The sequence below is a fragment of the Vigna radiata genome, chromosome 9 (assembly GCF_000741045.1).
Source record: "Vigna radiata var. radiata cultivar VC1973A chromosome 9, Vradiata_ver6, whole genome shotgun sequence".
Taxonomy (NCBI): Eukaryota; Viridiplantae; Streptophyta; class Magnoliopsida; order Fabales; family Fabaceae; genus Vigna; species Vigna radiata.
The window spans coordinates 11,453,593-11,516,650 of record NC_028359.1 but is presented as its reverse complement, the minus strand read 5'-3'; the positions used below and the strand labels follow the sequence as shown (position 1 = coordinate 11,516,650).

Below are 63,058 nucleotides of genomic sequence, written 5' to 3'. Positions count from 1 at the left end.
GCAACCAGACCAGAGCTCCAAATGCTACTTTTTATATATAAATGAAAGATAATTGAGTCTACTTTCCAGGAAAAAAAACCTCATCTCATTTAGAGCTCTGTAGAAAAAGTTATGGTTAAAACATTGAGCAAAGGTCAGAGCTGCCTAGTTCCAGCGTGAATTTTCGTTTTTACTGTTTTAATTTCATTTTAATTTGTCCGCATTCACCACGCAAACCTTTCACAAACCCCCCCCCCTTCGTGTTTGACTTGAATCTGAACCGCAGTTGGTCCTTGAGAGACGACCTAGGGGCACTCCCTAGCTATACTGCATTTCTTATTATGCAATCAAATTTGATTGGGCGGCGACACCCACCAATCGCCCCGGCATCTTACAGGGAATATTGACTGCCCCCACACATCAACATAAAGCTTTCCAATGTGCTTTGTCCTCACTCGTACACTTTTCGGGAAAACTTCCCAAAAGGTCACTCATCCCTAAATTACTCCAGGCAAAGCACGTTTAACCATGGAGTTCTTATGGGTTAGGCTACTGAAAAACAAAGGCATTTTGTTGATATGAGTAGCCAAATTAATTCCTTTAAGTTATCCTTCAACCGTATAGTCTCATACCTATACAGTCTCTAGATCCCCCTAATTCCGATGTATGTTCATTCTTCCATGTGCCCCTTCCACTGGAAGCCTGCCAGGAGCCGCTCCTTATCCGTGTCTCTTGCACTGGCGATCACTCCCCGTCCTCGTTAGTGCCCAGGTGCACATTAGTCCTATAAGCTGGTCTATTGGGAAGACTAGCTCCAGGAATTAAGTCAATATGATGTTTTATTCCTCAAAGAGGTGGTAAGCCACTTAGAACCTCCGTGGGAAATAAATCATCAAATTCATTCAAAAGTTTTTATAACCCTCTAGGTAGAGAATCAAGTTGATAATTTATGGAGACAAGTGCTTCTTTGTAGTAGAGAAGAAAGTAAGGTTGTCCAAGAAAAATATTTTTAGAATGTTTTGACTGGACAACTTCTTTGGTCGAGGCATGACCTACCAAACTCAGATTCTTCTCTTTGGAATCTTTTTTATTTTGATTTTTTTTCTCCATCCAACTTTTTCTTAAGTATTATTTGATCCTCTCGCACTTGTGAAGGTGTAAGAGGGCTCAAAATAATCTTTTTGCCTGTATGTTGGATGGTGATTTTATTAGTATCCCCATCATGCAAAGCTTGTTTATCAAATTACCAGGATCGCCCAAGTAAGATATGGCCCACTTCCATGGGAATAATATCACAAATGATTTGGTCTTCATATTTGCCAATGGATATAGGTACACTTAGTTGTTCCTTGACTACGATCCCTCCATCCTCTTTTATCTATTGAACTTTGTAAGGGTTGGGATGAGGAGTAGTAGTTAAACGTAGCTTTTCCACCATTCTAGAGCTACAAAAATTACAACAAGAACCATTATCCACAATTATAGAACAAGTTTTATCAAAAACTTTACAGCATGTGTGGAATAGGTTTTCTCGTTGAGTTTCTTCTAACTCAACATGATTTGCTTCGAGGAGTCTTGACCATGAGTAATCTCCATTACAAGGTGGAGCCTCATGTTCCTAATCAGACGAGAAGAACTCAAACACACTTGATGATGACTCCACAATATGGCTCTCATGTTCAAGGATATAGGTTGACTTCTTAAAATGACACTCAGTGGAATAGTGTCTTCTTGCCCCACACTTGAAGCACCTAGTCTCCCTAGCCTTGGAATCACGGATAAATCCTTTTGAGTCTTATCTCTTTCTCTTCCCTTTTCTCTTTCCTTTTCCTTTCGTAACTCTCTCTCTCTTTGCCCTTTATTTTATCTTTTTCGCTCTCTCTTGTGTCCTCAAACTGCGGATAACTACCCTCCCTTTTAAGGTCTTTCCTATATGTATAAGTGATAGGGTAGTTACTCTTCTACTCTCACACATAGCTGAACAAAGTCATTGAAATCTAAGTAAGGTAAAAGGTCTACCTTATCTCGAATATCATAGTTAAGGCCACTTTGAAATCTAGCTATGGTGAATCTCTCTTCCTCCTTGATTCTAGCTCTTAACATGAGTAATTCCAATTTCTGTCGATATTCCTCGACACTCATGTTTCTTTGTTGGAGTAGATGGAGCTTGTCCATGACCTCCCTTGCATGATATCTGGAACATGTCTTCGATGCAATGCTGCCTTTAACTCATTCCAGTATTGGATGGTATAATCGCCATGCATCTTTTGGTCTCTAATTATGGAGCTCCACCAATAAAGGGCTGCACCTTGAAAGGTCAAGGTAGGTAGGGTCAGTCTCCTCCTATCATCTATGTGGTAACATTCAAAAAAAATTTCAACCTTCATCTCCCACTCAAAGTATTCTTCTACATTGTCTCTACCATAGAAGGGGGGAAGGTCAAGTTTGGGTTCCACATGATGTTCCCTATGAGTGTGGTGTTGCCTAGGTGGTCGTTGATAGTGATCATAAGGATGATAACTATTTTGATCACTATGTTGGGAATGATCACCACGATCATGGTTTTGCCTATGAGAGTGTTCCTCATGATTTTGCCCTCTTTGGTTGAATGTATGGTTTGCGACCATTTGCCCGAGTTCATTTAACTCAGTTTTAGTTCTATTAAGTTCCTCTCTCAATTATACGTTCTCTTGTTCATTATGGATTGTACCTTGAACACAAGAGTGACTCATATTTGTGAAGTAGAGAAAAGGTTTTCACAATGGTTTGAAAGGTTTGCACAAGTATAGAGTCAAAACTTTTCAAAAATTGTTTTTAGATTTTTGATGAATGACTTCTAGAACTTGACACACTTTCACACTAAGATGCGCAGACTAAACTATTACAATGTTTAATGGAGAACTTGGAATTACTAGCAAATCATTTTCCCAAGTCAATCAAGTTTCAAAAGGAAAAGCAATTAAAAACAAAGGCTCCGTGATACTAAGCAAAAAGTACAAGTAAAAACATGTTTATAATTGAACAAGGCCAAGGGTGGATGCAGTTGTAAATTGGTTGAATGCCAAATTGGATGTGTTTTCCTGCTGAAAAGGGTGCTTGAACAGCAAAAAGAGTGTGCTCTTGGAGTCCAAGCTTGTATCCACTTTAATAATTCTTCCACTCCCTAATATGCTACCCCTTTGGAGAAGCTATCTGGATGTTTGAAACTTGACCACAGCGTCACAACAAGCCAAACAAATCAGCAAACACACAATTAGCACAAATCTTTCTCTGCACCATATTTTTGGTTTAAAAATCAGTTTGGCAGCACCAAAGAAAGCCAAAAAAAATTGAATTCTAATGAAGTTTGGGTTGGAAAAAGAGATGACACTCAAAAGGAACCTAAGAAAGGGTCTAGAACAAATTATAAAAGCAATAAAAACTCAAAAACAGCGAGTAAATTGTATGCTTCGAAACTGTTTGATGAAAAACTCAAAACTGTTTGACAAAATGCCACAAAGAAATACAGAATTTGTGATTTCTGGTTTGTAACTTTCAAAACTAGATTGCAGGAAGTAATTTACTTTTTTTTTTTTATCATTTGTTTTCATTGGTATAAGCAGTGAAATATATATGGAAACAGAATCCCAGCTCTTGCCAATCCAGAAATGTAAATCAAACAAATGGACAATGTCAACAAAGAAATGCTTACTGCACCAAAAAAAATGCTGGAAAATTGGAACTGTAGTGGTAAAAAAGAATGACAATGATTCAAATGTGCATATGACACTTCAAACAGGTCTATACCATCAAATGGAATGTGTGCAAACTATGAAACATTCAAGACAAACTCCAGTTCAGAATTTCACTGGTTGACTTCCAAATTTAACAAAAATTTGATGGTTTGGCTGGTGTATTTTCGGATAGATTAAAAAATGACCATATGAACAGCAAAAATAAGTTTTAAATGGTCAATTCTAGTTGCACAAACGTTCAAACATCACAAAAGCACGTAGAATCTGAAAATCACTCTAATAGTTGCCAAAATATGTAGAGAAGTGGACAAAACTACACTGCAAATGAATAAAAATAGCATAATCAATGTTGGATAGATCAAACAATGACTTAAAGAAAGATCTTACAGCTAGATCTAGCTTTAGAAATTAAGCTAGGAAGTATTAAATGACCTAACACACACAAAGATGTCAAGCACGGTGCAAAAAGCTTTGGATAAACTGTCACAGTTTCTGGAAAACAGATTTTTCAACAATGCAAAAACTCTTTTTGAGATTCAGTGGTGAATTATGATTGCTAACACTTGAAACATGTACAAATGCATCAAATAAACTTGTCTCAAGCATTGGGATCCATAAATCTGGACAAACACATTGTGCACATGATCAAGCCATAAGTGATTTTGATGTAGAATTTTTTTGAAACCAGATTCAATGAACTTAACCACTCATTTTGCAATTTAATGTGAATACTGATTGTTAACACTTGAAACATATATGAAATCAACAAACAAACTTGTTTCAAGCTTTAAAATCCAGAAATCTGGACAGAAACAAATTATAGCAAATCAAACCAGAAAATGAGTTTTTATGCAGAATTTGGACTGAAAAACAGTGTACAATGCTTGTGAGCTCAAATGATCAAAACTGACTTACTGTCTTTGCTTTATAGATCAACATATAGCTAGCAAGGGCACTGGATTTAATGAAAACGAAAAAAAGGCAGAGCTGAACAAAATCAAACCAATGCAACAGTAAAATCAATGCAGTTCATTGCACAAGACTTTTGACAAACTGGAAAATGAAAATTAACCATGGAATTAGACTCAAACAAACAAAGTGCACCGATTAAAATGATTATTAAATGTTATGGAATAGTGAATGGAATCAAACATCCACATAAAACACGAAATCGAAACTGAAAAAGCAATGAAACAGTGACAAATCAAGAACAATACAACATAGAAGTGAAGAAAATGAATGAAAGAGCAACTTAGCTCTTGAAGCACAACGTTGACGATTGGCTTTGGATTCCAAATGGTGGAAGCAGCTTCTATATTCAAGAAGAACCAGCTCCTTAGATCCATAAGTGGCAGCGGAATGGAGATCAAGGATGAAGTTTACGGTGCATGAAAGGTGTTTGTGAAAATGCGTTGCAGTGTTTGGATGTGTGTAAAGTGAGTTTCTAGCTCAGGTAGCCTTCCAACTGGAAAGGAAACTAGAGGAAGAAAGGCTAAAATAGCACAAGAGGTGAACTCGAGAGAAGTGGCTAGATTTCAGTAGCATTTCATTACTATCAATCGAGGTTTTTTTTTTTTTTTTTACAATGGATCAAGCTCTCTTTTATAAGAGAAGAGGAGCTTGGAAGCGTGCAAGGCAAGCTACATTTTTATCAACGTGCATGATTCTAAGAAGTGTGCACAGGAAGCTATCCAACTTGCCACAAGTTCCTCATTGAAAACGTGCTTAAAGAGAAGGGAGGTCTTCTCGCTGTCGCTGAGCGGTGCTTGTGCACTGAGTGGCGGGCTAAAATATGCCTCTTCTTTGCTTCCTCTGTGCTCCCTTGCTTGGCAATTCTTCAAGGTGGATAAGCATGGTTCCTACCCTTATTTGATGACTTACAGGAAAAATAAAGTAAATGTTTTTAAGTAAAGAGAAGAGGGGTTTAATAAGTAATACTCCATAAGGGTAGAGTAGAGAGTGCTCCCTCTTTTATTGGATTCTTCTAGACATGGCTCTTGTTAGAGGTCCTATGTTGAGCTTGGATGGTCCTCCATAACAATTCAGTATTCCAACATTGACTTCTTTTAAAGAATAAACACAAATACCCATAACTTTCATGTATTTACCTTGTACTTAGGGCAACCCCAAAATTGTTTCCCTTTATTCTTAGTAGTTTTTGCAGTTCTCAAAATTGATTTCTCTCAACAATGGAAAATGGGTGATACACTCAAACTCCTCAATCCTCTACTACCACGACAATATAGACTAAGATTTTCCATCAGTCATTACATGTGAAAGATGAACATGAATGGTCCACCGACATACCTCAACTACTACCAGAATGTTGAACAAATATCAAGATGAAGAATGTCAAACAAAAACAACAACCAAGATGAAGAAGAACAAAAACCAAGACCAATAATGTTGTAGAAGATGAAGAACCAAGATCAACACCATTAATGAAGAAGAAGAACCAAAATCAATAATGTTGAATAAAATGAAGACTATAGAAGAAGAAGATTAACAATCAATGTGAAAAACATCCATTCATTAGGACTTCAAAGAAAGAGAGAATTTAATTCACACGTCAAAAAACACATATGTTCAACTCATTTTACCATCATATGCCCTATATCTATTATACATGTGTATCTCATCATCTTCTAATGTCGTTTTAGCCAATTTAACAGCAAAGATTGGATTGCATAATTTTTTCAAATTAAAGACTTAAATTGAGAAAAAAAAATTAAAATGAAGAGATTAATTTGTGATTTCGAAAAACAGATAAAACCACTTAAATGATTGAACCTTAAAATTAATATTTTTGAAATAATTAAACCTTAAAATTAAATATTTTAGTATTGTGATTTGAAAAGAAACACTTATTTTATTTCTCTCTTTTGTAGCTTTACAAACATAAGTTCTATTGAGTATGTAAAACAGAAAATTAAAATAAATGCTTTTTTAATTAAAATTATTGAAATACAAATTTTAAATTTGAAAGAATAATATCAAATTTACACTAAATTTAATGAAAAAAAATATTTAGGCCCTAAACGAACCAACTGTCTCTGTAATTAGTAGCCACAGTGGAAGAATTTTCAAGGGAAGAATGTAAACTGTCAAAACTTCTTTCTTTTACTGAACCTTTAGAAGTTTGAATTCCCTTTCGTTGCCCATTCTCTCTCAACAATGCGAAAGAAGTTTCTGAGCATCGTTTCCTCAAGCCCTCCAGCGAACTTTAGCCCTTTATCTCAGTTCTTTTCAATTCTCACGGACTCTGACCATGTTCCCGAGAAAATCGTTTCAACCTCCAATTTTCCCGAGAAGACCCCCTTGGAAGCCCAATCTCCTGAACCCCGTGGGATTCCATCGCAAAATGAAGTCTTGGACACCCTCTTGCTCCACAAAGCCGACCCCAGATCGGCGTTGGTGTTCTTCAAAAAAGTAGAGAGGCAACGAGGGTTTTTAAAAACCGTTGATGTTTTGTGCTTGTTGCTTCAGATTCTCTGTTCGAGCCCCAGCACTCACGGAGATGCCAAGTATTTCCTCAATAACTATGTGCTTGGAGATTCAGCCCCTAGTGCGAAGGTGCTGGTGGAACACTTGGTGGAGTGTGCGGGAAGGTACGGTTTTGAATTATCCGATTCAAGGGTTTTCAATTATCTGTTGAATGGTTATGTTAGAGCTAATAAGATCACCGACGCTGTTGAGTGCTTTAGAACCATGTTAGAGCACGGCGTGCTTCCTTGGGTTCCAGTTGTGAACATGCTTTTGACTGTCATGGTTAGGAGAAACATGGCTGACAATGTGCACCAAGTGTATGATGAAATGGTTGAGAGAGAACTTTATGGCGATTGCTATACCCTGCATATTTTAATGCGTGCGTGTTTGAAGGGACGGATGTTTTCGAAGGCTTGGAAGTATTTCGAAAATGGGATTGATAGAGGATTGAAGCTTGACGCGGCTGCCTATAGTATTGTTATTCAGGCTGTTTGTAGGGACCCGGACTTGAATTTGGCGTGTAAGCTGTTGAAGGAGATGAAGGAGTTGGGATGGGTGCCATCTGTGGGTACTTATGTGGCTGTGATCGGTGCTTGTGTCAGGCGGGGGAATATTGTAGAGGCCTTGAGGCTCAAGGATGAAATGTTGAGTAACGGTGTGCCTATGAATGTAGTTGTTGCGACGAGCTTGATTAAAGGGCATTGTATGCAAGGGGATGTGAATAGTGCATTGCGGATGTTTGATGAAGTTGTTGAGGCTGGTGTTACTCCCAATGTGGCTATTTTTTCGGTTTTGATAGATTGGTGTTCTAAGATTGGGAATGTGGAGAAGGCCGATGAACTTTACACCAAAATGAAACTCGTGGGCCTCCAACCCACTGTCTTCATTGTAAGTTTTCTGTTGAAAGGATTCCTGAAAAGGAACTTGCTAGAAAATGCATATACATTGCTTGATGAGGCAGTTGAAAATGGAATTGCTAGTGTTGTTACATATAACATTATTTTATTGTGGTTCTGTGAATTGGGCAAGGTTAATGAGGCTTGCAATTTGTGGGACAAGATGATTGGTAAGGGTATTACGCCTTCACTAGTTTCTTACAACCACATGATCCTTGGTCACTGCAAAGCAGGCTGCATGGATGACGCATATAATGTGATGAATGATATTATTAAATCTGGCTTAAAACCGAATGTCATCACATACACAATCTTGATTGAAGGATTTTTTAAAAGGGGTGATTGTGATCACGCTTTTGATGTGTTTGATCAAATGGTGGCTGCAGATATTGTGCCTAATGACTACACAATCAACACAATTATGAGTGGCTTGTGTAAAGTTGGCCGAATGTCTGAGGCAAAGGATAAGTTGAACACTTTTATCAAGCAGGGTTTTATTCCCACATCTATGACCTATAATTGCTTCATAAATGGATTTCTCAAGGAAGGTGCAATTGATTCTGCAGAGTCTGCCTATAGGGAGATGTGTGAAAGTGGAATTTCACCTAATGTCATCACTTATACTAGTTTGATTAATGGATTTTTCAAAAGTAACAGGATTGATCTTGCTTTGAAAATGTATGATGATATGAAAAACAAGGATTTGAAATTGGATATTACTGCATATAGTGCTCTCATTGATGGTTTCTGCAAAATGCAGGACATGGAAAATGCAAGCAAAATCTTCTCTGAACTTTTGGAGGTTGGTTTGACTCCAAATACAATTGTTTATAACAGCATGATTAGTGGCTTCAGAAATTTGAATAACATGGAAGCAGCACTTAACCTGCACAAGGAAATGATAAATAGTAAGATTCCATGTGATTTAAAAATATACACCTCACTGATTGGTGGACTTCTAAAAGAGGGTAAATTAAGTTTTGCGTTAGATCTTTACTCAGAGATGCTTTCCATGGGTATTGTCCCTGATATCTTCATGTACACTGTTCTGATAAATGGACTCTGTAACCAGAGACAACTAGAGAAAGCGGGCAAGATTCTGAAGGAAATGGATGGGAATAGTATAACTCCTACTGTTCTTCTTTATAACACTTTAATTGCTGTACATTTTAAGGAGGGAAATCTACAAGAGGCTTTTAGGCTGCATGATGAGATGCTAGATAAAGGTCTTGTGCCTGATGACATTACGTATGATATTCTTGTAAATGGAAAGTTAAAGAGATCATATGCCCAGGTTGGAGTTTAGTTCACGCAAAAGGATCCTGGGCTGTACTAATTTTTCCATTGGACTTTCTTGCAAACCGAGTTTTGCTGAAAGTTCTACATGATTCATATAAAGGAAATTGTAGTTCTTTCATTTTTATATTATGGGGTTCATTTACCAATTATAGCCAAAGTGAGTTCTTTTAGTTAGGCTTTCATTGGCCAAGAGCAGGAATTTCCAATAGCTACAGTCCAGTAGTGTTTTGTTTTTGGAGGTTAAGAGCAATAAGAAGAAAAATAATCAGGTGTGATCTTAATAATCCTCTAGTTTCCTTTTATATACATTGCATATTTACTTTAAATTTTGTTTGAGAGGAAGGCTATATGATCTGCTCTTCGAATCTCTTTAATCCACTTGTACCAAGGATTGACAATTGCTTTTATATTTTAGTAAGGCTTTAAGTTTAGGTACTTTCACTTTCTTACAATTTTTCGTACTAGTGAGTTCTCAATTTTTGTTGTCTAAGTGCCGTACTATTTGATCCTTTTGCCATCAATGAAATGATTTGACCGTTACATCTGTCTCTGTCTTCATTTCACGGATCAACTTGTTCCTTACCTCCAACTGGTCAGTCAACTTATTCTTTCCTTTTCCAAAACTGAGTTGACAAACAAGTTTGAGAAATTGGAGAGGAAAGGAAAAAGTTGACTAGTGAGTATGAGATACCAAGGCTAAAGTAGAAGCTATGTAGCCATTCCTGAGATGACAATCAAATAGTAAGATACTTCAACAAAGTACTCTTGCTCTAAGGTTAAGATAAGAGGTTAAGATAAGAGATGTTCTCCTTGCACCTCCACGAATTCTCTTTGCACCTCCAATTTTTCCAGATTATCCTTTTGAATATTTGTAGGATTGCACAGAAAACAGAAATAATAAAAGAATCTTTGATTGAGATTCCTTTTCAAAATTTAAAAGCAAAACCTACACCATCGAAACCCACACTCTCTTGCATCTCTCTCAAATTTTTGGCCTCCTCCTTCAACTCCCTCTCTCGTTCTCTATGTCTCCTCCCCTCTCTCGGTGTACCTCTCCCACTTTGTGTCTCCCTTACCAGTGCGCTCTTTTCTTCATATTGATAAATTTGCAAGGAGGGGCAGTGGGCAGTGGTGTTCATGGTTGGATTTTGTCTCACTCGTGTGCGCATTTCTACACTAAGGTTGGTCATTTCTTTCTCGTCATGACTCCATTGTTAATGCATGTATATGTATGTTTGGATTGAATATGAATGCATGGATATATGGATTCAATGCATGAATATGGATTGGATGTAGAAATTGTATTTGCATATGCATTTATGGGTTGATTGGTGTAAAAGGAGACTCAGAGGCCTTAACTGCATTTCGAAGTGTGGTTAAGGCCTTGCTAGCATTCGAATGCCGGTTAAGGGTTTTACACGATTCAAAATGCAGTGAGGTCTCAATTAGCGTTCGAATGACATCAAGGACTTATCTCGCCGTCGATCGAACACCAATTCATTTTGAATTGCGGTTATGCTTTTTTTTCTATGTTTTTTCTAATTTTTTGTCTTTATTATGTTTAATTTTATTTTGATTTGATTTGTTTTTATTCTGCCTTGTTAGTTGCATGATTTTAGGAAGATTTAAGATTTATTTATTTTAATTAGTCAATGGCTGTTAGTGGGTTAGTGAGTCAGTTATTTCCTATTTTGTAGGCAAGTTATTAGTAGTGATTGCTAGAATAACGAGATGTGATATTCTAGTTAGTTATTTCTTTATGTATTTAAATTAAGTTGCATTCAATAATAAAACATACTTCCAGCCAGCCAATATTCTTCTGTTTTTATTCTCTAAAAACCTACAATTGGTATCTAGAGCACTTTTTCTTAAGGGACCCGTAGAATGGAAGGTGAGTCAACTTCCTTTCTAGTAGCACTTCCCATCTTTAATGGGGAAGACTATGATATGTGGGCTGTAAAAATGTAGTCCTATCTAGAGAGACTGGATTTATGGGAAGCTGTGGAAGAGGATTACACTGCTCAACCACTGCCAGAGAATCCTACCTTGGCCCAAATCAAAAATCACAAGGAACGAAAAAAAAAAAGAAGGCAAAGGCTAAGTCATCCTCGTTTTCTGGTGTTACAAAATTGATCTTCACCAGAATTATGACTCTTAAATCATCAAAAAAAAAAAAAATTGGGATTTTTTAAAGGAAGAATATGAAGGAGATGACAAAATAAAAAGCATGCAAGTGTTGAACCTAAGGAGGGAATTTGAGATGCAAAGGATGAAAGAGTCAAAGACAATCAAGGAGTACTCAAACACATTATTGGGCATTGCCAACAAAATAAAGTTGTTGGGCAGTGACTTTGCGGACTCCAGAATTGTTGAGAAAACCCTTGTGACAGTGTCAAAAAGGTACAAAGTGTCTATTGCCTCATTGGAGAATACAAAGAATCTGTCCAAAATTACTTTAGCAGAGGTGTTACACGCTTTGCAAGCCCAAGAATAGTGCAGGCTAATGAGAGAAGATCGTGTGGTTGAAGGTGCACTCTTTGTCAAGCATCATGATGTCAGAACCAGTAAAAAGAAAATTTTCAAAAGGTTCCAACCAGCAAGAAGTGAAAATGGTGCTCTTAATAAAAAACAAGGTAAGGGTAAAAAGAAAAATTATCCACCTTGCCAACATTGCGGAAAATTGGGTCATCCACCATTTCGCTCCTGGAAAAGACTTGATGCAAGGTGCAGTAAGTGCAATCGGATCGGTCATGAAGCTATTATTTGCAAAGCAAATGTCCAACAAGAAGCTGAAGGTGATGCACAAAACGCACAAGAAACTGAAGACCAACTTTTTGTTGCTACATGTTTCTCCAGCTACAGTTCAAATGAATCTTGGTTGATTGACAGCGACTGCACAAACCACATGACCTATGACAAAGAATTGTTCAAGTGTTTGGACATTACCGAAGTCAAATGGGTCAGAATTGGAAACGGTGAACAACTTCCAGTAAAAGGCAAAGGTTCAATAGCTATAACAACTCACATAGGTACAAAACCCTCTCTGATGTCTTATATGTACCTAAAATTAATCAAAACTTGCTTAGTGTCGGACAGTTACTAGAGAAAGGGTTCAAAGTTATCTTTGAAGATAAAGTCTGCACAATTAAAGATCCAACCGACCTTGAAATGTTTAAAGTCAAGATGAAGAGCAAGAGTTTCTCATTTAATCCAATGAAGGAGGAGAAGATTGCATTTCCAGTAACAGCAAGCTCAGTCAATCTTTGGCACAAAAGGCTGGGTCATTTCCATCATTTGGGAATGAACTACATGCTCAAAAATCAATTAGTTTGTGGAGTTCCTTCCTTGACAGAGAAACCAACTGAATGTGAGGCTTGTAGATTCGGGAAGCAAACAAGGAAACCTTTCCCTAAAAGTAGTTGGAGGGCTAGTAAAAAATTACAGCTAGTTCACACTAATGTTGCAGAACCACAAAGAACTCCATCGATAAAAGGAAGTCTTTTTTATATTATTTTTATAGATGACCTAACAAGAATGTGCTGGATTTTCTTTCTTAAATACAAATCAGAAGTAGCTACGATATTCTGGAAATTCAAAGCATTTGTTGAAAATCAAAGCAATTGTCATATTCAGATCTTGAGGTCAGACAATGGAAAAGAGTATATAGCAAACCAATTTCAACAATTTTGTGATGATGCTGGGATTTAACATCAATTAACGGCCCCTTACACTCCTCAACAAAATGGAGTGAGTGAAAGAAAAAATAGATCAATCATGGAGATAGCTAGGTGCATGCTTCATCAAAAGGAATTACCAAAGAAGTTTTGGGCTGAAGTTGCAAATACAGTCGTGTTCATACAGAATAGGCTTCCAACACGAGCCTTGCACAATCAAACTCCTTTTCAAGCCTGGTTTGGTTTTAAACCTTCTTTGGACTTTCTTAAAGTATTTGGTTGCTTGTGTTACTCACATATACCTCAGATTAAACGTGATAAGCTTGATAAAAGGGCTGAAGCGAGATTATTTATTGGCTACGACACAATTTCTAAAGCTTATAGGATTTTTCAACCTCAATCTGGAAAAATTCTAATAAGCAGAGATGTGCATTTCATGGAAGATGAAAACTGGTGCTGGAGTGATTCAAAGAAAAATCAGAACACTGAATTGGAGGTTGAAGACACTGTAGATAATCCACTTGTTAGAGGAACAAGGTTACTCTCTGATATCTATAAAAAAAGCAATGTATCATTGTGTAATATAGCTATTTGTGAACCTGCCAGTTTTGAAGAAGTTGCAATGAAGGAGAAATGGTTAGCTGCAATGCAGGAGGAGCTGTCCATGATTGAGAAAAATCAAACTTGGGTGCTAGTTCCAAGACCTTATGACAAAAATGTTATTGGGGTGAAATGGGTGTTCAGAACAAAATTCAACCCTGATGGTTCTGTAAACAAGCACAAAGCAAGGCTTGTTGTAAAAGGTTATTCTTAAATATTTGGGATAGATTATTCAGATACTTTTGCTCCATTAGCAAGAGATGATACAATTAGGCTACTACTTGCCATTACAACATAAAAGGGGTGGCAAGTGTTTCATATGGATGTCAAGTCAGCTTTCCTTAATGGTTTTCTGCAGAAGAAGATTTATATTGAACAACCAGATGGTTTTGTTATCAAAGGACAAGAAGTAAAAGTCTAACTTGGTGAAAAAGGCTTTATATGGTTTAAAGCAAGCCCCAAGAGTGTGGTACAACAAAATTAATGATCATTTACTGCACTTGCGCTTTCAAAAGAGTGTATCTGAAACTACTCTTTATGTCAAACATGATGGTGCTGATACTTTAATTATTTCATTATATGTTGATGATCTCTTGATGACAGGAAGCAATCTAAATTGAAGAATTCAAGCAAGAAATGAAAAAGGTCTTTGAGATGACAGATCTTGGTCTTATGACTTATTTTTTGGGCATGGAGATCACTCAAAAGAAGAATGAGATTTTTATCTGCCAGAAAAAATATGCAAAGGAGATTCTAAAGAAATCTCACCTTGGTGAATGCAAACCAATGAACACCCCAATGAATAAAAAAGAGAAGCTTATCAAGGAGGATGAAACAGATAAAGTTGATGAAGCTTATTTTAGAAGCTTGATTGGGTGTCTAATGTATCTTACATCCACAAGGCCTGACATCTTATTCACAGTTAGCTTGCTGTCAACATATATGCATTGTGCTAGTGAATTGCACTTGAAGGCAACAAAGAGAGTTGTAAGATATATCAAAGGAACTGTCAATTATGGAGTTAAGTACTACAAGGTACAAAACTTTAAATTATTTGGTTTTTCTGACAATGATTGGGCTAGTAGCTTGGATGATATGAAGAGTACTTCAGGGTACTGTTTTAGTATGGGTTCAAGTGTTTTCTCTTGGTGTTCCAAGAAGCAAGAGGTTGTAGCTCAGTCAACAGTAGAAGCTGAGTTTATTTTAGCTGTAGCAGCTGTAAATCAAGTTATTTGGTTGAGGAATATTTTAATAGATTTGGGTATGAAGCAAGATAAATGCACAAAAGTTTTTGTTGATAATCAAGCAGCAATTTCAATCTCACATAATCCTATATTCAATGGGAAGACCAAGCATTTTAATGTGAAGTTGTTTCACTTAAGAGAAGTTCAAGAAAGTGGCAAGGCATTTTTAGTCTACTGCTGCACGAAAGACCAAGTTGTTGACATATTTACCAAATCTTTTTCACTCATTTAAGATTTATTTATTTTAATTAGTCAATGGCTGTTAGTGGGTCAGTGAGTCAGTATTTCCTATTTTGTATGCAAGTTATTAGTAGTGATTGCTAGAATCACGAGATGTGATCTTCTACTTAGTTATTTCTTTATGTATTTAAATTAAGTTACATTCAATAATAAAACATACTTCCAGCCAGCCAATATTCTTCTGTTTTTATTCTCTAAAAACCTACAGTTTTTAATTTTTAATTTGTATTTATATGTTTAAATTTTGATTTTTTATATTATTTATATTGAATTTATTTAAAATTTATATGTTATTAGGATTCTATTAATATTTTATTTTTATTTTGTTATATCAAAGAAATTTATTATCTTTATATTTATTATTTTTATGTTTTTTATTTATTTCTTATTTTTATTTATTTACATATTAATTATTATGTTTATATTTATTCTATTAATATATTATTGATAGACTTATTATAATAAGTTAGAATAATAAATATTTAGATATAGAGAGTGATGACATTTGTGTTTTAGAACAACAACTTCAATATTTCTAAGATAGTAGCTAACAAAATAAAAATGGGTAAAGTCAATCCTATGTGGTTTCTCAAGGAACACATAATTGATTCTTAACAAATTAGTTATTATAAAAGCTATACAAAAGAGTTACTAAGATAAAGATAAATAAAATAAGTAAAAGACTAAATAACAAAAGATAGAAAAAAAAATAAGTTGATTTCACTACATTTTCAAAAGAGGATTCATAATTGGTTATCTAAAGATTATTTTTCAATTAATTATTATCTTAGGTTTTCAAATTAATCAATGTAAATTCTTAATTAATTTGTTGACATTCTTACCATTAATCAAAGTACATGCTCAATTAAAAGTAAGAACTTTGTTGATTAATCATAATAAATTTAACCAAATATACTCAATTAAATATTACTATGCTTGATCATGTCTATTTATTTACCTCTTATATCAAGTAAAATGCCAATTAACCAATTGTTAAAGTTTTCAACATTTAACCAAAGTACATTCTCAATTATTGGCAAAAACTCATTCAATCATATGAAAATTTCTAATTTTAATCAAAGTAATTTCTCAATTCAAATTAAAAATTCTTGGACTCATAATTGATATGTTATGTAGACATAACACCATGCTAACTTGTTACAATGTAAAAACCATTATTTTGACTTGATTAAGAAGGAAAAGACAGATAAAAATAAATCACAACAAGAATAATGTGGTGTTGTGCTTGCCTCCTCTCTTGATCTCGATCTCCCTTGCACTACGTGGTGTGGCGTAGTTCGTGGCTTCACAAATGCCTCATCTCCTAATCTCGTGTGCTGGTGGCTTGTGATGTGTTTGTGAGTGGTGGTGGTGGTGGCTCTCACGTTGTGCGTTGTGTGGTTTATGAGTGCATGGGGTACTTTCGATTTTAATTATACACCCATTCCAATAGTATGTGTGTGATAACAATAGGACAGTATGCCTTTTCTTTCGAACATGTTGCAGGTTGACTTATCTTGACCTACATGCTAGCCTCTCTTGACCTACAGGCTATGAGAGTTAGGATGTTCTAGGATGATGAGTTGAAATTTCTTACCCGACTCACTTATTTTATATTTGGTTGACATGTTAGTCCGTCAAGTCTAATTCACTTTATCACCCTATTTTGCTTAGATTTTTTCGAAAGCAAGAATCATATAGAATATTTTCAATTTGTTTTACATTAGTTTTAACCTTTAAATTTTTACCATTTTCGAATCTTAATCTTTAGGAACCATCTTTTTTATTTGTTAATCATATTTTTATTTAAGTACACTATATTCAAAGTTTATTTTTCATATTACAAATTTGCCACAAATTTAAAAGCATTTTCAATAAGATGAATCTTTTTAAAGAATTTACTAAAATATCCAACTTTAATAAAACATAAATTGAATTCATACAAAAAAATATCTCATGCTTTTATTCTAAAATCTTAAAATATTGAGTTTATGAATTTTTTTTATAAGATATTCAGTTTTTTTTTTTTCATGTCTATCAATCAATGAGATTTCAAATCATGCTTAAATTTTCAATACAAACTACTCTATTGTTTGTTTAGGTATGTAAGGCATATTGAAATATCAAATTAGTCTAGTCAGTAAGTAACAAAAAGAAAAATACGACAAAAGAGATAATATGTGAAAACGGTGAATGACAACATTTTGAAATGGAAATTACACACATAATCTTATTGTCATATTACATGATACCATAAACAACTAAAACAAAAATTAAAACTCTTGGGCTAAGATCATAAGCTATTTGAAGCTTAAGATGAAATTTAAGGATTCTAACAGTAGAAAATAAGTATATTTTGTTCATNGGTTGAAGAAACCTTGGTGGTGACTTGTGCTGAATAGAATTAATTTTCACTAACTCAGACTCTAACATCTGCTTTACCATCATCACTTTTGTCTTCATAACAATCAGCCACGGCCAACTTCTGTACATTCTTGTAGTTATACTTGCGAGCAAAGAACACAAACATGAACAAGTTCAATGTGGTGATCACTGCCAGAAGCCAAAAGAATTTGTCCAAGCGGCTNGAATTCAAATCCTTACCAAACCAACTCTTTCCACTCTTACTTGTCACATGATCAACAATCGTTATCAACACACTGCTTAGAAAACTTGCAGCCCCAATCACACTAAGATAGAGTGCTATTCCCAAACTTCTCATTGAGTCTGGCACTTGGTCATAGAAATACTCTTGCAAGCCCACAAGAGCAAACCCATCACCAACTCCAATGATTATAAATTGTGGGCCCAACCAAAAGACACTCATTGATAAAGAACCCTTTATTGCTCCATTCATCTCAACAGCATCAAGCCTCTTTCTTTCTACCATAGCTGCTACTATCATTGAGAGAACTGAGAAAACCATTCCAATACCAATCCTTTGGAGGATGTTGATTCCTCTTTCATTTCCTGTTAGCTTTCTTAGGGTTGGCACAAGGACATTGTCATANAGAATCACTGCAGATATCATCCCAATAGCAGCAAGAGTGAAAATTGAAGCTGGAGGAACCTCAAACCCATTGCCTAATTTTNTGTTCATGATGGCACCTTGCTTGATGAAGAAAGTGGAGGTTTGTGCAGCACAGATTCCAAATGGTAAAGTGAACACCCAAATGGGGATCATGTTGATGATAAGCTTCAGTTCTTCCACCTTNGTCACTGTTGCAAGTCTCCAAGGACTCTGTTTCTCTTCTATGTTCCCTTCATTTTCCGTGATTGCTGCCTTGTCAAGAAATCTAGCAGAACCCATCAGAGGAAAAAGCTTTCAATTACGGATCAATAAAATAATAAAATAATGACACGTAATTTATTGTGAAAAAAATGTCAAAAAAAGTTAACATTGTTAGAAAGTGGATTTTTTAAGCATAATTCATCTCTACAAAACCGATTTCTATGATCAAGTTTGCACTTTACTTATGTGTTATAATTTGACCTTATCTCTAGTCGAGATAAGATTTCTAAGCAAAAAAAATATCATGATCTTATTTAAAATACTATCTTATTTTGAGTTTGAAACTCTCATTAAGATTTGTTCTTAAAGGAAGAAAATATGTTCCAATTATCTTTCACTTCAAAGTTAGAGAAAATCTATTTTTTATGTGTGCCTCTAAATTGATTTTTCTCAAAGTAATGATTCAGATTTTGTACTTACTTGAGTTTCTTGGTGTGAACCAGAAATCTTTCACCACTGCTTTCAGCCTTGGAAAGTTCATACAATTGAGTTGGACTGGAAGGATATGGAAGCTTTCTTTTGGAAATAGCAGCAACAAGAACCTGCAACATAGGAGTCAAGGGGCTCCCAGTAGGTGTCCTATAACGATAATAAGGCCTTCCTATCAAGAAAATGAGCAAAGAGATAGCCATGACGACTGTGAGGATGATATAAGCAGCCCCCCAATTGATACGTTCTTGTGCATACACAATAACAGTCACTCCCAGAATGATTCCACTGCACAATCCACTGTTCCACCAGTTGAAAAATGACATCTTTTGCCTTCTTTCTTTAGCATTGTTATCGTCAAATTGATCAGCACCAAAGCTTTCCAAGGAAGGTTTATGCCCCCCTGTACCTAAGGATATCAGATAGATCCCTAGGAAGAAAGCCACCTCGTGAATCCTCCTAGGTTCTATGCATGTAGCACCATGATCACATGGCTTCAAGCCTGGTAAGAACCATGACAGAGAAAGCAGAACCAAACCCTGTGGTGTTTTGCCACACATAAACACTTGTTAATAGTTATTTGTAAATGTAATGATATCTCTAATCTTTAATTAAGTGCTTAATTGAATGAATCTGGATTTTTTTTTGTGTGTTTGTTTATCTGATGTGTCTTTAAAATATGGATAATGATACTTTTAACAACATTTATTTGACAACATTTTAACACCATTTACGTGTCATTATGTGATTGGTCCAGGTTGATGTTTATGATTATTATTATTGATTGTGAATCAATCATATAATGACACGTAAATAATGTTAAATGTTGTCAAAAAAATGTTTTCAAAGTATCATTATCCATAAAATATATTGTTAATGATCAATAGAAAATAAGACTACTAAAAGACTGAGTAGAGAATCTGGAGTCTGAATTGAATGAAGATGATTGAGATTGATTACCATGAGATAAACAATGCATGATGCTATGACAGTGCAGTAACGGCCCAAGTAAGCATCAGCTAGGAATCCTCCTAACAATGGCATCAAGGTGGTGACACCAGACCAGTAGTTCACATTCTTAACTGCTGTCTTAAGGTCTTGATGAATAACTTTTGTAAGGTAAAGAACCAAACTAGTTGCTATTCCGAAGTAGCTCAATCTCTCACTAAATTCAATTGCTGCATATCAAAATAAAAAGTATATGCTTATGTTAATTTATCATCAATAATTCATCATCATATTATTATCACTTTTATTACTCATATTTCGATTCCATATGTTTTCTTTCTCTTTAAAATATTTAATCTATACACTTTAATGAAAGTAATGTAAAAGTTATCTTAACACAATGTGTAGAAATGTTTCCATGTGACAAAGAAGTTCTATAATGAACTATAATACAACTTCTGCATGCATGTTGTTTGTTTGTTAGAAAAAATGTATTCCATTAATTTAAAAAAATATAAATAAGAAATATTTTATAATTTAATTTAAAGTATAAAAAACATTATTTTATATTAATTAGCTTGAGAAACCGAATATATTTAATTTTTATTATTTTATTATTGCTGAAAAGAATGAACTCAGAGTATATAAATATGGTCATGGTAGGTGGATAAGTTAACTCTGTGATTGTTAGCTTTGTAGATTCAAGCAAATGGAATAACTATAACACATGATACTACGATATGTTAACAACTTTTTATAATAGATTATGGTTTACTATTTTATTAATTTGTATATTTAATCAGATCAATTACGAGTTATCACATAAGAAATTATAAAAATGTTAAAAATGCTTTTTCAATATAAAAATTGTTTCAATAAAAGCTTCCATTTTCATGATTGAAAATATAACATGAGAAAAGACTTGAAAGAGAACAAGCATCCTGAACCAGTAATCCTAATCTACTCATGGAATAGCTTTTTCAAGTGCCAAAAAAAAAAAAAAACAAGCATGCGAGCACAGTATATTCTTGTTGAATGATTTTGGCACGCACAATATGCGTAAGAATAATTAACTTTTGAGTTATCATAAAGGGACAAGACAACCCATTATCTCATTACCTTTTTACAATGATTTCTGCTCTATGTATATCTATTAAATAACTTCTATTCTAATCATTATATTATTTTTTTAGTTTATTATTTCCTTATTAAAAAGTAATTGACAAGTGATTGTTCCACAACTAATGATTTTAGAAAAAAAAATAAAAATAAAATATTATGACAAATAAATTGGAAAGACGTTATAACAGGTATATACATTTTATGACATCATAATAAAAAATTATGTCATAATAGACTATTTTCTCATTAGTGCAATTTTGTTTAGAATTTTGAAACTTCCAATTACACAGTCAGTGAGAAAAACAACTTTATTGTGACTATCTAGAGTTTTCTATATAGAAAAGTGTTTTTTCATATAACGAAAACAAGAAAACTTTGTACTTTTAAATGATTTAAAATTTATATATAAAGTTAATATTTGAATATCATGTGTATGGACAAATAGGTAATTTTGAAGCACTGATTTGAATACAGGCTGTAGTGTTCTTATCTACAAAAAATAACATTGATTATCCAGTATCATAGGGTGGAGCATCTATTTCTTACTATTAATAGTGAATTATAATGCCAATTTTGTGTGGTTCTTATGCATTATCTTTAATAATAATGGTAATAAAATATATCTAGTTGTAGGAAGTGGACCCACATATTTGAAGGTTGTGGTAGTCTTCTTGACCATCTGAGTGCATGAGAATTATCTCTCTTTATACTATACCAATATATTCCTATTCCTTTATTTGCAGTGTGCCTAATAATTAGGGTTGAATATCTTATGGATATATACCGTTGAACTTTCAAGATTAGGAAGCCAAACATATATGCAGCTTTTTCCTGATTAAGCTCTAATCATAACAAGAAGTTTAGTCAATATAATAAATAATTATTACGTGTTCAACACTCACACGTACACATAAGTCTTCATAAATATTGTTCGTTTTGGATCAAGTTTTCAAGATTTGCTTTTGATACCACTCTAAAAGATTTCTTATCAATGAAAGTATCTTATGTGTGTATAAATTCATGTTCATCTCTTATTATTTTTTTCTGATGTGAAACTTTGTTTGTACTTAACAATAACATGATAGATTTAATAAATATTAATACAATAAATTTCAATATCATAATATTGAGTAAATTTAAATTTAAGTTATTCTTACAAAATTTAATTTATAGAATAAAAATTATCTTCATCTTTATACTTTAGTTTGTCTTTTATTGTACATGATGTGAAATTTCTAGTACTTGTGTTTTGATTTTTTTTTTCTATCTATACATATGTTTAAAAAGTATGAAAAAAAATATTTAAGCATTGAAGGAGATTAAACGATTAAAGGTAACGAGTAAATAAATTATTAATATGGTTATTAATAAATTATTAAAAAAAAATGAAACAGATGCGATCTACGATTTGAATTTGAAGGAATAAAGTACTTTTGTTATAATATCACTAGTATATTTTAATTAAAAAAATAAATCTGTATATAAAAACAATAAATATTCAGTCAAAAAATCATGTATAGAATCTTTCATGACACTCGGATTCTCTCTTGATTTTGGGAATTTTTTTTACTCGTTTTATTGTATTATTATTTCACTGTTTTTTTCAAGTTGTTGCACTAATTTTTAAGAAAATATCAAAATCAATATAAGTTAAAAACACAGTAAAATATAGTAAAAAAAACATCCAAATTCTATGGTTGTGGATTTTAAGAATCTAATGTATTAAATTAGTAGCAAGTACATATGTTAATATAATATATGGTATGCATGTATAACATTGATATTATTTATAATATACAATACATAAAAAATTCATTACATAACACTTTTGGAGTAGTGAATCTCTATCCTTTGTATATAGGAATTTTTTAAACTCCTAATGGGATAGGTATCATGAAACACTTTGCAAGTACTGCATTTTCATCATTCATAGTACTTGGTCGGTAGGATTGATTTAAAGGACGATGTTTTTTCCAAATACTTTTAAATAAAAATTAAATTATTTCTTTTGTAAACTAAAATTAAAATTTCTAAAAGTTTTTTTAACAAATTAATGCATGCATAATTAATTTAGATTATTAAGAAGTTACTCTTAAAAAAATAATAATGGATAAGTGACTCATATGTGCTAAAAGATAAAAAAAAAATTATCATTTCCTAATAATTTTCTAATTATAGAAGTATAGAAAACGTGGCATATCCAGAAAATAGTTTGGGGTGATAAATACGAATGCAAATAAAGTATATTTAACTAATATATTCGTTGCCTAAAGTTAATATTCATCACATAAAAAAGGTGTTAAAACGCTTATAAAATAAACCTATGGTATCAACATGGTGTTTAAAAGTTGAAATGTTATCGAATTTTTTTTAAGAACTTTTTAATATATAATTTTATTAATATGTTTGAATTTATTTAAAAAAATATTTAAAACAGACCAATCACATACACACATCTACGTTATAAAAAAAATTATAAAAAAAGTTGTTAATTTTTTTTTTCCTTAAAAGTTTTACCTCACCTTACATACTAAGTCAGAATATAATTTATTAATATGGAGCACCTTGCACGAGCTGTTACATTCAATAATTAACTCATTTGGTGAAAATTTAAATAATAAATTAATACAAAAAGTAGTTGACCATATAAAAAGTTTTAAATACTTTTGATGTATTTTAATAAGCTTCCAATTTTGCCTGTTTGGTCTTTCAAATTACTAAACTCTTCACTGTATAATTATATATAAATAGTCTTTTCGTATATAAATTATTTGGATTCAGCTTCCCTAGAATAAAAAGATATAGCTATAATTATATATATATATATAATATGATATTCTTAGACCTCATTGGCTATATTTATGTGTGAGAAATTAGTTATATAAGATTTTAGTAAATAGAACATGATATTTCAATTGGAGATAAAAATTATTAATAAAAATAACTTAAGAATATTTTCGTTGTGTAAATGAATCGAAAACTGGAAAACTTGTTTAGTATTAGTTGAAAGGTCAAAATCAAACTTTTAATTAAGTTTGATTTGATAAATGAATTAGCTTTGAGTTAATAATTGTAAACTTTATAAGAAGCTCATCTTGTTACGCATATAGTTGATTTTCAAATAAACAATTGATAAAATTAAATAAATATATAAGATAATCTAAAAATAAGCACATCATGAATAGTTATTTTCTAAAATTGTACCATGTTACTTTATTTTAAAGTGAATTCCCTCAATTAGCAGCCAGATTCAACTTCCAGTTTCGTTTTATTGCTAAGATTAATTGTACTTGAGCTTTAAATAAATTAATAAATTATTATCAATAAACACAACTTAGGTATTCAATAAATTTAAAACCTTCAAAAATACAATAAAAACATATCTATATATAACATGAAATATCTTAATTTGAAAAACATTATATTATCACTTTGAATAGTATTAAGAAGACTAATTAGCTTTTTATATAACCACTTTTAGTTTACGAATATTTTATTTTATATAATATTTTATAAGTATTTTAAATTATTTATAAAATAAAAAATTTCTTTTAATTTATAATATTTTTGAAGACTCATAATATGAAGTTGTCTATGAAATTTTATTTTATAATTTTTGAAGGTTGAATTAAATTTAAAATTATAATTGAAAATATAAAAATATTTATGAAAAAATGTGAAAAAGTGAATGAAAGTAGGTTAGAAAGAGTACTGTAATGAATAATGGTGGTCTGAGAATATAAAGGAGTTAGCAGGAAGTGTTCCTTACCGATAATGAAAAGAGAAGATCTCCATGAACCAGTTGAAGCTCTGAGAGGAACTCTTCCTTTGTGATCGAAAGAAGAATCAAGAACCCATTTCATTTCATCGTTAATTTCATCGCAATTTGCATCAGATTTGTTCTTCTCCATGAAGGTTTCCAAGTAGAATACTAGCTTTCTTTGTCAAACTGTGTTTGGTGAGTATTGGATTTTTGTGGTTATTGCAGTGAGAAGCATCACCATGGACCCTCCTTATATAGGAAAAGATAATTGCCTTTTTGACCCACCCAGGGTTTGAAAATATTGAAATCTCTTCAAAATATTGCGGTTTAGGACAAAGACCTCTTTATTTTATTTGTTAAAAAATAACCATACTTTTTACAATGTGTTATTACGTTATTAGTTTATATTTGTATTTATAATTATTATTATTATTGATTGTAAAATAATTTTAGATCATTGACACATAAATAATATATGTTAAAATGTTATAAAAAATGTTCTCAAAGACATCATTATTTTTTAAATAATGTATTGAAGGAATATTGGCACAATTTTACTGGCTACGTGTTAATCCTTAATTATAATAATATATTTATGAAATGGTTTAGTTTTTTTATAATATTTTAATGTAAGATTTTATTCTTTTTGATGTTTATAAAATTATAAAGATGGGCCTTGCACTGAAAAGTATATTTTTAACCTTTATTTTTTAAGAAATGTCAGAACATTTGTTTAATACATGGTTAAGAAGCGACAGAATCTAAGGTTCTGAAACAAAATACATAAAATGAATGTATTGTATAAAACTAAAATATATTTTTTCATGTCTTGCGTGTTTGCAAAGTATTAGAAGATTATCTACATATTTAAAATATAAAAGGTATATCCTCTTAAATATATATAAAAAAAATATTTTGGTTTTGAAGGTTAAATTTCGTTTAACAAAATTAACTTGAGTTTTGAAGAAAAAAGTTGAAAAAAATTAAATACAAGGATTAAATATGATTTTCATTTTAAAATTAAATTATAAAATATTTAGTTGTTATGTGGAAACAGAATATTACCTTAGAGTATAATATAATTTTTGTATGTTACTCGAGGAAGAGAATAACAAAACTCAAATATTTATCATAGTTCAACAACAAAAAGTATATTTAAGAACAAAACTCACGTTCGAATCACTTAAAATTTTCGTAAGTAGATATTTATTTGAATGTTTGATTTTCTTTTTAAGTACAAAAGTCGGCCGTATTTCAGTATGTCTTTGACTTTAAGAGATTTTGGACAATTCAATGTTGAAACGCCTTGTATATTGCTAAAGAAAATTTAGTGGAAATTTTTTGTGAAAATTTGTTATTAGTGATAGATATAATACTTATTGGAAGTTTCACATAATCAATTTATAATATGTAAGTAAAGTACAAATCTTATTTTACAAATCAATTTTGTGTGGTTGAGTTAGGTTTAAACTCTACTGTTACGTTTGAGACGTTTTTTTAACTAATATTAGTCTTTAGCATGTTAGAAAAGAAAATTCTTTAACTAAAAAAATGTGATGATAGATTGGGAAGAAATACCCTAAGGCCTTAAAATTGAAGCCATATAAAGATGCTCTTAACTTGTTCTTGGAAAACGTCATTGTTGTATGGGAATAACATTCGACCCATTTTTCTGCATAGGACCACGGCACTGTTCAATTGGCACAAGATTTCCGTGTCATGAAGTCGGTGAAGAAAAAAGTTTGTTTAAACATCTCACAGTTATGTCTACTGTTGTGTTGATTGAGTACATTCAACAATTATGTTATATATTGAAATATAAGTAAGAGAAAAATAGTATATGTTGATACTTTATCTAGAAGATATGCTTTCTTTACAATTTTGGAAATTAAACTTTTAGAATGTGATGATTAAGGAGTAGTTGTTGTATGAAAATGATGACGACTTTTCTTCAATTTTTAAATAATGCTCTAACGGATCTCATGAAAGACTTTTCATACCAAATGTATTTCCTTTTAAAGATAAAACACATGTATTTTTCAAATATTTTAAAGAGAACTCACCCACGGAGATCTTGTCAGATAATATTTGGTTATTAATAAAACTTTAGAAATCTTAAAAGAATGTTTTTATCACTCAAAGATATTTCAAACTTTTGAGAAAAATATAAAAATTGTGAAAATGTCAAACTTTACATAATGAATTTCATACACTCCTCCTAATTCTATGTAGCAAAGATTGTTTAAATACTATAATATCGTCTAAACATTATGTGTTAAAATAATTGTCCAAACAAATTTAATTTTGAAGTTTAACAAAACGTCTGAACAAAATAACATCTTATAACAAGAACTGTCTAGTTTATTAAATGTAAGTGTTAAATGCTATATTAAAATTATCCTAAACTCTATAAGTTGCTCAAACAAATAGTGCCTAAATGATACTACATGTATAATGTCAAAACGACTAGGATCGTCTAATGTTTTACTTCATGTACGTTGTAATATCTTTTTGTCTGGTATGTTGTGCTCTCTTTTTCTATGTAGAATATATCAGTACACTACCTTTATTTAAAAACTACATTAGAATAAGAAGAACGTTTAGAAACATGAAGATTTTCTAGGAATGTTTACTTCATCCTTTCTACCTATCTATTCTGTACACAACACAATTATCTCTACAAGACGCAACATAACTTTGTAACCTAATCCAAAATACTACATCTCTATGTGAAAGTAAAAAGCTTTGAGTAACAAATCTTTTTCAAAGAAGCATATATAAAGAGGACTACATGAAGAGAAATGATCAAGATATAAGAATCAAGAATTATAATTGAATAGTCTCTTACTGTTGTTCTCTAAAATGCTTACATCGTCTAACACTTTGAAAAAGAAAAGTTTCTTTATAAGTTTTCAAAATCTCTTTGTCATGATTTCAAATATCTTTACGTGAGTTACATATTGTGTTCTTGTAATCTATAAAGCACTTTGTTGTTTTCTTTTAGAATTGAAGTAAAATATTTATAAGTTTAACTCAGTGGAGTGGTCCAGTTAGACTACTTCATACTAGGAGTCTTTATACTCATCCTAACCAGTTGAGTTAGTTGTATATCATTAGTGGTTAAACTTGTTGTAATCCTTTGTGAATAGTGAAACCTCTTAAAAGTGCTTAAGGAAGGACTAAACGTAGTTCAATTTAGAGCGAACCAGGATAAAAATAAGCATGCTTTATGACTTTTGTTTTTCAAAGGTTTTCCCTAAATCCTATTTTAAGTACTCAAGTGTTCAATAGATGGATTGAGACCTTTATGTCCTCATATTTCTAGATCAATTGAGACTCAACAAATCCATGTAATTCTTATTTGTTTTTCTCAAAATTCAATTTGTCCTTGTATGTATGTCTTACATGACCCCTAGTTGTATGATTAAATAATTAATATAAAGGTTCCACCAACAACCTCCAATATATGTGGTAAGGAAGTGTACAGAGGGACAACAATAGTATGACTTTAAATACTTTGATTTCTCATAAATATGCAAGAGTTTCCTCCTCAACCTAAGTAATACAATCATCATTTGAAATATGAGATCACCCTTAACTTCTACTATGTTATCTTATTGTCATGCATAACATGTTCTCTCATAACCTATTTATCAAGATGGACAAAATTCTAAATAGAAACAAAACATTAGTTCAATATTGATAAAAAAATATAATAGTAAAAGTTATTCATGACATCAAACTATGACTCCTAAATAAATTTTAAACTTAGGATCATCTAGACTTTGGTCTAATGTCTTACTAGAATTAGGATCAATATTTGTCATCTCTTTTATAGTTTGTCCTATAGTTACATGAGATAATTAGATGACAGGTCAATTTGGTTTTCATTATAAGATCTTGAAGTCACCATAATATTGAAAAATAAGAATGTCAATAATCATTTTTAGAAAATAAATATCAATATTGTAATAATAAAAATACAAAAAAAGTAATTGACAAACACCTGTTAAGAAGAAGGTATGTTTTTCAATATCCTTTATCATTATCTTAAATTTGATAAAATTTGAATAACATTTTGCATTTATTGTACATGAAAGAAAACTTGTAATAAAACAACATGGTCAAGTATGCATTTTAGAAAGCAACACAATTGTTTAAACTAAAATTTCATCAAATTCAAGGTTGACTTTGTGTGTGTAAAAAAATATGAAAGAAAATTATTTCAAATGGTCCCATCAAAGAAATTAATCCTTAACTATTTTCACTAAATCAAATAGAAAGTAATGTTTGTTGAATGCATACATGAATAAATACTTATTTGAAATAAACTTAATACAAGAAACACAAACAACATTACTCAAACATTTTCAATACACCTTACTTCATTTTATAAACTTCCTATAATTTAATCCCTATCATTTTACACAAAGTAGTAACTAAAAGATTAAGTCATTCTTGGCGAATAATATAAATAATTAGTCCCTATAAATTTTACTATTCCTAAATACTAAGTTATAATTTTAATCATCATATATATATATATATAAAATATTATTCACTCCTAAAAAAGTTTACTTAATATTCAAATTTAAAAAACTAAATATCAAAATTCAAATTCAACAAAAATTACACCAACATATAAATTTAATGAAATCATTCATATACCATCGTGATTGAGATATTAAAAACAGAAAACGAAATGTGAAGAATCACACATTGGAGTGAAGAACAGGAATCTTAGAGTATTAATTTAAATTGATTTAACGCTTTAGAGTTTAACGAATAAAAGTTGTATTATTTACAAAAGTATTATTCTACATTTTTTTTCATTGTTTTTTTTTTGTTTGACTTAAAACGTGTGGGAATATTCTCTTAAAGACCTGGCAATTTTTTTCATTTAAAGCTTAATTTAATTTCATAAAATTAACTTGAGTTTTTATGAAGAAAGCAATAAAAAAAATTCTGAATATATATTTATTTTATTGTTTGATTTTCACTTAAAAAGAAGCCATTATGCCTGATTTCAGTATTTTGTTTAAGTTTTAGAGAGAAGTTTAGGTTTTAAATAATGAAATGTGGTTATAGACTGGTAAGAAAATTTAGCGTAACTTGTTGAATTCCGTTGTATGTGAGAATTTGTTAGCATAAGTAACAATAGTCTTTAGCATATTAGAAATAAAATCCTTAAGTGAATAAAGAAATGTGAGGAGAGATTGTCAAAGAAATACGCCTTAAAATTGAAGCCATATAAAGATGCTCTTAACTTGCACTTTGGAAACGTCATTGTTGTAATGGGAATAGCATTCGACTCATTTTCTTCCATAGGACCACAACACTCGTGTCATCCAACCAGTAAAGAAAAAAGTTCGTATGTAAACCTTCTTCCATTTTTACCTTAGAAAGGCATGGGATTATTTTTTGATGCACGAGATTATTTTTAATGAATGAATCTTGTTTTTCTTAACAATTGGAAATAAATAAATAAATGTTAAAAATAGATAATAACTTTTAAATAAATATACATAAATTTGAAAATGTTTATAAGTAAATGTAACATTAGATTTAATATTTATTTCGATCCTTATTTTACGTCTCAAAAATATCTTAAGAAGTATTCTTGTTTCACGTTTTGTCAGAAAAAATGCAAAGTACTTCGTAATGGAAACAATTTAGATCACACACATATATAAGATACAAAATCCTGACTTATTTAATCGATTAGGTTAAAACCTTAAACAATTAGGTCTAACTCTCTATTTTAATCAATTAGGTTATTACCTTAATAGATTACAATATAGGCATTACAACCTTGTTATGCTTGTGATATGCTTTAACTGATTATGAACACTGCTTAATCAATTAATACAATTAGTTTTATGCACATTTGATCTTCTATGCAACTAAGACTCTTCCATACATGAATTGTGCATCTAAGACTTTTTCCTATATGATTTTAATTCTATTCTAACAATTTTATCACTTAAGAATATTTAACAAGTTCATCGTCAAAAATATTTTTACCATACATAAGAGAGCTCCCCCTCTTAAAAATTACAAGTGTTTAGGTCCTTTTCTATGTGTCCTAGTGGTTCAACCAAGCTTGTAGGGTGTTGAAACAATGGGTTTCAATAGTTTAAAGTCAAGATAGGTAACTTATATGACAAAGTTGGGTATTGTACTATCTAAATCGACCTCCATACAATGCAAACCAAGATTAGATTGGTTTAGGCTGAGCTTCTTTTTGTCAAGGCCGAGCTCCTTGGCTGAGCTCTCTATTTTCAATGTATTATATGTAATTTTGAGGGTTCTTGGGGCTGGATGAGTTGATAGGATGGTTAGTCGAGCTGTTTGAGGAAAACGTTGAGCTCTTCTAGGTGTGGGCCGAGCTCCTTGGCCATACTCTTCGAGCTGCCTTTCTGACCTCACTTTGAGGGCACTAGAATTTCATTTTCAACGTATTATAGGTCGTTCTAGGGGTTCTTGAGGGCTAATAGAGCTGATAGGATTGTTGGCCGAGTTGTTTGAGGAAGAGGTCAAACTCTTCTAAGTGTGGGCTGAGCTCTATAGCTAAGCTCTAGTAAGGTATTTTTCTGATGGGGTCCTAGAACTTTGTTTTGAGTGTGGTTTTGGTCATTTTGTGGGTTTTTGGGGTTGCACGAGCTAATGGACATAATGGTGGAGTTGTTTGAGGAAGTTGGCAAGCTTTATGGTTGTGTGGCCAAGTTGCATTATTTTATCTAGAGTTGAGTTTGAGTGGTTGCTGAGTGATGGACTTCAAGCTAAGCTATTTGCCAGTCTACATGTTGGCTTTTGGTCACTCATGAGTATCAGTGAGGCACATCTTAGTAGTTGTATGGTACCAGTTTAGGGTTGTAGTTCATACTTGTGTGGGGGACAGGTATACTCGTTGTACCTTGTAAATCCTGAGTTTGGTGCTTTCGGCCATGCGATGTAGGAAAATGATGGGGTTCAAGTGTTGTACTCTTTTGTTTATGCGAGACATTGGAGATGACAATGATGTTTCGCCAAGACTACAACTTGTTTACTCGTAAGTCCATGAAGAGTAGGGAAACTGGTCCTTTAGCCACAAGGGTAGGACGAGTCAAACCACCTTGTTTGGAAAAGCAAGTGTGTGAGGTGGGGTATAGGAGATAGACTAATATCCTAGATTTCGAAGACGAGGGTCATGATGATGAATGTTTGATTTAATAGGTTGTGTTTATTTATATTCTTATATTCTTTTTGTTATTGCTTGTTTTAATGGTAGCTTATCCAATTCTTGTTTGTGTTTATGTTTGTGCAATGATCATATGACATTTGGTTATATAAGAATAGAGATTGTTATAGATATTCTTGATGTAGAATAGAGACAAGAGGGAATGGGAAAGACTTGAACTTTTCATTTAGTTATTTATTTTCATTAATTTTGAAACTATATAATTGGATGATATTTTTTGAACAATTATGACCTTATTTTATTTCTGCTCATTTAAATACTAATTTTTACACACACACATACACACACACACACATATATATATATATATATATATATATATATATATATATATATATATATATATATATATATATATATAACGTTGTTTTCGCATTACCAAAATCAATGAAACATAACATATAACTCCTTATTCAAACTAAAATGGGGAAAATATAGAAAATCAACTAGCTCTCCATGTTCAAGCATTATCAAAGTGGTTCTTTCATTTAGAAACTAGCTATCTAAATCCTATTACCACCTAGTAACCTGCCTAACCTACAATTATAAGTTAAATGAACTTCCTACAACAGGTCATTCTCAACGAGAGTTTCTCTGTCTAGTTCAATTACTTTCCCATGTTCAACAGATAGCATGTGTGTAGCTTAGTTGTCTTCATCTTGCACTGGTTGTAGTAGGTTGCCTAAGCTTATACATGTGACCCTTGGAGTTCTTGACAGCTGTAGCAAGTGCAACTTTCCTAGTTCAACCCCTCTCAGGTTTCTTGGCAGTAAATTCTCTTCAACAGCTAGTCTTTATGTACGTGCAGGTCAATCCTTTAGCAAGTCGCGTAACAACTAACTATTTTGCCAAATATTATTGGGTTAAATATGTTTTTAATCCCTATACTTTGGAGCGATTTTGGTTTTAGTCCCTCTTTCAAACTAAATTACAATTTAGTCCTTCAACTTTAGAAAACTTTGGTTTTAGTCCTTTATACCAAATTTTTTTAACTTTATTTGTTGTTTCAACCACGTTTCTCAGTTAACATTGAAGCAAAAATGTGTCAAACACTGTAAACAATCCAAATGCCATAATGAAACATGTTTAAAACAGCAAATAAAGTTAAAAAAATTTGGTAAAAAGGACTAAAACCAGAGTTTTCTAAAGTTGAAGGACTAAATTTTACCTTAGTTTGAAAGAGGGACTAAAACCAAAATCGCCCCAAAGTATAGGGACTAAAAACATATTTAACCCAATATTATTTTAATAAGAGCTCTTGATCTCAAATAACTTCAAGCTCAAGTACCTTTTACCTTAAGTTGTACGTCAGTTCTCTAGCTTATAAGCACCTGAAACATAATAGTTGTTAGAAGAAATTCTCACGAGAAAGACTATTGTGATGATATGTCAATGGAATGCAAACATGTCAACTATTTCGGCCAAAGAGAATGCCATCTACTCTAAGTCATGAATCTAAAATTGTAAGAATGAAAGAAGAGAATTTATTTACATCAACTACTTTCCAAACTAATTTTTTACAATTGACCAAACAAGGCTAACAAAATCCTACTCTAAAAACAATAAAAAGAAACTAAGACACTAGCCTACTATTAACGGGCTATTAGACTACTTGATGGCATAACTCCTAGCCATGCCAAGCGCTTTCAAGAAGAGTTGAAGTCATTTGTGGAAGATGGGCCTAGACTCTATCACTTAGGCCATCATGAAGCTTTTAGAGTAAGAATAATTTTGGGTCAAGTAGTCTCAAATTTACTTTGGGCTTTGTATTATGAGCCTAATAATGTAGGTTTTATTTTGGGCCTTGTATTTTGGAAGATTAGAGCCTAAGCATCCAAGGAACCTCCTTCAAGGTGTGTGGAATAGCTCTAGACGTTTCTATCTACCACACTGAGGCTATATATATGCCCAAAAAGATAACAGAAAGATTACAGAATATAGCTAATAAAAACTAACAATCGCCCAAGCGCCTAAGTTCACCACTCAGTGGTTTCCCTCTAGCCGCTTGGACCGCTCAACGGTCAGTTTTGCCGCTGAGCGGTTTCCCTCTTATCGCTCTGGGCGCTCAACAGTCCATTTTGGCGCTCAGCGACTCACTTGACCTTTCTTTTCAACCTTTTTCCTCTTCTTTCACGGGTCTAAGTCCACCTTACTTCACTTCCATCTTCAATTCACCTTAAAACCCTGCAAAACAATGTAAAAACAAGCATAATATCTCTAAAACCAATTGTTGACTCTCTTATGACTCAACTAAGTGTTTTACTTGATTTTAAGCTCATTCTTAGCCATAAAGGGTGTGTTTTGATATCAAATTTAAGTATGAAAATAACGGTTTTTAGACCATTATCAGCGACCCTTGAGCCTGACGTCGAAATTGCCTGAAAAAGTAGGTCAAAACAACATTACATATTTGTATGAATTAATCGCTTACATGAAACATTACATATTTTGCACATTACATATTTTTATGAATTAATAGATTACATGTCTGCATAATCTATTAGATTCATCAGATATCAGTACATGCTTAATTGTGGCAAAACAACAAGTTTTAACCGATTAGATTATGGGTATAATTGATTAAAACTCGTGGTTATGTATGCACAAGCTTACTAAGTGCATTGATTTGATTTGAATGAAAAAGTTTTCAATATTTGCTTAAGTATGATACTTAATTGATTAGGTTATTTCTTTAATCGGTTAAAATGTGTATTGTTTGAAAACGTTTTTCAAGAATAGTCATAATTGTCTTAACAGTCATATTTTTAAATGTTATGACTTATATTAATTGCTTAATTGATTATGTGCTTAATTTGTTAAATGCTCAAAAATGTAAATCTATTATAGCAGAAGGAATTGCTTAACCTATTACATTATTTAGCTAATCGATTAAAATGCGTATGTACTGATGTATCTATAGATAGATGCATTGCTTTTAGTTTTCAACAACTTCAATGATTCATAACTTTCATATCTTATATTGTTTGTTGAGCTATTATTTCAGGAGCGTCCTATTTCTCCAAGAATCAAGAATACTTCATTTGGAAGAAATCATCAAGGATTCTTGAAGAAGTGATAAAGCTTTCACATACTGATCATCTGCATATCAAGGTGTCTGTACCAGATCAGATTCATTTGCAATCGTGAGTGATTGTTGATTCCTTGTTGTTGCTGGCCAGGAAGAAGAACTTAGAGGAGTTCTTGTGACTTAGAGAAGGGATTCTCTAAGGGTGTACAGAAAGAAGATTGTTCTTTCTGGGTGTGTTTGCTATAAGTGATTTGGAGTTGTGAGGAGAGTGCATTGAGAAAGTTGTGTTTGTATCTTGCTTGTAAGAACTCAATCATTATAGTGGATTTCCTTTCAATCTAAGGTTGATTGAAAGAAGAATGGATGTAGGCTTGGCCGAACCAGTATACATCATTGTGTGAATTTCTCTTTCCCTTTACTCTTGCGTTGTTATTCATTCCTTATTGACTGCATTCCAAAAAATATCAAAAGATTTTGAAAATATTTTTAAAGAACACATTTTCTATAAGGGAAACCAATTCACCATTCCCCTCCTCTTGGTTGAGAAACTTGGCCAATCTTTTCCTACAATTGACACTAGAGTTGGTTTTTCGAAAGTTACTCGAACTTTAATCGATTAGGTTTTCAGCATAATCCATTAAATCAATCCTATTGGCCAATATGTCTCTAATCGTGAGAAATAGTGAAATTTATGATAATTTCTTAAATGCATCAAGCAAGAATATATAGAATTCTATGACTAACAAAACGAATGAGTGTATTAAGACAAGAATAACATGGAAGTCATCCCAAAAGGAGGAAAAAGTCTCAAAACTTGCAGAGGAACCAAAAGTTGAAGGAACGAACTTAAGAGCTTAAAGATTCACAAAGTTCCTGATGACAAAAACAAATTCTTACATCAATTCTGAAAAGCATCATAATCTCTCAAAAGACTAAGATGTGAGCATGATGGTGAAATCTGCACCAATTGAAAGATATGAAGAAAAAATGAGAAAAAGAAGCTATGTGGTACTTGGACAGTGTATGCTCTAGACACATGACAGGAGATCCAACAAGATTCATCAGCCTAACTTACAAGACAAGTGTCCATGTCACATATGGAGACAACAACAAGGGTAAAATTATTGGTATCGGTAAAATTAAAACACCCTCCTCATATGTGATTGAAAACGTGTTGCTAGTTGATGGCTTGAAACATAATCTTCTTAGCATCAATCAACTTTGTGATAAAGGTTTAAAGGTTACTGTTGAACCTAATCATTGTCTTATCTGCCATGAATCTTCTACTGAGCTTGTGTTAATTGGAAAAAGATATAACAACATCTATATCGTTGATTTTAAAAAAACATCTTTTAAATTTATTATTTGTCTTTTATCCAAAGATGATGATCCATGGTTATGGCATAAAAGACTTGCTTATATTCATATGTCTCATTTAAACAAGCTTGTCTCTGGAGATCTCGTTATTGGTTTGCCAAACATAAACTATGATTCTGATAGACTTTGTGATGCTTGCCAAAAGGGGAAGCAAACAAGATCATCTTTCAAACCCAAGAGAGTAGTGTCTACTAATAGACCTCTTGAATTGCTTCATATGGATCTGTTTGGCCCTTCAAGAATCAAAAGTATGGGTGGAAATCTTGATAGTTTGGTTATTGTTGATGATTATACTAGATATACTTGGACTTTATTTCTTGCTTCCAAAAGTGATACTTTCAGGATATTCAAGAACTTTGCATCGGTTATACAAAATGAAAAATATCTCATAATCAAATCTATCAGAAGTGATCACTGCGAGGAGTTCCAAAATGAAAGTTTTGACAACTATTGTATTGATATGGGCATATCTCATAACTTCTCAGCTCCTAGAACTCCTCAAAAGAATAATGTTGTTGAGAGAAAGAACAAGGCCTTGGAGGAGCTTGCTCGGACTATGCTAAATGAGAGGGTTATGCCTAAGCATTTATAGGCAGATGTTGTCAGCACAGCTTGTTACATGCTCAATAGAACAATCATCATACCCTTGCTGAAGCTTACTTCTTATGAGTTGTTTGAAGGCAGAAAACCCAACATCACTCATCTTAGAGTCTTTGGCTACAAGTGTTTTGTGTTGAATAATGGTAAAAGTAGTCTTGGAAAATTTGATTCAAAAGCTGATGAGGCTATTTTAATTGGTTACTCATTAACAAGCAAGGCCTACAGAGTGTATAACAAGAGAACCTTGTGTGTTAAAGAATCTTTACATGTCACTTTTGATGAACATGTTGATTATGCTACTAATTAAATGCATCCCAGAAATTGTATAGATGAAGGTGATTCAGCAGGGGAAGAATAAGAAAGAGAAGAGGCTCAAGAGAATACTAGTCCCGCTGGCACTGAAGATGCTCCCAGAACTGAACCTGTAAAGGAATGGAAGGCTCCTAAAAATATGTCCACAAGCAATATCATTGGTGACATTTCCAAGGGTGTATCTACCAGAAGATAGCTTAATTAGTTTTGTATGAATGCAACTTTTGTTTCAGAAATTGAGCCCAAGAATATAAATGATGCACTATCTGATGAAAATTGCTTTATGGTTATGCAAGAGGAGCTGAATCAATTCAAAAGGAATAATGTATGGGATCTTGTTCCAAGGAAAACAACTCAACAAGTTATTGGAACAAAATGGGTTTTCCGCAACAAAATGGATGATTCTAGAACAATTGTCAAGAATAGGGCTAGATTAGTTGCCAAAGGGTACTACCAAGAGGAAGCAATTGATTATGATGAATCATACGCTCTTGTGGCCAGATTGGAAGCAATTAGAATTCTCCGAGCAATTGCTTCAGTGATGAACTTACAACTATACCAAATGGATGTGAAGAGTGTCATCTTAAATGTCTACATCAAAGAAGAAGTGTTTGTTGAATAGCCCCTTGGCTTCCAGGACTTTTAGTTCCCTAACCATGTATTCAAATTTAGAAAAGCTCTGTATGGACTCAAGTAGTGATGAATGTGAAGAGCTCTGACCATGTATTCAAATTGAGAAAAGCTCTGATCATGTATTCAGTGATGAACTTCAAGCTATACCAGATGGATGTGAAGAGTATCTTCTTGAATGTCTACATCAAAGAAGAAGTGTTTGTTGAACAGCCCCTGGCTTCCAGGACTTTGAGTTCCCTGACCATGTATTCAAATTGAGAAAAGCTCTGTATGGACTCAAGCAGGCTCCAAGATCTTGGTATCAAAGGTTGAGTGAGTTTTTAATCAAGAAAGAGTTCCATAGGGATAAAGTTAACTTAGCCCTTTTCATCAAAAAGTCTGGAAAAGATCAATTGTTTGTACAAATGTATGTAGATGACAAAATATTTGGTTCCATCAATCCTCTTCTATGCAAGGAATTTTCAAAAATTATGTAGGAAGTATTTGAAATGTCCATGATGGGAGAACTAAATTACTTTCTTGGACTACAAGTGAAACAGGAAGAAATCGGTATCTTCATACATAAATCAAAATACTATATTGATCTTCTAAAGAAGTTCAAGATTGTTGGAAAAATAATGGCTTAGTTTCAACACCAAGAGGGAGGCTGAATTGGTGAGGTTTAAAAATCAAAGTCCTTTTCAAATCTTTTTTGCAAAGTGTAAACCTTTTAAAAAGTTTCTTGAATCTGAATGAAAAAGATAAATCAAGTGCAGCAAAAAATAGTTGACTATGCAGAAAGTAAAGTCGACTTGAAACTAAAGAGTTTAGGGATAGAGAAATTCAAACACAGTTTTTATACTGGTTCGGCCAAACTGCCTACATCTAGTGTCCTTCCTGTACCCGGAAGCAAATGCACTATAATGGTCAAGGTTTTTACAACAAGGTTTCTATAGAGACCTCCACCTCAAAATATAAAACACCTCTCTAACCCTCTAACCAAAATATAGGCAAACAACACCCAAAGAACAACAACAAGATATCCCTTCTCTCGTAGTCTTTGTCAACTTTGAACAATCCTCAAAGTTATCCCAGAACGTAACACGTCCTCTTCTTGTAATCACAATAGGGCAGCCACAATCTTCCAAAGATTGAGAGAAGTAAATAATCACATTTCCAGTACACCTCAATGTGCAGTATGATCAAGCTTTTCTTTCAGCACAACCTTGCTCCTCAAGCAATTATCCAAGACAGATCTCCACGGTCTTCTTGATGAGTTCTTGGAGCATTTTCACAGAGATCAAAATCTGAAACAACAATATGAAAGTGTTAGAATAACCAAAGTCTCTGTGTAAAACATAATCATGTCTATTTATAGTTTTCTATAAAACAAACGCTCTTGTAGTTGACTTCACTACTAATCCAGTCGACTGTAACAAGACAATTATGACAGTTAAAACAATTAGTGGTAGTCAGACCAACCAAATTGATTACACATTTAATTCAGTTGACTTCCAATTAATGCTTGAACACAGAATCAAAATATAGCTGTTATAGTTCACAAGCATTAACAGAAATTCAAAACATAACTAACTAAGTCGAGTTGCTTGCGCATATAGTCGACTATGTCACTTCAATGCAATTTTGAAAATCTTTTCTTTGCAAAATAACTCACAGCACTGTTTTAGAAAATCTGTGTAAAGTCACGAGTTTTAATCAACTTACTTCATAATGAAGTCGACTTAAAACTTGTAGTTTTGCCACACAATATAAGTTCAATCAAGTGCATGTGGTTTTCTTTTCTGAAACATATGTAAGGCAATCACATATGATATCTCATGTAAAAAAGCAGTGAATATGCACACATATATACAAAATTAACACAAACATGTTCTTCAAGAATTCATACACAATAAAGAATTGAACCTGTAACACATATCAATACATGTGTTATTAATAATGTGTTGTGATCATAAAAAACCAGAAACATTGTGAGATTAAGGTTTAGCTAAATTAGTGCTTCCCTTATCAACAATCTCAACAAAGATGAATGAGTGCAAAGAAGCAGTTACTCCTATGGCAACCAACTGTTATCTTAACAAAGATAAGAAAGGTAAAGATGTTGATCAAAAGATGTACAAAGGTATGATATGTTCTTTACTCTATCTTACTGTCAGTCATCTTGACATTATGCACAATGTTTGTTTATGTGCTAGATTTCAATCTTGTCCAAAAGAATCACATCTTACTGTTGTAAAAGGAATTTTAAAATATCTTAAAAGGACTAAGAGTCTTCGATTATGGTACCCTAGAGGTGAAAATCTGTCCCTTGAAGGATATAGTGATTTAGATTTTGGAGGTTGCAAACTAGACAGGAAAAGCACCAGTGACATTTGTCATATTCTAGGTTGTTCACTAATCTCTTGGCACTCAAAGAAACATGCTTGTGTGGCTTTGTCTACTACTGAAGTCGAGTACATTGCAACAGGAAGTTGTTATGCTTAGTCTCTTTAGATAAAGAGTCAGCTTGATGATTTTGGCAATTTTAAACACCCAATTTAGTCTAGGAAAGTAAATAATTAAATTTGAAGAATAAGGGAATAATAATTAATGTTGGGCAAAGGAAAAAAGGAAAAGGAAAATAATAAAATAATCTTCCTTAATGCAGGACACATCACTTTCGAATGTTTTTGAAATATTAGTTTAATATTGTAATAATTTGAACCAATATTATGGCAATAATGGTACGCAATAATAAAAAATATATTGATATAATTTGTCGCATCAGTTTCTTCCTGAAGAGAAAAATAAGATCCCTTTTTTAAATGGGCAAATTTTTTGACAATCTTTGTCTCGAATGTTATTTTATTTATCTGATTAATTCTCCATTAAGACAAGATGACAATAATATTACAATATGTGCCTATAAATATGCACCCTGTCATGGAAAAAGGGACTGGAAAAAAGATGGAGAAAAAGACCTAGAGATAATAGAGATTGAAAGAGAAAGCATAGAGAAAAATAGGTTCTGAGATATAAGGGTTCTGTCAACTGCAACCACCAAGGAAGCACTAGGGAATTCTAGAAGCTAAAAAGGTACGTCATCTCTATTCCATACTTTTCCTTTCTTATTGTACTTGGATGCTTTTTTTTAGAAAAAAAAGGGTACGACTTTCACTACACCAAAATAACGCTTTTCTAAAAAAAAATCATAGAAAGAATGTTTTCTTTCGTTTCTTTTGGTATTGGCTATATCTCTCGCATCACCGGATGTTTTATTATTATTATTTTTAAAGAAAATAAATAATAAATCAATAATTTCTAGAATAAAAAATGCATTTCTTATCACGTTTTTTTATAATTAAATCGTAAAATCGAAGGTACACATCGGCCTCTGACTATTTTCTTTCTTTTTTCCAATCTTTTCTTAAAAATAAAAAACTTACAAAATATTTAAAACCAAAAGGCCAATTTTGTTAAACCAAACCTTTTCACTTTTCAAAAAATGTCAAACAATCTTTAATAATTTGTAAACAAACTCATAAACCTTTTTCTAGATAAAGAACTACGTGATCCCTGATTGTCCATTAATGGATATACGTAGGACCAAGGTTAATCCTTGTCGGGTTCATAAAACAAAAATATTTTTTTTGTTGCCTAATAATTTCTTTTATTTTATTTTGCTTTTATTTTTGGGGAAAGTTAATTATTTTGGAAAACCACATTAATTTTATACATTTAATTAAAGGTACTGCCTTTGGGCAGGCGCGGTAGGGTGCTAACACCTTCCTTACGTGTAAACGATTCCCGAAAAATATCTTTTTCGTAGACCATGCTTTTATTTTAGGTTTTTTCCATAGTTTTTTCATAATAAATTATGGTGGCGACTCCCAAAATCTTTTCTTAAAACTGTTTGTTTTTTCGGTTCGTCGTCCCGTCGCGATCCCGGTTGCGACAACATTCATCTAGAGTATGTTCCATTAAGGTGTGATAACACTAGTGCTTTAAATTTGACACAGAATCTCATTCTTCATTCTAAAACTAAGCACATTGAAATAAGGCATCACTTTATCAGAGATCATGTTTTAAAAGGAGAAATCAAAGTTGAATTTGTTGATACCTTATATCAATTGGCTAATATTTTCACAAAACATCTATCTAAAGAGAGAATTTACACTATAAGAAATGAGCTTGAGATACTTGATAAAAGTTTTATCAAATGATATTGATTTGTTGTGTATGTATGCAATATGATATTTTCACTTTGATACACATCATTGCATATTCATACTCATACTTATTTGTTATCTCAATTGCATAACAATTATTGATTATATCTAGACTAACTCTTAACAATGTTGAGAAAAGTTATGCTATGCAGGTTTGATACTGATTTTAAAAACTGAAATGGTCTTACATGTGTTACTGAACACATTTGCTCAGCAAGATTTTAATTGGTTAGACTGTGATCATAATTGATTAAAAATTGTTTCATTGGTTTGTAAGTCTATATCTGCTGATATATCTGCTTGACATGTTCATACTGTTATTTTATACATGTTTAGCATTAAAATTTTGCATATTTCTGAAAACTGTTTTGAAAAACATTTCATATGCTTCATTTTTTAACATTGCACCAAGATGTTCCAAAATCATTTAACTATGATATATTCATTTTGCTGTTATTTAAAATGATATCATGCATCATGATATTTTATTAGTGAATTGTATTAGTTAATTGTATTTAATTCTCCATTATTGTCTCATTTTCACTATTTGGGCTTAATTTGATTAATAATTCTTATTTTAATTAATTTGAATTATTTGGGCTTAATTATTCTAATTATTATTTTCAGGAGTATTTTGGAGACATATTTTGGGACTTCAAGAGGCTGCCACATCATTTATTATTTTTGACATCAATATTTCTTTTTAATTTTGCTTTTTAGGTTAGCTTTGGGCACATTTTTGGGCATATTTTTTAGAAGCGCATTAAAACGACAGAGTTTTAATTTGGGATCTATAAACCCAAAAATCAGATTTCACTCTTCCTCTCTCCCTTCTCATTTTCGTTTTTCTTCTTAGGATTTTGCTCTTGGACATTTTTTTCCACCCCTCCTTGTGGGGGTTTTAGGTTCTTTCTTTCATTCTCCTTTTGTTCGATTGAATCTAGTTTTCAAATGTAATTTCAATTTTGTATGTTTTGAATTGCGTTTTCCCCTTTTCATTTTCGCATTTTAAATCCAATTTTGTTCTCTATTCTAAGTTTGCATTTATGTTTCCAATTCCATTTCTATATGTAATTGCATTTTCAATCTTGAATTCTATTTCTTAAATCACATTTGGTCTTTAAGAGACGACCTAGGAGTCATTCTCCTAGTATATATTGCACTTTAATTGCACATTAATTTGATTTGGGTATAGCCTCGATCATTGTGTTAGTAGTATAATCAATATGTTCATCAAAAGCAACATTCCCAGATTCTTCAACAGATAAAGTTCTCTTGTTATACACTCTATAAGCTTTGCTAGTTGAAGAATATCCAATAAAGATTGCTTCATCAACTTTAGCATCAAACTTCCCAAGATTTTTTTTACCATTATTTAACATAAAAGACTTACAACCAAAGACCCTAAGATGAGTGATGCTAGGCTTTCTACCTTTGAATAGCTCATAGGAGGTTAGCTTAAGCAAAGGTCTAATGATGGTTCTATTTACCACATAGCAAGTTATGTTAACAACATCAGCCAAAAATTGTTTGGGCAAAGACCTTTCATTAAGCATGGTCCTAGCAAGCTCTTCTAAGCCCCTATTCTTTCTCTCAACAACATCATTCTGCTGAGGTGTTCTAGGACCAAAGAAGTTGTGTGATATGCCTTGCTCATCACAAAAATTCTCAAAGATCTCATTGTGAAATTCTCTCCCATTATCACTTCTAATATCCTTTATCTTAAAATCTTTTTCATTCTGGATAATAGAGGCAAACTTCTTAAAAAATTTTAAAAGTATCACTCTTAGAAGCAAGAAAGAGAGTCCAAGTGAATGTAGAATAATCATCTACAATAAGCAAACCATACAAATTTCGTCCTAGACTTTTGATTCTTGAAGGGCCAAAAAAATTCCATGTGTAAAAGCTCAAGAGGTCTAGTAGTAGAAATTATCCTCTTGGATTTAAAAGAAGTTATGGTTTATTTTTCCTTTTGGCAAGCATCACAAATTCTATCAGATTCATACCTTATGTTTGGTAGCCCAAGAACAAGACCTCTAGATGCAAGTTTATTTAAATGAGGCATATAATTATAAGCAAGTATTTTATGCCACAACTAGGGCTCATATTCTTTGGACAACAAGAAAATCACATATTTAAAAGAAGTCTTTCTAAAATCAACCATATAAAATGTTGTTACATCTCTTGCAACTTTCAATCCTTTATCACACAGTTGGCTAATACTAAGCAAATTATGTAACATGGCCACTTGTTTTATAAGATAGGTTGATGAACCTTGTTTCAATCCTTTAGCACTCAACTTCACTGGCTTCATTTTTCTGTGAATCTTGGTCTTTGGAGTGCTTTTGATTTTCAACAGGATTCATGTCAGATTTCCTTTTATTCATCAGGAATTTTGAGAACCTTTCTGCCATTAAATCAATTCCTTCATTCTATGATATTTCTGTAATTTCCAAAATGTTGGTGACTTTTTTCTTCTTTTGATTTAATCTCCTTGATATTCTTGTCTCAATAAGCTCATGAGAACTGTTAATCATAGAATGTCATATATCTTTGCTTATTGGATTCAAGAAACCATCAACTGTTACACCTTCATTTATGGTTTGAGATATACTGGCCATCAGGAACACTTTAGTGGATTATACTTAAAACCTAATCGATTAAAATTCAAGTAAAATTCAAATTCTGAGCTTTGGTCCCAATTGTAGAAAAAGTTAGGCCAATTATCTCAACAAGAGGGGGTGAATTGGTTTTCCCTTTTAAAAATTTTTCTTTCAAAAGCTTTTCAAAATCTTTGAAGTTTTCTTAGAATGCAATCAAACAAGAATATTGATAATGTTAATTATTACCATTATTTAAGCATCATTTTAGTGGCAAAATCAACTCCTTCATAGCTTTTACTTTGTTTTATCCTCACATTTAGTGTGCTTTCTAGTTTTCTTGTGTTTATTTAGTATATGCTTGTTTTTACCTCTAATCTCTATGTTTAAGTGTGTGAAATAAAGGAATAGAAAGCAATTCTAGTGGAGGAAAACAAGCAAGAATTCAAGGGAACATGTTTTGGGACAATAAAAGATCAATTTGAAGCAAATACCCATGTTGGACGCCTTTGGATTCGCACAAGAGCCTCAATTTTAGAATGTTGTCAAAATCGCCCGAGTTGGGCGCCATAGAATGGGGTTGGGCGCCAGAGAATGCGGTTGGGCGCCAGAAAGTGGCGCTGGGTGCGAAAACTTGCTGTAACTCACTTCTGATGCAGTGAAAAGTCGTGCTGGGCGCCAGGAATCCGAGCTGGGCGCGAATTTTCGTTGATATGTCAAAATGGGTTATTTAAACATGGGTCTCGCGATTTTTGAGGGTCTTCTCCTCCTACACTTCATTATTCATCTAGAGAGATTGGGAGAGGCCCTTGGAGGCTATTTGGGGTGTTGGGAAGCTCTCCCACTCCTCCTTGGGTCTTCAAACTTCATCAATGGTAATTTTGCCCCTTTTGGGTTGACGAAGAAGATGGGTCACAAATTGGAGATGGAGATGTGAAGGGGAGGCGCAAATGGAGCATGGAGCAGCTGCCAAGAACCTTGGGAAAGGCTTTGCATCTTCTCTTTGGTTCCAATTTCTTCCCTATCTCTTCAATTTGTAGAACCCTAAGTTCTCCCCCATGGAGGGCTTTTCCTATTTGTTGAGATTAGTTGTAAAACATGGAATTCTTATGTATTTTGTGATGCTAATGATATATGCTTTTCCAATTCATGTTAGTATTTGATTTCTATGCTTAATGCTTGTTGTGGCTTGATCACCCATGGCATGAATTGTGGTTCTTGAAGTATTGAGAAATATGATTGAACCTAGAATTGAAATTGAATACTTATTGGATGGAATTGAGATGTTTGTGAATGCATGAAAATGAAATGGATGAATTCTAGTCTTGACAAATTGTAAATACACTATGTTAAATTCCTTGCACACCAACTGTTTGATAAAATACCAAAAAGAGTTTCTTGTGTTGTTTTTGTGCACTTTGATGTCTAATTGAGTTATAAAAGGAAGAATTGTCATGTGTTGCACAAGTCCCTTGGGAGAGAACGATATTTATCATTTGCTACGCTGCGACCGGTGCACTTGCCGTTGGTTTTGCAGCCAACAAATATGAACAAAAGTAAAAGAGAAGGGATAGAAAGATCAACACAAAAATTTATACTGATTCGGCCAAGCCTACATGCAGTCTTCCTTCAACAACCTAAGTTAAAGGGAACCACTATATTGATAGATTTATGCAAACAAGAAATACAGAGAACTACCCTATTAAATGTACTTTCCTTTCCCAACTCAATGTCACCTATAGCACAAGATGTGAACACCTCACAGTCTCAACCTAGAAAGTTATCCCACTCTCTATTACCTTAGAGCAATCCCAACTCTAAGAACTTGAACACACAAGGTTCTCTTCCTGGCTCACAACAACAGGGAAACATAATATTTTTGATTGCAGATGAACACGAATCACAACAAAATACACAAGATGTGCATATTTGATCAACAATGTGAAAGTGCAACAATCTTGAAAGAATCTTCATGGATTTCCTTCCAATTTAGCAATCTTGATTCTCCAAGATGATAAGAACGCTCCTGCAATTAAATCTCAATAACCAAGTTAGTTATGAAAGTTTAAGATCATAAAATCCTTAAGAAGCAGAAAGCAATGCGTCTATTTATAGAATTTTCAACTCTGACGTAGTTTAATCGATTAACCATTTAATGTTATCTATTAAGTTTTTCTTTCTGCTTTAACAGTCTCACACTAGTATCAGATTTAACATTTTAAGTGCAACATGTAATCGATTATATAATTCACACAAGCCAGTAACAAACAAATATGACCGTTATAGGTAGTTATGACTTTTCAAGAAAATGTTTTTCACTTAAAACGCATTTTAACCGATTAGGAAAATAACGTAATTGGTTAAGTTCCATACTTAAGAAAATTTGAAAACATTTTCCATTCAAAACAATTCAATACACTCAGCAAACATGTATTGGCATAGCAACGTGTTTTAATTGATTATACAATTAATGTAATCAGTTAAAACATAGTTGTTTTGCCCTTGTTAAGCATAAACACAAATCTAAAGAAATTTAACAGATTATAAAACAATATACAATCGACTATTTCTATCATATATGTAATGTGCAATGTATTACAATCAATGATTCATTTCAATATAATGAATACATATACAAAATAGTTTAAGCACAAACACAGATATAATCAAGCAATTGTTTGGCCATTTTGTTGTGCAAGAAACTATTAAAACATTTCTTTTGTCATCATCAAAAACTCATATGTGAGATAAGGGTTCAGTTGTACATAACTCCCCCTATCAACACAAATTCTAGATCTCCCAAGATCACGATAGAAAATATGATGATGAAAGCTTTTCCTTTCACTCTTCAAGGAGCAGCTCGTGATTGGTGGTTCTATCTCTCTACACAGATTACCAATTGGGAAACTATAGAAAGGCTTTTTCTTGAAAAATATTTCCCAGCATCTCGAGTATCTGTCATCCATATAGAGATCCAAGATATAAAACAAAAGAGATAGAGAAACTCTTATTGAGTATTGGGAGAGATTCAAAAAACTTTGTGCTTCCCGCCCTCAGCATCAAATAAAAGATCTAATTATAAGCTTTTATGATGGCTTAAGTCCAACAGATAGGTCATGGGCAGATGCTGCAAGCGGAGGATCCTTTTTAGACAGATCACCAGAAGATTCTATAAATCTAATAAAACGAAAGGCAATAGACAAAAAACAGTTTGAAACAAGAGCAAATTCAATGACCATGTTGAAGGGAGTACATGAAATGGAGAATGGTGTAGTAGATGGAAAGAGGATAGATGAAAGATTAAATAAGCTAGAAAGCAAACTCGACGAGATTGCAAGTTTGTTTAAAACTTCAACTCCATAAATTGCAAAGAAATGTGGAATTTGGATTTCAACTGACCATTATACTGATCAATGTCCTAGCTTAGTTGAAATAACTGTGTAGAATTTATCTCAACCTTTTTCTACAAACATGTTCAGAGGAAATAAACCATATCAGAATAATCATGATTTATCCTCCAATATGTATCAACAGAACAAGCAACCATATATTCCACCTTAACAAAGGCAGAAATCTCAACCTGAAATGTCACTGCAAGATTTCATTAAGATAATAGTTGAGAAAATTTCAGAAATTAAGAAATCAATTGTAGAATTGACTGGAAGGGTGGATAAGTTAAAAGCTAAGGAATCAAATAAAATGCTTGCAGAAACTATGATCAACCATCAAAATGTAAATGTTATTAGTTTAAGAACAGGTAAGCAAGTACAAGACCCTGAGGGAGCCCAAAAGACACACATATTGAAAAATGTAGGACCAAGTGAACCATCACCTGAGACTACACTGATGAATCCAAGTTAATATCCTCTTACTCTTCTTCTAGAAATTCTTCTTCATCTTATTCTTCTCCACTAATGATGGTAAGAATTTCAACTATAATTAATTGAGAATTTAATTTGATTAATTAACTTTTAATTTGGTTAGGAGATTTAAGAATAGACATGATTAAACACAATAGGATTCAATTGAGAATGTACTTTGGTTGAATTTATTATGAATAATCTAGAAAGGTCTTGCTTTTGATTAAGAATCTGATTTGATTCATTGTAAGATCACCCTCAAATTTATTAAGAATGTACTTTAACCCTATCTATTTCCTTTACTACTAACTTGGCAATACTGAAGTTGCCTTGTAAAGTAGTATTAATTTGATAGCTTCAACGACAACGTATCAAAGATTAACTAAAGAGAAGAAGTTGTTGAAGAAGATATGAAAATAAGTGAGAAATGAGAAAGAAAAGGAAAAAGTACGTTCAAGAAAGATCATAGAGTATTATCTCTACTTTGTCCCAATTCTCATATAAAAATTGTGCTTTATTGTTTTCATTCCTTAAAAGTTTTTATTAAGTTTTATATGACATCGTCTGAAGAATATCTTTATCCTTATCAAACACCCTTTGTGAAAAGTTTTAGAAAACATTATTCATGCCCCTTTAATGTTTTCTTATGTATTTCACTTTATTTTCTCCATCATATTCTTATCTCCATAAAAAAAAAAAAAAAATAGAGGGACGAGATCCACCATCTTCATATTTCTCTGCATTAAGAACCTAATTCACACAACTGTGGAGTCTTAACAAAAAACACAAACTCAATGAAAAACGTAGAAAACAAATCAAATAGGGAAGAAAGAAAACTCACTCACCGTTCACTCGACATTGAGCAGAGGCAACGACTCAGGTTCGACAACCTTGGGTAGAGGTTCTCAAGAACAATGAAGGAAGAAGGAAGGAGGGAGGAGTGGCGAAGGAGAGAAGGAAACAACTTTTAAAGTTATGAAATGTTTAGCGTGAGTGTAAACTTTCAGAGAAAAATAACCCTAAGTAGGCTTTGATTATTCATAAAATTGAAGCCTAAATTTAAAAATAACTAGTGGTTGTTTGTTGGGCATATTATTCTACATGCTATCGAACCACCCATTAATGACTAGTCTCATATTCAAGATCTATATACCTCAGCATACATTAATGACTAGTCTCATATTCAAGATCTATATACCTCAGCATAAGGAGATGTGTTGGGAGTTTCACATTGATTAAAAATAAAGTCAATTTATAATATATAAATAGATACAAACTTCATCTTACAAATTGACATTTTAGAGTTGAATTAAATTTAAATTTTACTTCTTAATATTTTTTATCTTCCTCATATAGTAAACTAATACCAAACATACACACTAAATATAGTAAACTAATACCAAACATACACAGTAAAAGAATAACACATACCTTAATTAAGAACAAGAAGTTGAAACTATTGAACAAATAATTTACCATCTCTGTCATTGTCTAAGTCAGAGAATTTATGATTCAAGAATATTATAAATATTTGGTTGTTTCTAATAAAAAAAAAATTGCAAGGTTTACATATTTTGGACATATATTTGTTGGTATTTATATTGCAGTGCACCTCTTAATCAGTTTTCTAAATATGCTTTTATAACTTTGTTTAAGAGACTTCTTTATTTTTTCGATATATTCTTTCTTCTACTCCATGAAAATTAATTTTGAAAAAAAAAGTAACAATTGAAACACTAGCAAAAACAAGTTTAAAAATATAGGTTTAATCATTTTCGAAGTATTTAATTTTGTTAGTTCCTTATGTTCTATTTTTTTCGAAGTATTTAAAAATTAATTTTCAGAAGTATTTTCGAAGTTTAAAAATATAGGTCTAAATATAGGTTCTTACTTTTTTTTTCTCAATTGGGTTTCTATTTTTGGAAAATTAAAGTAATTAGATCCTTATGTTAGTTCCATACTAACACCTTTAAAGAAGATGTTACGTGTCAGCTCATAGTTGTTTTGAATTTTTGAATTAGTTTTTAATTTTTATTTTATTTTTATTTTTATTTTTTTAAATGAAATATAAAGAAATGTGTCACTGGTCAAACTGATATTGTACCATGTGGCAATGATAGTGTGATATGGATAGTGCCATGTGTCACTGTCAGGTCACATATAATTGCATTAGTTTCAGTTTGTTTCTTTTATTTTTATTTTGTCTGAATTCGACCTCTCTATTTTTATTTTGTCTCAATTTAATCCTAATTTTAAAAATTAAATAATTTTGTTTCTTCTAAATTCAAACAAAATTTAATTTGTATATAAATTTCAACAAATATTTTTATTAAATATTTTGAACAAAATTAAGTTTGTTTATATTTTTATTTAATTAATTATAGGCTTAAATCCTTAATTGGTCCCCATGTTAGTAGGGAATTTTCAGTTTAGTACCCGCTTTTAAAAGTGTATATATTGGGTCCCCATGTTTTGCAATTTGTGTCAATTTAGTGAATTAATGACACTTCAAACAAGTTTGTAACAGCAATTGGAAGGTGTCCAAACGTTCAAACAGTTAATAAACATGCTGCAACAGAAAATATCCTATAATTTTAAGTTCTAGAATGAATAATATCCTATAATTTTAAGTCTATGTGTCATTCTGTGATTGGTCCATGTTGATGTTTATAATTATTATTATTATTGATTATGGAGTAATTTATAATTATTATTATTATTGATTGTGAAGTAATTTTGGACCAATCACAGAATGACACATAAACGATGTTTAAATGTTGTCAAAAAAATGTTGTTCAAATATCATTATCCAATGTAATTTTAAGTTTTTAAACTTTAAAATGAACGAAATTTTAAATATGAATAATTTAAATATTTTCTTTCTCTGAAATCATTTTAAGAGTAAAATTACAACAAAATTTAAATTTTAAAATATACAATACCTGGCATATAGGATGATGATATACAACACGATTCCTTTTTTTTACTTTACACATATCTAGTACCAACAGAAAAACATTTTTATTCTAAAACAAAATAAATTAAGATAAATGAACTAGAAAAGCAAAAATATTTATTAAATATTAAAAACGTATAAGAAAAATTGAAAATCCTTAGAATTTTTCACATATATGCAGGGTTGCTTGCTGCTACTGTGTGATTGGGTGCGATGGTGGGAAATGTTCAATTATGGGGCTTACACGATTTCCAAGGTCGACTGAATAATCAATCAACAACATGACAAAAGGAATATATTATCATAATGATTAGCTTTATATAGCAATATTTAATTTACCACAATAGCTTTATTTTATACAAGGTTGAAAGTATATATTTATTAATCTATATTAGGTAAGATTGGTAGAGCATATTTGTTTGATATAAATTAATATCAAAATTAAACATGTATGTATTTTATTTTTCCCAATTTCTTACCTACTTTATGAGCTGGATGTGAAAAGCAATATTTATTGAAGAATTGGTTAATTTGAATTTTTTTTTTTGAGAGGATAAGTAACATTCAAAGAAAATCAAGGAGAACATTTCATATTAAAAATCATTTTCTTCTTACTGATGGTTGATGGTATTTTAGAATTTTTGTATACAATATTTAATAAATTAAAATTATTATTTGTAGTTTAAATTAATATATATATATATATATATATATTATATAAACTTTAGTGATGCAATATATTTAATATATGTTAAGTTATTTTTAATTGGGTTAAATATGCTTTTGTTCCTTAACTTTCAATGAAAATTGGAATTAGTCTTTCTTCAAAATTTTTGCCTAATTTAGTCTTTTAATTTTAGAAATGTATGAATTTAGTCTTTTTAACCAAATTTTACTAACTTTATTTGATGTTTTAAAGGTGTTTCTCAGTTAACATTGAAGCAAAAATGTGTCAAACAATGTAAACAACCCAAATGCTATCATGAAATGTGCTTGAAACATCAAATAAACCTAACAAAATTTAGTTAAAATGACTAAATTCATACATTTATAAAGTTGAGGGTCTAAATTGGCCCAAAATTTTAAAGAGGAACTAATTCCAATTTTCACTTAAAGTTAAGGGATCAAAAACATATTTAACCCTTTATAATTTATAAAAAATATGTTGGTATAAGCTATCCTAACGTAAATATAAGTTCTTAAATTTTCTCTGAAATTAATATTAAAATTATGTGTAAGTATTTGTTAAATAATACTGACATTTTATATATTTATTGTAGTTATGGGTGAAAAAAATGGTACATGCAAGTATGTGTCGTTAAAATATTAAATGAATTCTAAATAAATATTTTTAATGATATATGTCTAATGGAAAAGACAGATAAATTTAATTTTGATTACTCGTTCTTATTATAAAATTTATTTGAGTAAATAATTACCCGAATGGTTGGAGTATCTTCTGCAGGCACCCTTCCCACAGGACAAAGAGAAAAGATAAAATAAAGAAAAGAAAGAGAATAGCATAACTTAAAAGATCATAAGGAAGCTCATTCGGTCTATAGGACAACTTTAAATGTTTTGAGTAAGAGATCTCAATCTTACTCAAAACAAATATTTTTTTTAAAAAAGAATTAAGTGATCAAAATAAAAAAAAAATTAATAAAATAAATATTAATCATCGAATAATGATTTAGAATTTGATTTTATATATGTATTTCTTTATATAGCACTAGTGCAAAAACGTTGTTTAACGTCACCCATAAGACGACGATTAATGGGTGGTTCGACGTATATTAATGGACTGTGACATTACTGTAAATAAGTTGGTAAACAAAACGTCGATTTCTAGGGCACACGACGTCTATAATATAGTAGACATCTGTTCTGCCCTAACCAAACGTCCAAGGGCCTGAGGTAGGTGAGAAGACAGTCTTTTCTACCCCATTAACGTCGGTTGTGAGGGGGGCAGACATCTATCTAGCTGCAATTAATGCTCTTCACCTGATTCCCAGGTGCTTAGACGTCACGTAATAAATAACCGACGTCTATAATGTTATAGACGTCTGTGCTCCCTTAACTTGACGTCAATGGGCCTATCAGGAAGGCGGGAAGACAATCAGTTTCTACCATATAGACGTCTGGTTTCTAGGGCAATGACGTCTATGTGGTTGTAACCAATGCTTCTCACCAAACTCGCAGGCACTTCGACTTCCAGTAGTAGTTCGACGTCGGCTCCCCTGTAGCAACCGATGCCCCAATTCATGTTAAATAAACCGCAGACTCGCAATTTCGCAAACATCATCGTCTTCCTCCTCTCCTTTTTCTCTCTTGCGGCATTGCATTCCAGGTGCGTCTTTTTTTATTTAAACTGTTTAAACTTTGTTCAGTCCGATTATATTAGTCTTTCATCGATTATCTTCTGATTCAACTGATTAAAATTTGTTTTCCTTGTGTTGTGTTTTAGTGCAGTTTTGTTCCTCTCTTGGGATAACGTAGTACCACATTCTGCCTTTACTAGCTGCCTCCCAGAAAAAGCGGCGTCTTTTCTTATGGTGTTTCGACCCAAAAACGACCCTGGGTCGTTGCCTAGTTATCGTTTCACCGTAGTTTTTCCTCTTGCGGTTGAAAATGGAACTAGGCAAGAACCCAGGTTCGGTTTTGGGTTGAAATATCATGAGAAATTCAAAAGACGCAAGCGTGTTTTTTTGGGAAACTAGCAAAGACAAAGTGTGCTATTAGGCTATCCAAAGACAGGAACAAAACTACACTAAAACACAACGACTATGTTAGACGTCGATTAATGCATACACCGATGTCTATAGTGATCTTAGACGTCGGTTAGTGACATATTCGAAGTCTTTATAGTTCTCTTAGACGTCGGTTGGTTCCCACACTGACGTTTATATGGTGCTATTAGACGTCGGAGTAGGCCTTAACCGATGTGTATTGACGTCGGACATGACACTAACTAACGTTTGTATAGACGTCTGTTTTATGGAAATTCTACGTCCCATTAACGTCACCCGTAATGACGTCGATTGTGAAAAAGATGTTAAAAGTCCATAATAACAGACGTCTAAAGCCCTTTCTGCACTAATATAAACATATTCTGGTCTAGAATTGAGATTCTAAAGGGAAGAAAAAAAAAATCATCCTCTCCGGACTCCTGAAGATTAAAAAGATTACAAATCATATATCTCCAAACTCATGAAGATTAAAGATATTTTTTTTCTAAAATAACTAATAAATCAGAGGAAACTAATAAATAAAAACCATTTATTAAAGACATAGGTGACTTAATTTTCAACCCAAATTTTAACCTTCGTCTAGGTCAACCTTAGGACAGTAATGCAGGTACAATTTCTTAAGGATTGACTCCAATTTTCGAATCTTGGCTTAATAACTTTACCATACAAGTGTAGATCAACTATAAGTTCTAATCTTCCAAGACAAACTTAGACTTCAGCCGTCTTCATCCGACTCAGATATTACAAGGCTAACAAAATTGAAGTTGTTTTAAAAGCAATTAACTTTTTAAACTTTATATTTTGAGGTAATTCATTTATATTTGTATTTTAGAAAAACATAATTTAATTATATTATAATTGTGTTTAAAATCTAATCTCAACTACACTTTAAAATTAACTTCTAACGTAAATTTATATCTTATAAATTGTTATATGAATTTATAGCCGATTAATAGGATACAACTACATACTTGCTTGAAAAGACCGTCGATGTGTAGAAAAGAGTTTCACAGCCATTCGATTCTGGTAACAATTAAACAGAATTAAAGTACAATTTATATTACAACGACTACTGATGAACCAAATTGAACCATAAATTGTAACCCATTTGACATGCTCTAATAAAGATGTAGTGCAATTTACCTTTTTTTTTTTTCCTGTCTTAAAGTAATAGTAGAGTTGAATTTGAATGATAATGATGGCGGAATGGACAATGGTCCCCATATATACATTGTTTTTCTAAGACTCTACCTATCATTCAGTTTTCCTGTACAAATTACTCACGTATTCACTCTATTGGAGACATAAATCAACATGTGAATCACGTTCTTCTTTGAAAAAATAAAAAACTTAATGGTGCAATGCCATCTTGTACTGCATTTGATTTGATATATATGGTAATAATAATAAATCCACCAAAGTTATTTTTTATTTTATTTGTGATTATGGTTGACCAGAATGATGGTTAAACTAAGCTTCTTATCTTTTACACTATAATGATGGCATTGATGAAGCTGGGAGTGCTTTCTCCACAATTGGTTTAGCTGTTAATCCTAGCCACTACCCAAGGCTTTTCAGCTTAATTAGCATTTGACCAAAATCTTCTTTAATTATACTTTTCAAGACTCTCCTTAGACTTTTCATTACACAATTATCAATTGAAATTAGTTGGATGCATTATTATCAAGTTTTTTATTATAATAATTTCAAGTCGTGAAAAATGTTTTCTTTCATGTTACTATGTAGGTTAACATAAATAAGCCTTAATGTAATTTTTCTTAATGTTTTTATAGGAATTATTTTTTTTTTCAACTTCTTTATCTAATTTAATGGAGTCTTAATATTTATTAAAAAACTAATGTCATTTTTTATTAAATGAATATTAATTATGATATTCAGTCAGGAAAGTAACAGAAAAAGGGAAAAGAAAAAGAAAAAGAAAATATTAGAAGTAGAGATGGCAAAAATATCCAAAATTTTAGTGTTTACTAATAAAATTTGTTATAAATAATAAGTAAATGTTTTAACGGGTATATGTGAATAATAGATAACAAATAATTTAATATTTGTTTATAAATGGAATATTATTTTTATTTATGAGTATTCATTATTTATAAAAAAATAAAATTAAAATTAAATTTATATTTTATTAGGTTAAATTTTATTAGATTAAATTTAATTATAATTAAAATTTATTTTATCTTAAATTTAATTTATATTATGTTTTATATATTTTTTTTAATTTTGTTTTAAATTTTATTTTAAAAATTTATAAATTATCTATTTTTAAATATTTGCATATATGTATAAATGCTAGCCGAATTTTTAAAATCCAATTATATTTTATAAATAAGTTTTCAAGAAGATGGATAACAAGTCTAATTTTCTGTTTTGAGTTGAGTAATATAAATATTATTTGTGTCTAATCCAACTTATTATCATTTCTAATAAGAATGAATATGTATTATCATTATGGTAAGAAAGAATCTTTAAAGAAGATTACATAATTCTTCTTATCATTTAAATTTAGATCAAGATTCTAACTTTTTATTAAAGGAAATTACTAACTTATCAATTTTATTGTTCTTGTCTAATACATGTCATAAACAAAGGAAACAAAAACTTTGCTCTTAAAATAAACAACGAAAAGAATTTCTTGAAGAAAAAAAAAGGAAATAAGAAAAAACAACAAACTTTGAAAATAAATAACACATATTAAATAATTTATCTTTTTCTTTCCTTTTGTCGGGATAGATAGTTATAAACATTTCTATACTTTTGTATAAGATTTTTATTCTTATAAATATAAAAAGGTTAAATATGATTTTTAATCTTTAAATTTGAATATAATATTAAAATTTATTTTATTTTTTAAATTTTAATATATTTTAATTTTCAAATTTTAAAAATAAATGATATAATTTTCTAATCCATGTTAATTTCTTTTATCTATTAATTAATGTTTCAGACTAACTTTTTATGAATGTATAAAAATAATATAAATAATTTAAGTGCGAACTTAAAATCATCTTTTTAACACTTAAAAATTTTAATACAATTGAATTTAAAAAATTATATTTATTCACTTTTTTAAGTTTCAAAACTAAATTATATCAAAACTTATAATAAGAATACATTTCAAATTTATGTCAAACTTTAAAATTTAAAAACATATTTAATTCAAACAAAAATATATCATTACTTTAAATTGTATAATTACTTAATAACATTAACTTTGTTCTAATATAAACAACCACATTAACTTTTTAAAATAAATATTAAAATTAAGTTGAGTAAAATAAGTTAGAAATATTATTAAATTATTACTACAAATATTAAAATTAAAAGAGATGTTGAAAGAAAGAATAAAATAAAATAAACGGCGAGAAAACCAAATCTCCACCACAAGAAAACGAGACAAATATGCATTATTAAGATCACAATACAATAAAATAGAATAAGGAAGAAAATTCTAGATATGTGGTAGCAAACATCATTAGGATTTTGTTATAATTATTAGTAACTGAACCACTGGGTGGCAGTGGTAGTTTTCTATGACAGGTGTCGTGAAATACCAGGTTAGACAATTGAAAATTTCCACACGATAATGCAATATTTATAATAAAAATAATGATACTTAGATAACATTTTTGACAATATTTGAATATCATTTATGTATTATTATGTGATTGATCTAAAATTACATCACAATTAATAATATTAATCAAAAACATTTTATAGACCAATCACAGAATAACATGTAGATGATTTTCAAATGATATCATTATCGTTATAATAATTAAAAAAAAGTCCTTGATTTATGGTCTTATTTTTGTCATATTTGATCAAAATGATTCTAGTTTTTTTTTTTTAATATTATCCTAAAAAATCTAATTTATTTTTAGACGAACTATTTAGCTATATAAACTCAAATGAGATAATATTGGTGGATTCTTTTCAAATATAATGAGATGAATTTTGAAAAAAGATATCATTTATTTAATGAAACGCAACTTTTGATGAGGGTGGATTGGTGAAAGTGATAGTGTTATTAAGTCATTTAGCAAGCATATTTCTAATTTATATTTTTATTTATTCTACAGTTTTTTTTTATAAAATTTATGATAAATATTACTATAAACTATGACATCTTAATTAAATTTATATTGAAAAATTTAACAATTATGTTATCACATCAAACAATTTATTGAAAAAAAAACATAATATGAAAACTAAATCAAATCCATGTTGAAAACATTATAAACCAAACTTTCTTACAGAAATTGAAATAATTTTTGTAATTTCTTAATTAACAATCTTCGATATATTTTTTTAAAAGTAATCATTTCAAAATCACTTATGTTAAATTTAGACAACAAAGATTTTTCAAATTAAGTTTAATCAGTTATAATTATGAGGCACTCTTGTGTCGATTCAAGATAAAATAATATTAATAAAGTCTTATATTAAATATTTGAAATTATAAAGTTATCTAAATAAATATACGTGGAGTTTTAAAAATATATATAATATAAATGACTCATATATATATATATATATATATATATATATATATATATATATATATATATATATATATATATATATATATATATATATATATATATATATAAACCGTAGAAGAAAATAGAAAAAGCAAGATATTGTATGTTAGATTTACAAGTGACATAAAATAGGCTTTTATTTCTTGTCAGTTTATAATACTGTATGATATGGACGCGTCTAAGTCGATTTTGTCATATTCAGTGTAGAAAAACCAACTTTTATATATATCGTAACTGACATAATTTTTTTAAAATATTTTTTATTTTCGCATCAAACCAAAACCTTTAAACTAGAAAAATTAACTAATACAACAAATCAACCAAATGTATAATATAAAATAATGTAATATTGTAATTAATGATAAATTTAATCGTCATATATTACCTATTATTATGTTATTTATATTAGAGAAGATAGATTACCTAATGTGTTATTTATATCATATTTTCTTAGCGGCAATGAGATTTGATACTGTCTAAAATGTTGAGTCGGTATTTCTTGCTACAGAATAGGATTTTGATTTTGATGTTAATTTAAATTTATGTCAGAACAAAATTTTGGATATAAATAGAGCCGTCAAAATGGATCACAACCCGTGAGTCAATCAGGTTCACTACAGGTTTGGGTCGGATTGGATTTGAGAAAATTAAATTTTTTTTATGCAGGTCAAATTTAAACCCGACTCATTTAAACCCGACTCATGCGGGTTGAATATGTGGTAGATCGGATTGGCCCACCAACCCACCTACCTAATTTTATTTTTTTAATTTATTTATTTTATTTATGAAACTCTAAAAAATAAAATACTCTCTTCATTCACTGTGTATACCAAAAGAAATAACTTCTACTCTCAAATCACCCTCATGGAACTTGCTCTCATGTACGGTGTTGTCACTCTCACTTCTTCATTGAAATTCTTCAAAGAGCAGGTTTTTTTTATCTTTTTTGTGTTTCTTTTTTATGACATTTGGATTATATTGTACTTTTTATTATTATTTTGAATTGTATTCAGTTTAACATTTAAGAGTGAAATTTGTTTAAATTTGAATATAGAAAGTTTGTAAATTTATTTTATTTTAAAAAAACTCTAATTAAATGGGCTAGTGAGCCAACCCGTTTACCCACCAACCCGTGGTGGGTCGAGTCGGGTTCATATGTTTCTGACTCGCTAATAAATGAACTGGTGGGCCAGGCCGGGTCGAACTGGTTACCCGTTTTGACAGCTCTAGGTATAAATATACATTAAGTCTTTCATATTATTTTTTAATAAAAAGTAATTGATTTTGACTTAGAAACAAAACTTGAAATAACAAAATTATATGATTAAGATCTCAAAAGCAATCGTACAACATATATCTCAATGATTTACTTAATCTATAAAAACTCCAATACAATCAGGGATTACTTATTAACAATAAAAAGATATTATTGAGTTTCTGTAATATAATCATAAATATTAATGTTTGATTATTTACAGGATGTAAATTATTGTTGGAACAATTTTTCAATAATTTAGGGAAACAAGATGAACAACAATGTAGACTTGATGTATTCTTCTAGGCGTGAATACACACTTTCCTAAAAGCAATATTTCGTCCCTTATAAGAGTGAAAGGGATCATGAAATCCGCTTTTGAGATACAAAGAAGAAATACAACGATAATACTCACTCTTAGTATTACTGTTAAACAAGAATATGATTCTCAAGAATTGATTTGTGTGTTAAGAGAATGACGGAATATAGAGAAAAAATCTCTCAAGTCTCATAAAATCTCTAGAGTCTCATCCTTTCAATAGAGAACAGGATCCCTTTATATAGATGTTGATCAGGCATCTTTCAAATCCAAGAGATACCAGATTCTGATTAGTTACATTTCTTCATGAATGATTGTAACTTTTCATGAATGGTAATTCTTCATGAATAATTGTATCTCTTCATGAATGGTAACTCTTCATGAATGGTAACTTTTCATGAATAATTGTAACTCTTCATGAATCTGAAAATTGTCTCTAATACTCTTAAATTCCAACAATCCTTCACCATTTGAGAGTATTGTATAATTACGTAACACAAAAATCAATTTAATAATTGCAATCTTACACATAAATGAAAGTGTACTTAGACTTGAACTTTCACTTAGTAGAATACACATTTCAGGAATTCGTATTTTATTGGTATCGCAACGATTGAACCAACATAATACATAATGAATTCTTGAAGATACTCTACATATAAGATAAATTACATATTCTTGTTATAGTTGACACAATAGGGCCATGCGTCCATATCTATTCATAAGTGCAACAAAGTCATGCCCCATTGACTTCTTGAAGCTGCCAAACTTCGCACTTACATAGGTTGATTTCTTAGGTAAACATGTTCCTGTGACTGAACATAAATTCAAGAAATCAATTAAGAATTAATCAACCTCCTAAGCATCACAGACCTAAAGCACTCTTGAAACAATTATTTGTGCTTTCAATCATCAAATAAGAGATTTAATCTTATTGAACTTAAGACTTAATGTCATATTAAGCGTTAAGTTAAGATTCCCTTACTTGTGATTAATCGTGGGCTCCATTCCTATTCCAATTGTCATTCTGGAAATGGAATCTTTAGCCAATTCCTTAGTAAATCCATTAGCCAAATTAAACTTTGTTCATACGAAATCTACTGTAATAACTCCATCTTTGATGAGTCCTTGAACATAACTATGTCTCACACCAATATGTCTTGATTTGCCATTGTATACTTGACTATAAGCCTTTGCCAATGTTGCAGCATTGTCACAATGTATTGCTATTGGTGATATTGATTTTGGTAACAATGGTATTTCGAACATTAGATTCCTCAACCATTCGGCTTCCTTTCCTGTGGAGGCTAAAGCTATAAACTTTGAAGCCATAGTGGAATTTGTAATGCAACTCTATTTCTTGGACTACTAAGAAATTGCACCTCCCCCAAGGAGGAAAATCCAACCACTAGTTGAAGAATTATCTGCTGCATTTGTAATCCAACTTGCATCAGAATATCCTTCCAAAACTGAAGGATAACCACTATATGTTAATCCATAAGTAATAGTTTTCTTTAAATACTTAAGTACTCGACGTATTGCTTGCCAATGTGATAGACTAGGGTTACTAGTATATCTACTCAATTTGCTTACCGCAAAAGCAATATCTGGCCTTGTACTTGTCATTGCATGCATTAAACATCCTATTACCCTTGCATATTCCAGTTGTGAAACTGCTTTACCACCATTAGGTAATATCTTTAAGCTATGGTCCATAGGCGTTGAAACAAAGAGCATTCATAATTGTTGAATTTCTTGAGTACTTTCTCAATGTAATGAGATTGAGACAAAATTAATTTCTCATTTTCTCTCTTAATCTTTATACCTGGTATAACATCTACTTCTCCCATATCCTTCATAGAGAAATAGGATGATAGAAATGTTCAAATAAAGGATCAAACATATCGTACAAAATGTGACCATGACAGACATAATCATCATTCTCCCATTTGTTCCTTCTTCTTTGTTCCTCCAATGTCTCGGTTTCACTTTCTTTGGGTTGGGGAGAACTTAGAACATATGCCACATTTAGAGCCGAGAGAAGGAAATGCATCTTCTTTTGCCATCGTCGGAAACCAACACCTTCAAATTTTTCTAACTCTTGGAAGTTTGCAGACATCTCACGAATTGTTGTCATCTTAAAGAAAATATTGTTTTTAGACTGTTGGAACAATTTTCCAATAACTTAGGGAAATAAGATGAACAACAATGTAGACTTGATATATTCTTCTAGGTGTGAATACACACTTTCCTAAAAGCAATATTTCGTCCCTTATAAGAGTGAAGGGGATCATGAAATCCGCTTTTGAGATACAAAGAAGAAATACAACGATGATACTCACTCTTAGTATTACCGTTAAACAAGAATATGATTCTCAAGAACTGATTTATGTGTTAAGAGAATGACAGAATATAGAGAAAAAATCTCTCAAGTCTCATAAAATCTCTAGAGTCTCATCCTTTCAATAGAGAACATGATCCCTTTATATAGATGTTGATCAAACATCTTTCAAATCCAAAAGATACCAGATTCTGATTAGTTACATTTCTTCATGAATGATTGTAACTTTTCATTAATGGTAATTCTTCATGAATAATTGTATCTCTTCATGAATGGTAACTTTTCATGAATAATTGTAACTCTTCATGAAT

At 31.3% G+C, this 63,058-nt stretch overlaps 3 protein-coding genes across 3 annotated transcripts; 2 read left to right on the top strand and 1 right to left on the bottom strand.

Moving 5' to 3' along the window:
* The first annotated feature begins 6,787 nt into the window (after positions 1-6,787).
* On the top strand, positions 6,788-9,934 carry LOC106772907 (pentatricopeptide repeat-containing protein At3g54980, mitochondrial). The gene has a single exon (XM_014659536.2). It carries the CDS (start codon positions 6,888-6,890, stop codon positions 9,399-9,401), a length of 2,514 nt encoding a protein of 837 aa, XP_014515022.1. The 5' UTR covers positions 6,788-6,887; the 3' UTR covers positions 9,402-9,934.
* Positions 9,935-14,304: 4,370 nt separating this feature from the next.
* LOC106773347 (uncharacterized mitochondrial protein AtMg00810-like) lies at positions 14,305-15,144 on the top strand. The gene has a single exon (XM_014660047.1). The coding sequence runs from the start codon at positions 14,305-14,307 to the stop codon at positions 15,142-15,144; it is 840 nt and encodes a 279-aa protein (XP_014515533.1).
* A 2,189-nt stretch (positions 15,145-17,333) lies between these two features.
* LOC106774277 (protein NRT1/ PTR FAMILY 5.6) lies at positions 17,334-24,917 on the bottom strand. The gene is made up of 4 exons (XM_014661215.2): positions 24,713-24,917; positions 19,834-20,051; positions 18,865-19,412; positions 17,334-18,448 (listed from the first exon to the last, which is right to left on the bottom strand). The coding sequence occupies exons 1-4, from the start codon at positions 24,852-24,854 to the stop codon at positions 17,572-17,574; spliced, it is 1,785 nt and encodes a 594-aa protein (XP_014516701.1). The 5' UTR covers positions 24,855-24,917; the 3' UTR covers positions 17,334-17,571.
* Positions 24,918-63,058: the final 38,141 nt, after the last annotated feature.

What these genes read in the sequence shown, in the direction of transcription:
- LOC106772907 (XM_014659536.2), top strand. Translation starts at nt 6,888, where the DNA reads ATGCGAAAGAAGTTTCTGAGCATCGTTTCCTCAAGCCCTCCAGCGAAC.
- LOC106773347 (XM_014660047.1), top strand. Translation starts at nt 14,305, where the DNA reads ATGAAAAAGGTCTTTGAGATGACAGATCTTGGTCTTATGACTTATTTT.